Here is a 72089-nt window from a genome sequence, read left to right on the forward strand (position 1 = left end):
TTAAAACGATTTATGTTAGACTTATGTAATGTTTTATATTTTTGTATAATTGGTTATTTTGATATGTTTTTATAGCCTCTACTATATAGTGCTTTTGAATTTGATTATTACTGTCCTAAGACCCTGTTTGGGAAAACAGCTTAATTAAGTGCTTATGGTCATAAGTTATTTTAAAAAGTTTATTGATATAAATTGAAAATAAGTTATATATAAACATAAGTTCTTTTTAATTAGTTATCATAAATAGCTTATGAAAATAACTTCAAAATAACATACGATATGACATTACTTGTTTGAATAAGCTATTCCAAACATTGACATAAGCGCTTGAGCAATCAGATAAGCTCAAATAAGTTGTTTCCTCTTTGTGATGTTAATTGAGGCAGAATTGTACGGTCGACATTTGGTATATGTTGCGGGGTAGTTTTTTAAGTTAGTTTCAAGTTCAAGTTCAACTTCAAGTTCAAGTTTAAGTTTAAGTTCAAGTTCAAGTTCAGGCATTGGATTGGCTTTAATATTTAGTTTCTTTGGATTTTTGTCTTTTCTTTCTCTACTTTTTCTCTTGTATATGGGCTTAGCACCCCTTCTGCTAAATTTAAATGCAATTCTTTGACTTATGAAAAAAAAAACTTCTCAAATAGTTGAAAGTTTTGGAATTATTTGTTATTTGAAAATATTAATATAAAATGCCTCCAAATTTTAAATTATCTTTTTTCAATGTATTTGAGCTACTTTGATTTAGGTGTGGTTTAACGTGTACTGAAGAAATCTTTTGATTAGACTTAAAAAAAATGTTATAATTTAAAAAATATATTTATTGTATTCCATAAGAAATTAAATTAGATAAATGTTTTAATTTGTTCATTCCATATTTTGTCTACAGTGTGGAAATAATACTCAATCTTTTTAAAAAGATAAGGATCCACATATTTATGTGTATCATTAACGGCTGTCACAAAAACAATATCATCAACACATTGAATTTAATTGAAATCTTGACAAATTTTCTTCCCATTTAGATAGTATATATTTTTGTTTAAACCTAAAACAATTTTTTTTTTAAATAAATAAAAAATAAAAATATACTCAAACAGTTTTTTGATATTTTCTATATCTTCTTATTAAGTAGCATCACCAAACACGTCCTTCTCTGCACCCTAGAATCATTGTTTTTTTCTGTGCTATCGGTGTCGAAATTGAGTTGTCATCTATGATCAAGGTTCTCCCATTCCTAAATTCTGCCACCTCCTGATGTAGTTGCATAAGGTGAAGGGCAAGGAGGACGCGTGGACATCCACCTGCTGTTTGAACTCTATATTTAGGGTTAGTCGTTCCATAGGTTGCTATGGACATTCACTTCTCTGATTCTAATTCATCGTTGGGGTTTTCAGTTGAATCTCAATTCATTTGAATTCTTGAATAGCAATTTGATGTCAGCGGTAAGCCATGGTTTTGTACTTTTGCGTGTGAGGAGACTTTGTTGATTGTAATTGATGATTTATTGATTTCCTGTAGCCTGATTTTTGCTGGAGGAGAAAGGGCTTTCCTGTGTATCTCCATGTAGTTGGTGAACTCCCATTCCTCTTGACCCAAATCAGAGTTCTTCATTCAGTAGGTAACTCCAAATCCTAATCTCTACAACCACTTTCTTTAATGCAATTGATTTGAAGTCAGATTTCAGTCAAGTTTATGTCTCATCTAATTGGAGGTCATATTTTTCCAGTACCTTATATTACAAAGTCATCAGTTTCTGATGTCAGACAAATCTTCCCGGAATAGATTTTTAAGATTTCTTATTTTGTACTCTGATTGACAGAGGAATGACATTTATTTTGGGGTAGATATCACAGATTAAAATACTATTCTTCCCAGGCTATATATATCTACCCCTTTGTATGCTATAACGTGAAAAGTTTAAGACAAGAGTTCAAAACTAGCACCTTATTCTCAGTTTCAGTTGTTGTGTTAAGTATGAAGTCCAGTTTGCCTAAAACTTTGTTTCCTTTTTGTTATCTCAGGAAAAAATATATTGCAGATCGTCCTACTCCTTCTGCTTGGTGTGATTTTGATAAAGTGGAACAAATTTCACTTGATGATCATCCTTGGAATATCAAGGTGCGTGTTCTTGCTTGCTGGAAAAATCCTGATGAGCTGTTGGAATCTGAATCATCATGCTTGGAAATGGTGCTTATTGGTGCTGAGGTAGGAATTGTAGACTAATCTAATAATATATGTTACTTATGCTCTATACTTCATTGTATCATTGTTTCATTATAATTAGTGACAATGTTTCTTTAGTTAAGTAGACTTCTTCAATGTGTTGTATTTCCTCTTTAAACATTCATAGTGTGACTTTGCATTTGTTGTAGGGTGTCAAAATACAAGCTTCTATCTGTAAGAGACACCCAATAAGGAATCAGATTGCTGAAGGAGCTGTGTACAAGATATCAAATTTCAGGATCTTCCCTAATGATGGAGTGCTGCGTTTCACCGGGCATAGCTGCAGGCTTTTTTTTCATGGATGCACAAAGATGGTTCGAACCACTGAGGATGGTGTTATTCCTTTAAACTGCTGGTCCTTCTTTGATACACGCCATATTAAAATTATCAGGGATACCTTCACAGAAGTAATAGGTGAGTGTTATTGAAAACTTGATATTTTTAATGTTATCTAAAATCTTATTCATGGTGTCACTACTGTAAATGATTGATGATATTATATGATAGCCAAATTGCTGTAGTAATATTGGTGCAAGCATTGGAATGTAATTTGTTGCAATTTTTTTAGAGAAGTATAATAATAATCTTCACAAATTTTGTATACCAAATGTTAGGAACTCATTTTATACCCACATTAAAACACTGGAATAAATCACCGCTTCGAGTCTGTTGTTGTTTTCCATAACATTTCCATTCATCTATGTTTCATATTTCATTTAATGTAATGGCAAATTTGAATTAGATTTTGTTGGACTGGTCATTGCTGCATCAGAGGAGAAGGTTTACATCAGAAATTCAAAAATTACTAAGAGGATGGTGATTCAACTCCAGGACCTTAGGTATTTAATATTAGTACAATAATTTTTTTGGGTTACTATTGTCATGCTTGTGTGAAGTGTTTAGTGGGCCTAATGTGATAATTATAATATTCACAGGGGAAATATCCATTGTGTGCTTGAAGGAGAACATGTGGAAACATTTTTGGAGTATTTGTCTTCAAACTGGACAGAAAAACCTATGATGGTTATACAGTTTGTCAAAGTTTTCACCCACAGAGGTGATTAGCAGGAAATGGTTTTATGAATGTCCTTATTTAATTTAAATTATATAATTTGATGTGTTTATTAAACAATTTGCAGGGAGACTATTCATTGATTGCATACCACCTGCAACCAAAATGTACATTGAGCCTGTTATTGAGGAATCAGTTGTGCTAGCTGGAAGGTAGAATCATAACTATCCTCTACTAACTTCAATAAAGGGTATATAATTATGTCCATTTTTTAGTTATTATCTCTTTGGACTGACATTTAATTGATTTATCATTAGGTTGGCAGAAGCTGGATTTCAAAATGGCCCTGTTGAGTTTATAAGTCGTGATATTGCGTATGCGAATCTTAATGCTGACGTGCTGAAGTTCTACCCAAGGAGAACAATTTCTGAGCTTTTAGTGGAGAAAGAGGTAAATCTTTATCTTGTTTAATTACATATGTGTTAAATATAATAACTTGGATATTTAGTTATTTTTTTCAGTATTAATCTGTGATTATATCGTTATATTTGTCTAACATGATCCAAACCTAATTTATTCACAGCAAGGTGTATTTCTTGTTCATGCTGTTGTTGTTGCGGTCTTAAAGGGTGGTTATTGGTGTTATCCTTCTTGTAGATGCCACAATGAGTTGAATTTACGTAATGATGCGTTTGAATGTTCAAAGTGTTCTATGATCTTTGAGAAGATGATTCATAGGTCAGTTCAACTATCTTTATTATTTTCACCCACTGTTTTAATGTTCATGTTCAAAAGCCATTTTGTCATAGTCATAATTGTTAATTTATGTGATATTGCAACAATAGTCATTGACCACTTGGTTTCAATATTAACAGGTACCGTGTTAAGATTGAAGTTTTTGATGCTTCCGATAATGTTGTTTTTGTTCTCTTTGAGAGGGAAGTACAACAATTGATTAGTGTGTCATGTGAAGATTTAGTCAGTAACATTAAGGTGTGACATGAAATACTATTTTTTATTGTCTATGTGTTTATACTATGGTCTTATATTTATGATGTGAAAGTTATTGACTTCTGAAAACTTATGAATTGTAGGTGGATGATGATTCTAATGTTGTCTATCCACAAGAATTTGAAGATCGCATACCTGGAAAAGAGCTTATTTTTAAAATACGTAATGATGGTGGAATTACATATAATGGAGCTGAATGTTACCATGTCCTTGCCATTACTGAGGATCCTGAAGCAATTTCCTTATTTCATGCATTACAATCTAATGATTCAACTGCCAATGTGTGTTCCTGAAACATTTTTTTTTGCTGCTAATTTATTTTACCATATCTTCTTCTTGTATATGGTTTTTTATACGCTTGCTTCTCATGGTGAACCTTAATTCATTGTTTATACATTTTAGGCACAATTTGGGACCAATACCACTGGTGTTGAAAACAATGAAGAGCTGGAAGACAAGGAAGTTGGTGGTTTTTCCTATAATACACCATTTGAAGATGTGCCTGAAAGTAGCACTGGATCTTTACTTCCCAAACCATTGAAGAGGAAATTGGTGTTGGACTTTGATGATGAATCTGAGGAGGATGGTAATAATGTCCAAGTTGTGGAAGGTTTCCTGAATGAGAAGAATTCATCTAACTTGGTGCTTTCTGCTGACGAAGACAACATTAGGGTGGAAGTGGATGAGGACAAAAGTATTGATGATGCAGATGATGACTTTGAATGTACTATGATGGAAATTGCTGAGGAAGATGAGTTAGATGATGAAGCTGAATTGGAGGATGATCTTGCATATGTTGACTGAGTTACTAATTCTGTTTTTCTATGTGTTTCATTAAGTTTATCTAACTATGGCACCAGCTTTAGGTTTAAGTATTTTGGATGTTATGTTGTACAATTAAGTCCTTTGTTTAGTTCAAGGGACATGTTTATGTTTCAAGTGCTTTAGGTATAAGTATTTTGGCTGTTGTGGTGCCCAATTAAGTCGTTTGTTTAGTCCAAGAGACATGTTTATGTTTCAAGTGTGTCATATTAGGTAGTTCTTCTAAGTTCTAAGTATGTGTTTTTCATTTTACTGCCATGTATGTGAGACTACATGTTTGTACGTATGTTATGTGTTGTTAATATAATGTTGGTGTTTTTTTTAAAGTAGAATATATATATATATATATATATATATATATATATATATATATACACACATGTATATTGATAGATAAAAGTCTTGGGAACAATTCCCTCCCAAGTGAGAACAAAGTACAGCTAAAAGAAAGAGAAGACAAACAAATAAAAAGAAGACAACAATAACTAGAAGAAAACACAAAAAACAAGATAGAAAACTAAGACTAATTACCACGTAAGAAATAACAAATAGACAAAGAAAGTCAAGGCTCCCTCCAGTAGCGTTGGATTCAAAACATATTTTGTCATACTGTATAAAGTCTTGTGCAGCTTCTTCAAGCACAAGGGACCCCCAACTATTATTATTCCAATATTCACGCCACTCTTCCATACTCCCTTGTCCAGTAATATATTGGATTCCCAGCAATATCATGACCCACCAACACAAGAACTAATTTATCCACACAATATCATCTGTCATCCAAGAATATAGCATCTGATATGAGAACCCCCTTCCCCATGTAGATTCTTCGTCTACGGGATCAAAGTTGCATAAGAGCAATGAAGTCCTATATCATGATATGCTACTATAATACTCATGCTCTGAGTTTCATTCATCATCTCAAGTTTGCAGTAACTCATAACCAGCCTCATAACCAGTCAAAAAAAATTTTAATAGCTTGTACATGGCAACATATGTATTATAACATATGTACATAATGTATATCGTATTTAAGTTATTAATTCACACTTATATTATATAGTTTCATATGGATTAGGTTAGCTTTACACCTCTTACATATGTATACAAGACGGAAATAAGATAAACCAACGAAGAAAAGTGTCTAAAGTAAAAGATAGTGCAGGTGGAAACGCAAATGATAACAATTAAAACAACTTCAGTTTGGAACCTTAGCAGATTGTTCAAACGCAAATGGATTAACTGTGTTCAATAACCAGTATAATCAAGTTTAACAAACTCTGTAATCGCTTATTCGTGTTTCGAATAAAATTAAATGATAAAACCTCGTGCATCGCACGGGTTAAAGAATCCTAGTCAGATATAGGAAGGAGGAGTTGAAGAGTGAGCTGTGCATTCAGCAGTGAGTTGACTGCGAGATAGATGACGAAGTTGAATTGCAGAAGAAGCATCCTCCTTCTCCTCTTCTTCTTCTTCCTCGTTGCAGTCTCGTTAGCAATAGAAGAAGAAGAAGAAGAAGAAACAATCATCTCTCGTTTCCAGCAATACCTTCAAATCCAAACTGACCAACCAAACCCACGTTACAAAGAAGCATCAGAGTTTCTCATCTCACAAGCCCAATCCCTCTCACTCGAATTCCAAACCATCGAGTTCGTCTCAGGGAAGCCTCTCGTCCTTCTCAAATGGCCAGGAACAAACCCTCACCTCCCTTCCATCATGCTCTACTCCCACACAGACGTCGTCCCCGCCGAGCATCACAAATGGTCCCACCATCCCTTCGGGGCCCACATCGACGCCGACGGACGCATCTTCGCTAGAGGCTCTCAGGACATGAAGTGCGTCGGGATGCAGTACTTGGAGGCTGTTCGCCGCCTCAAGGCGCACCACCGCTCCTTCCACCCACTCCGCTCCGTCTACTTCGCCTTCGCCCCCGACGAGGAGATTGGCGGCCTCGCCGGTGCTGAGAGCTTTTCTCAATCTGATATCTTTCAGAAGTTGAATGTAGCCATAGTGCTTGATGAAGGTTAGGTACTACATTGAACCTGTTTCAGTTGGGTCAATGTGAAAGCATGTTCACTCAACCCAACAAGTGCATTCCGTTGGCTGAATGTGCATTGGAAATCGTGATCTCGAATTCCAATGCTTCAAACAGACTTTCTAACTGAAAACTAAACATTGTTAATTGGATTTGGCCTGTGTTTGGAAGCATAAACACATATTCAAGTGTTTGAGTAAGCCTATGAAATATCTATAATCTCTTGATTTTACTTTGGAAAACAGGTCATATTAGCTTATTAGCTTATGAATATGCCCCATTTAGAAAAACTTATTTGAGCTTATCTTATAACATAATTTATGCAAGTTTTGGGAAAGCTTATGACCTGAGTATAAGATGCGTTGAGCTTATTTTCATAAGCTGTTCAGAATAGCTTATGCTTATTTATAAACTTATTTCAATAAATTTCTTAAAATGGCTTATGAATAAGCGTTGTTTTCCCAAACACACCAGCTTATGTTTAGCCATAGTGCCCGATGAAGGTTAGGTACATTATTATTAATTAGATTTAGGCCGTGTTTGGAAGAAATTATCTTATAGCCTGTGTTTGGAAGCATAAATTATGAGTAAGCTTATGGTTATACTACTATAGTTTATGACATATCTATATATAATCTCTTTTGATTTTATTTTAGGAAACAGGTCATATTAGCTTATTGGCTTATGAATATAGCTTATGTTTACCAATAGTGCTCGCTGAATGTTAGGTGCATTATTAATTAATTAGATTTAGGCCGTGTTTGGAAGAACTTATCTTATAGTATAATCACTTGCAAGTGTTTTGTTAAGCTTATGCTTATGAATATAGCTTACTTATTACCTACCTGAAATCTTTTTGATTTTATTTTTAGAGACTGCTCGTATTAACCGATGAGTAAGCGCTTATACTTAGGTATGTATAAGTTTTTCAAGAGTTTATGAATAAATGCTTATTGCCATAAACGTTTAATTAAGTGGTATATCCAAAAACACCCTTACATCATAGCAGCTTGGGTAGATATGAGAAATTTGCACTTTTAAGGAAGAATTGATAAGTTGAATAAAATGAATACCTATGCTATAAGAACAAAGTATTTATCTATCTATCTATGTTAGAACTGGCAGATCTAGGTTAACAGTAATTGGGGAAAAATCAAGAACAGAGAAGGAAAATGCAATTGAGATCAGAGAAGATTTGGATTTCTTGAAGAACAAGCTTGGATACAGTTTGGAAGAGAAACCACTTTCTCTCTCTAGCTAACTGAATTCCTCAATTCAGTTCAAGACTCAACTGTTTCCAAAACTCTCTTCTCACTAACAGTAAAGCTATTTATATCCTAGTTTGCTATATTACAAACTAGTCCTTTAAGAAAGTATTTATTCTAAGTCAGTCCTAAACATGGACTAACTAATCCTTATTTTGTCTCCTAACATAGACTTGCGAGACAATAGGTCTACCCTTGATCCTAACAATACCCCCCTAAAAGAACCACCTTGTCCTCAAGGGGAAAATCAGGAAAGTGAGACATAATGGCAGTGGCTAATTCCCACGAATTCTCATGAGCTGGTAAGTTCTTCCAAGACAGCAACACTTCCAATTGACCCTGAGCATTTTGCCTCCAATCCAGCAAGTCAGCAGGTTCCACCTCCAAGCAAAAATCCTCAGTCAAAGTATCAGGAAGAGGTTGAGGAGTATGGCCCTGAGCAACAGCCTTTTTGAGGACAGAAACATGAAAAACAGGATGTATGCGAGCCGTAGGAGGCAGGTCCAACTTATAAGCAACCTGACCTACTTTAGCCACAATCTGGAAAGGACCATAAAACCTTGCAGAAATCTTAGGATAGGTCCTAGTAGCCATAGACTTCATCTTATAGGGATGAAGTTTGAGATATACCCAATCACCAACCACATACTCAACATCCCTCCTATGCTTATCAGCTTGAGTCCGCATGGAAGCCTGAGCTTTAAGCAAATTCTGCTGCAATTGGGATAACAACACATCTCTTTGCTGTAGCAACTGAGATAAATCATCCAGCTTGGTTAGTTCCACACAACCCTTCACCAAAATAGGTGGATCTCTACCATATAGAGCCTTAAAGGGTGTCATGCCAGCAGAAACTTGAAAATTGGTATTGTACCAATATTCTGCCCAATGCAAACCCTCCAACCACTTCCTAGGTGTGGGTCCAACATAACACCTCAAATAGGTTTCAAGACATCTATTCAGCACCTCTGTTTGACCATCAGTTTGAGGATGGTAAGAGGTGCTCATCTTCAGGAGAGTGCCAGATAGTCTGAATAATTCTCTCCAGAAATTACTTAAGAAAAGAGGGTCTCTGTCAGAAATTATGGTAGCTGGAAAACCATGCAGTTTAACCACTTCATGGATGAAAAGCATAGCCACATCTTTGGCAGAATAGGGGTGCCCCAAAGAAAGGAAATGAGCATACTTAGTCAACCTGTCCACCACTACTAGCACTGTGTCTTTCCCTTTAACTCTGGGTAGCCCTCCCACAAAATCCATAGAAATGTCCTGCCATACTTGGGAAGGAATGGGAAGAGGTTGTAACAAACCAGCTGGGGACAAAGCTTGGTACTTGCTTCTTTGACAAATTTCACAAGCAGCCACAAACTTCTGAATATCACTTCTCATGCCAGGCCAAAATAAGAAACTAGCAATCCTTTTATAAGTCCTAAAGATACCAGAATGTCCCCCAGATACTGTGGCATGACATTCAGCTATGATGACTAGGATCTTATTGGACTGAGGAGAAAGGACTAACCTGCCCTTATATCGCAAGATGCCTTGTTTCAGCTCATAACCAGGATGTGAAGAGGAATTGAGCAATAGATCCTGCTTAATCTTCTGTAAAGTGGGATCTCTATCAGCTTCTTGAGCCCATTCCTCAGCCTCATCTGTTTGGACCATAGAAATAGAAGAATACATGTCCCTTCTAGATAAAGCATCAGCCACTTTATTGTCAACTCCTGGCTTATATTGGATCTCAAAATCCAGCCCTATGAGCTTAACTGCCCACTTAAATTGCTCTTCATTATATAATCTCTGGTCTTGCAAAAACTTGAGGCTTCTTTGATCAGTCTTTATGATGAAATGTCTGCCCAAAAGGTAGTGCTTCCATCTCTGGACAGCTTGAACTAGGGCCATCAATTCCCTCTCATACACAGATTTAAGTTGGGATCGAGGAGAAGGGCCCTTACTCCAATATGCCAAAGGCTTTCCCTCTTGCATGAGGACTGCCCCAATCCCCTTACTGGATGCATCAGTTTCAACTACAAAGGTTTTATCAAAATTTGGGACTGCCAACAATGGTAATTGAACCATAGCCTGCTTGAGAGCTTGAAAAGAAGCTGTAGCTTCTGCTGACCATACAAATGCATCTTTTTTGGTCAAATCTGTTAAAGGTTTAGCTATTTTTCCATAATCTTTGACAAATCTCCTGTAGTAGCCTGTCAACCCTAGGAAACCCCTCAATCCCTTAATTTCTGTAGGAATTGGCCAGAGTTGCATTGCCTCTACTTTCTTCTCATCAGCCGCTACCCCCTGTCCTGAAATAATGTGCCCTAAATACTCTAGACTGGTCTGGCCAAAAGTACACTTCTTTTTGTTTGCCTTAAGAGAATGGAGCTGAAGTGTAGCCAACACTTGCTTGAGATGAGATATATGAGCTTCTTGGTCCTTACTATAGACCAAAATGTCATCAAAGAAGACTAGAACAAACCGCCGCAAAAATGGCTTGAGAATGTCATTCATCAAGGCTTGGAAAGTGGAAGGAGCATTGGTGAGCCCAAAAGGCATGACCAAGAACTCATAATGGCCCTCATGAGTTCTAAAAGCTGTCTTAGCCACATCCTCATCCCTCATTTTGATTTGGTGATAACCAGATTTAAGGTCCAGTTTAGAGAAAATAGTAGCTCCCCCTATTTCATCCAAAAGTTCTTCAATAACAGGTATAGGAAATTTGTTGGGGATAGTCACCTTATTCAAAGCTCTATAATCCACACAAAATCTCCATCCTCCATCCTTCTTTTTAACCAAAATGATAGGACTAGCAAAAGGGCTTATGCTAGGCCTAATAATTCCTGAATGTAACATCTCCTGAACCATCTTTTCCACCTCAGATTTCTGGAAATGGGGAATTTTGTAAGGTCTCAGATTAGGAATATCAGCTCCTACCTTCAAATGTATGGCATGATCATGCTTCCTTGAAGGTGGTAATCCCTGAATGTCCTGGAATACTTCATCAAATTCTCCCAAAGCTGCACTCAATTCTGGACAAATTTCCTCTTCCTTCCTAGCTGGACTTGGCTCAGCTGTCAACTGCAGTAGCCAACCCTCTCCTTCTGCCTTCAGTAAATTCATGAAGGACCTAACACTAATTTGACTTTTAGTGAGAGCAGGATCTCCAGTAATTAACTTCCATTCATCTCCCTGTTTAATAGACAATTTCAGCTTTCCAAAGTCAGCTTTTACTTCTCCTAAGCTGGCCAACCATTCAAGGCCTAGCACCAAATCAATGCCTTGTAACCCAAACAAGTAATATTCCTGTTGGAACTGAATCCCTTGAATGTCCACCATCAACCCCTCACACTTGCCTTGACATCTTACCTTGTATCCATCCCCCACTTCCACAGTATAACTTGCTGTAGGGGTAATGTGCAGTTGCAGGGAGGCCACTAATTCATGTGAAACAAAATTGTGGGAAGCTCCACAATCTATGAGGATTACTACTTCCTGGCCATTGATGAATCCCCTCACCTTCCAAGACTTTGCAGAAGTAAAACCAGCTATGGAATGAAGTGATAATTGCAAGGATTTCATACTTTTGTCTTCTTCTCCAGGAACTGCCAATTCCTCTTCTTCTTCTTCCTCCATAATCACCATTCTTAGATGCTTATTCTTGCATCTATGTTCCCTACTGAAAGGCTCATCACACCTGAAACATAGCCTTTTTTCCCTTTTTTCTTTCATTTCTGCACTAGACAATTGCCTATAATCTCCACTTCTCAAAGCAGGAGCTACATTAGCAGTATTAGCACTACTACCAGAACCAGTTTCTGTTTTCTTATCTCCCAATGACTTTGATTCAACAGTCACAACCTTATTAAAAGGATTATTCCTATAATATCCACTCCCTCTATTGCTAGGATTGGGAGTAGCTTTTTGTAAAACCAAATTCTTCTGTTCTATCATTAAAGCTTTTTGAATTACTGAAGTTAAAGTAGTCAATTCATAAAGTTTTACCTCTACACGAATCTCCTCCTTCAAGCCATTCAAGAAGATTCCCTTGGCAAAATCTTGATCTATCTCTCTTAGAGCCCCTACATATTTCTCAAATTCCTCCACAAAGACTTCTACAGTATCAGTTTGTTTCAAAGACAGTAGTAACTCAAAAGGATTTTGCATCATGGCAGGTTGAAACCTCCTCACTACAGCCACTTTGAATGCTTCCCACGAAGGCCTAGGATTGCACCTTTCCCACCACTGAAACCAACTCAGTGCTTTCCCTTCCAGAGCAAGCAAGGTTGCTTGCATCTTTTCTTCTTCAGTAACTTCCCTCAATTGGAAGTATCTCTCCAATTTTTGTACCCAGCCAAACGCATCATCACCGCCAAACACTGGAATTTCCAGCTTCCTCCATTTGCTCCCTGTTCTGTCACGATCCAAATTGGACTCCAAGACAGTTTCAGATCGCACATCACGCGTCCCTTCCTCATCTAGGGTTGCGATTCCCAACCTAGTGAGCACTGCGTGAAGTGTATCCTCAATCCTCCTAGCTCGAACTGCAGTCTCTGCAATTGCGTCTTCAACCTGCTTGGTCCTAGCTTCGTTCACCTCCACGCGAACCCGAAGCTCCTCACTCTCTGAGTTGCCTTCGCCATCACCCATAGCAGAAGCGCGAGTCATCACCATAGTCGATTCCTCCACAGAACGCGATTTCACAATAGAATTTCTTCAGCGGAAACGAAATCAGGGCACCAGAATCGGTGCTCTGATACCAGTGTTAGAACTGGTAGATCTAGGTTAACAGTAATTGGGGAAAAATGAAGAACAGAGAAGGAAAATGCAATTGAGATCAGAGAAGATTTGGATTTCTTGAAGAACAAGCTTGGATACAGTTTGGAAGAGAAACCACTTTCTCTCTCTAGCTAACTGAATTCCTCAATTCAGTTCAAGACTCAACTGTTTCCAAAACTCTCTTCTCACTAACAGTAAAGCTATTTATATCCTAGTTTGCTATATTACAAACTAGTCCTTTAAGAAAGTATTTATTCTAAGTCAGTCCTAAACATGGACTAACTAATCCTTATTTTGTCTCCTAACATAGACTTGCGAGACAATAGGTCTACCCTTGATCCTAACAATCTATCTCAATTGAAAAGTTTCTTTACTTTAAGTTAGTTGATTTAAACTAGGCTTTGTTCAATTAATTCTCATTGAGTTCAGCTTTTGTTACAAACAAACAGGGTTGGCTTCACCGGATGAGCATTACAGGGTGTTTTACGCAGAGAGGAGTCCCTGGTGGCTGATGATTAAGGCTGTTGGGGCTCCAGGTCATGGGTCTAAGCTTTATGATAACTCTGCTATGGAGAATATCTTGAAGAGTATTGAGAGCATTCGGAGGTACCGTGCCTCCCAGCTTGACTTGATCAAGGCCGGCTTGAAGGCTGAAGGGGATGTTGTTTCTGTTAATATGGTCTTCTTAAAGGCTGGAACTCCAACCCCAACTGTAAGTCAATCAAACTTGTTCTCTGTATGAAGTAATATATAATATTAATGATAATATCATTTGATCTTTATAGGAATAGAATAGAATCAATGTTCTTTTTCAACATTATTCTTTCTCTTAATCATATATTTATATATTCATATGAATAGTTGATTATGCATTGGATTGGAATCTGCAAACAATATATGCTGAGAATTCACCTCACACTTCTCTTGTTTGTGTGCGCGTGCTAAGTGCTGAGAGATTTCAGAAACTATTATGGTTTAATTTCCTCTCAGATGATTCTATTCTATTTCTCTTTTTCTGTGCACCAGGGTTTTGTCATGAATTTGCAGCCATCTGAAGCTGAAGCTGGATTTGATATTAGGGTGCCGCCAACTGCTGATCAAGAATCATTGGAGAGACGCATTGCTGAAGAATGGGCACCTGCTGGGCGCAATATGTCATTTACTGTAATTACCACCTTCTTCTTTATATTTTTCTTCCACGCATTATAAATACACTATACACCAAGATAATGGTTGGCTGCTTTGCTTTTTCACTTTCACAGCCATAGGAAATATTTCAATGATTTAGCTTGCAACTTCCTTTATATCTTTTTTACAACAAACATCTGTACTATAAGCCTTTAACATGTCAGATCATGGCCTTCATCTTGTGCAGTTTTTATTATCTTTTCCATCAGAAATAGTTAATGTCATGGGTGATTCTGGTGGGAATTTAGGTCAAGATCAATGAAAATAAAAGAATAAGGTGTCCATATGTGGATGTACGCGTTTATATTTGTATAACATGCTTCAGTGACTTTATGCACATATGTTTGTTTGTGGACAATGTTTAAATTAATTGAACGGAGAAGGAAAAAAGCTAGATAATGGAAAAGTTGGTGTTAAATCTCAATTTCACGGATTGACTACCTTTTAAGGTGACAGTTATGGATTTGGTAGGATTAGGATAAAGATTTTTTTTGGAATAAACTGACTTTGAAAGGGTGGTTGGCAACTGCTATGCTGCTTTCTTAAGTGATAGTATGGATGATAAATAAGTTTCTCTCAAATTTTCATCTGTGTAGACATGATTGATTATTTAAATTCCCATCTGACATTTTTAGCTTGGGCAGTTCAAACAGAAGGTACCTGTGTATGATAAGCATGGAAATCCAGTCCTGACCAAAACTGACAGTTCCAACCCCTGGTGGGGGCTGTTAAAAGATGCTGTCCAAAAGGCTGGTGGGAAACTCGGTAAGCCAGAGATATTTCCTGCCTCTACGGATTCGCGCTATTTCCGCGAAATTGGAATGCCAGCAATTGGATTCTCACCTATGGCAAACACTCCTATTCTACTCCATGACCACAATGAGGTGATTCCTTTGATTTATTTTGTGCATAGTTGATCATTTGCTAGTATGCTTTCTGTAGAACTAAATATCTGATTTGTTATTTAGAAGTAAGACTTGCATTACATCCTAATGAAGATATGGCTTTGAGAATCATGAAGATGCGATGCATGAGTTTTTTTATGCCTACAACAGGGTAGTCCTAGACAATAAAAAAATCGCAATGATTTATGCCTCCAGTTTTGACAGTTTTTCTCTCAGTTGTAGCATAGAAGTGGAGTTTTTATTTTTCTTTTCTTCTTTGGTATGGAAGTGTTCCTACATCCTAACTGACTTCCATTCTTCTGCAAGCATTTCTCTCTGACTTACTTAACTGCATATAGTTTGGAATTGAACTTTGACTTGAGCGTTGCTTCTTCTTTGTGCAGTTCCTGAACAAAGATGAATACTTGAAAGGGATTAAAATTTATGAGTCAATAATTAAAACATATGCATCATTCGAAGATCATGGAAGAGATGGAGGATCCAGAGATGAGTTATGAGCAAGCCATGTGGCACCTTCCCTGTTCATATATCCCACTTTCTGCCTTTTCTTGGTGTAACATATTTAGATTGATTCAGTTGAGTAGTTTTTTTTTTAATATGCAACAATAAAGCGGAGAGAAATAAATGGTTTGACTTCAAACTTTGTTTGTGCTGTGATATTAAGTGTGAATAAGTCTCATATTGGAAGAAAAATAGCAACTCTAAGCAATTAAGATAACACGTACACCTAATGTCTTAAGATTTTTCTTGAAAGATGTGATGTCAAATTTACTTGTGGTTTGCTTTTTAGCCTAATGTGATGATCCCTTAGTTTTAAACATCTCTTTGGCCCAACACTTTGGTCAATGCAACCGGGACTTGTGTGGAGTGTTTTTATAAATAATTTTTTTGTGCAAACAATTATTGTCAAAAATCACTATAAATATGGATCATGAAATATAAATTGAGAGAATAGTCAAAATGGTTCATGGTGGAAGTGTGGGTTGATGACAAGTTCGTCTTTGAAAGAAGAAAATAGTCAATTTAGTCCTTAATGTTGTAAAATGTCAATTAAATTAGTCCTTATGATCACATAAAATGTCGATCAAGTTACAATATTGAGGACTAAATTGTGTATTTCCTTTTTTCAATGATGAACTTGTCAGTAACTCATACTTTCAGGGACCAATTTGTTAATTTACTCATAAATTATAAAAATTAATGAGATTCAACATGAAAAGTAACTTAAAATATACTACATAAATAATGTACATCGATACATGTTAAGTGTAATCCTTCTAAATTAAGAATTGACAACTCTCAAAATAAAATCATGTCACATGTCATAAGTCACAACAATAATAGAGTCATGATAAAGTCAAACGAGGCTAACTTAAAGTCAGCAAGTTCTGAAAGCTTTATTTGTCTTTTGTTGCATGCAGGGACGAAGGGATCGCGGTGGCTCACTCGGGCCAACCCCGCATATTTTCGATTTTCATTCGGATAGTATGTATATTTCTCCCCGTGTAGTAAAATTAATATATAAAAGGAGGTATCATTAATAACATAATACATGGTGTGTGCAGCGGATAGGGCTGGACAAATGTAGTGAATAGGAATCGAACCTTCCCCACTAATCATGACTTACCACTTAGCTAGGAGCAACTAAACTGATATGTTTCTCAATTTGATGTATTTATATATATATATATAAATAATATAATCATTGATCGTTATTATATTCCTTATTGGTTATCCTGTGGTAATCAACTAAACTGTGCCACTCCATTTCCTCTTTTAACACAATGAATTTAGAATACACAATGAAAATTATGATGGACATAAGCAACTTCACTTTACTTTACTTTTGTCACTTATAATTTTTTGAAGTGTTTCATACATGCACATATAAATGCTTTGATTTTTGGTCCCATGTCTAAATTCTGGCTCCGTGTATGGATATTCTCTTTTTATTGATTAACTTGCAAAGTGTGCATCCATTTCCAAATAATTGGTAGTTTCGATCAACTATTGATTCCAAGGCATTCCTCTTAATTGGAGTGAAGAAATACTTTTTTTCCGTTCCGTCCCATTCATTTAGCTTATGCATGAGAATGAAGCTGAGAAATAATAAAACATATCATTGCAAAGACAAGTGAATGACACAGGATTATGGTAATCGTATTGCAAGTCAAATGTCGTACATGGAAATATCTGAAAAGTTTTACAATGCTTTCAAGTTGTGTGGATCCTCCCACAAATCCCCACGCATTGCTCGCAAGCTTCATGCCCAGCTCATTCTCTCTGGTTTGGACGCTTCCATTTTCTTGCTCAACAATCTACTTCACATGTACTCCAACTGCGCCTTGATCGATGATGCTTTTCGCGTTTTCCGCGAGACCCATCATCGCAACGCCTTCACCTGGAACACAATGATCCATGCCTTGGTTGATTCTGGAAAGATTATCGATGCAGAGAACCTGTTCGATGAAATGCCTGTTAGAATGAGAGACTCTGTTTCTTGGACCACCATGATGTCTGGCTATTGTCAAAACGGCCTCCCTGCAAAGAGCATCAAAGCTTTCACTTCAATGCTTCGTGACTCTGATTATCGAATTCAGAACTACGACCCCTTTTCGTTTACCTGTGCAATGAAGGCCTGTGGCTGCCTTGCCTCCACTCGTTTGGCTCTTCAGTTGCATGCCTATGTCATCAAGTTGAACTTTGGAACCCAAACATGCATTCAAAACTCCCTTGTTGATATGTACGTTAAGTGCGGAGCTGTAAATTTGGCAGAGACTGTTTTCTTCAACATTGAAAGCCCAAGTTTGTTTTGTTGGAACAGTATGATCTATGGTTGTTCGCAATTTTACGGACCCTATGAAGCTCTCCGTATATTCACCCAAATGCCTGAGCGGGACTCTGTTTCATGGAACACGCTGATCTCAGTTTTGTCTCAGCATGGCCTTGGGGTACGTTGTCTTAGCATGTTTGTAGAGATGTGCAATCAGGGTTGTAGACCAAATTTCATGACTTATGGCAGTGTCCTCAGTGCATGTGCCAGCATTTCTGATCTGGAATGGGGTGCCCATTTGCATGCTCGGATTCTTCGCGTGGAACATGGCCTGGATGCGTTTCTGGGTAGTGGTCTGATAGATATGTATGCCAAATGTGGATGCTTAAGACTGGCAAGGCGTGTGTTTGATAGTTTAGGGGAACGCAATCAAGTTACTTGGACTTGTTTGATCACTGCGATGGCACAATTTAGCCTTGATGAAGATGCTTTGGCACTGTTTAACCAAATGAGACAGGCTTCCGTGGTGTTGGATGATTTTACTCTTGCCACTGTTCTTGGGGTTTGTTCTGGTCAACATCATGCTGCAACCGGGGAACTGCTTCATGGATATACGATCAAAAGTGGGATGGATTCCTCTGTTCCTATAGGGAATGCGATCATTACAATGTATGCCAAGTGTGGAGATGCTGAGAAAGCTAATCTTGCATTTAGTGTTATGCCGCTTAGAGATACCATATCATGGACAGCTATGATCACCGCATTCTCTCAGAATGGAGACATTGATCGAGCCCGGGAATATTTCAATGCAATGCCCGAGCGTAATGTCATAACTTGGAACTCCATGTTGAGCACATATGTTCAACATGGATTCTCAGAAGAAGGCCTCAAGTTGTATCTTTTGATGAGAAGCACAGGAGTCAATCCAGACTGGATCACTTTTGCAACATCAATCCGGGCCTGTGCTGACTTGGCTATTATAAAGCTTGGGATACAAGTTGTATCCCATACTATCAAGTTTGGGCTCAGTTCTGATGTTTCAGTTGCAAATAGTATTATTACCTTGTATTCGAGATGTGGACTAATTGGAGAAGCACAGAAAGTTTTTGATTCAATACATGCCAGAAATCTGATTTCCTGGAATGCTATGATGGCAGCATTTGCTCAAAATGGTTTAGGTAGGAAAGTAATTGAAACATTTGAGGATATGCTGAAGACAGGGTGCAGACCTGATCATATAAGCTACGTTGCTGTTTTATCCGGGTGCAGCCACATGGGGCTTGTAGCCGAAGGGAAACATTACTTTGCTTCCATGACTGACGTTTTTGACATTTCTCCGACAAGTGAACACTTTGCTTGTATGGTACATCTGCTTGGACGAGCAGGGCTCCTAGAGCAGGCAAAAAATTTGATAGATGGAATGCCATTTATGCCAAATGCCACTGTTTGGGGGGCTCTTCTAGGAGCATGCCGAATCCATCATGATTCGAGACTAGCAGAAACTTCCGTGAAAAAGTTGATGGAATTAAATGTTGAAGATTCCGGAGGTTATGTCCTTCTAGCAAATATATATGCTGGCTCTGGAGAGTTGGAAAATGTTGCTGATATGAGAAAGCTGATGAAAGAAAAAGGAATTCGAAAGAGTCCAGGTTGTAGCTGGATAGAGGTTGATAACAGGGTACATGTGTTCACTGTGGAGGACACCAGTCATCCACAAATAAAGGAAATTTATGCAAAACTAGAGGAGATGATGAAGAAAATAGAAGATACAGGAAGATATATTAGTGAAGTCAGTTCTGCTCATCGGAGTCAGAGATACCACAGTGAAAAGCTGGCCTTTGCTTTTGGGTTGCTTAGTTTGCCATCTTGGATGCCCATACATGTAATGAAGAATCTCCGAGTCTGCCCTGATTGTCACTTGGTAATAAAGCTTCTGTCATCTGTCACCTCAAGGGAACTTATCATGAGAGATGGATATAGATTTCATCATTTCAAGGATGGGGTTTGCTCCTGTGGGGACTATTGGTAATCTCTGCTATGCCATCGGTATCTCCTCCATCTCCTATTGCTTTTTCTCTATCATTTTTCTTTCCTTCTCAAAAGCTGGCAATTGTTATTTAAAAGAATATATTAATTGTACTATAGTTATGAGGTCAGATTTTATTTAACTTAAATAGGAGTTCTGAATTGTAGTTCTTAAAAGATCAAAATTGCGAGAGGTCTGTAAAAGTTATTCCATCCATAAACTACTAACCAGTTCATACATTAACAAGCATCAATTGGCAGTAACAGAGTTGCATATGTGCCAGATTAAGTACCATGTAAGATGTCCATGTGGCAAGGCCTTTCTTTCTCCTTCCTTGATAATGCTTTTTGTGCTATAGTTGAAGTTAAAAATTCATTTTCCTTCTCTTCTTATTTCCCCTTTTGGAAAATCTCCACCTAGAGCAAGTAACATTTTTGTAGAGTGAAGTTGAAGTGAACAATTGACTTCCTTTTAATAGGGTTTTAATGTTTAGAAGGTGGGGCTGTTCTACATGTGAGAATGGAAGCAGGGAAGAAGTACTTACTAGTGAGTCCAGAGAGGGCCACAAAGTGTTAGGTTTATGTTTGCAAAATTTATTGACTAATGGATTGGTAGATGTTTCAACATAGGTAAGAAAATGTTGACAGACCTGAAACTCAGAAATCAAGTACAAGGGGATTATCAAATGAGGAGAGGATGCCCATGAAATATGTCTAACAAACGCTCCAAAGTTAAAAAATAATCCAAAATCTATCAGGATATCATTAGAATCTGTGTTTTATTCTCACCATGGATAAATAACTATAAATGGAGGAAATAACAATTGAATTATGTCAAATTTGGTAAACAAAACAAGAAGTCATTTCCAAAATCAGCTTGGAGCCTCTCAAAGGCTACAACTAATTCATACTGATGTGGCAGGACCTCAAAGAACACCAATACACCATCATTGCAAGGTACTCTGCACTTTGCTCTTTTCATAGATGATTTTTACAACGTGTGCTGGATTTTTTTCTTGAAATGCAAGCATGAAGTGGCTGATGTATTTATGAAGTTCAAGTGAAGGATGGAAACTCAAAGTGTTAGCAAGATTCAATTTCTAAGATCTGACAACGGAAAGGAGTGCATCTTGAAGCAATTTAATATATTTTGTAAAGAAGCTGACATTGAACATGAACTCACAGCTCCTGCACTCCAGAGAGTCGGGATGCGAAACCTGGAGGCCGTCCGCCACCTCAAGGCACATTCCTTTTAACCCCTGCGCTCTCTCTACTTGGCCTTTGCCCCCTATGAGGAGATTGGTGGACACGATGGTACTGAAAAGGTTTCCCAGTATATCTTTCAAAACTTGAATGTAACCATAATGCTTGATGAAGTTTACGTACATTATTAATCATATTTTGACTCGAGCAGTTTGGATGGATAAGAGAAATTTTCACTTATAAGTAAAAATAAGTTAATTAGAATGGATACCTTTGCTAGATATAGTAAACTAAATTGTAAGAAGTAAGAACATGATACACACACACACACACACACACACACACACACATATATATATATATATATATATATATATATATATATATATATCTCAATTGGAAAGCTTCTGTTAAGTTAAGTTAGTTAATTCAAACTAGGCCCTCTTCAACTCATTCTGATTGAGTTCAGTTTTGTTACAAACAGGGTTGGCTTCGCCTGATAAGGATTACAGGGCATTCTACGCAGAGAGGAGTCCCTGGTGGATGATGATTAAGGCCATTGGGGCTCCAGGGTCTAACCGTCTAAGCTGTATGATCACTCTGCTGTGGAGAATCTCCTGAAGTTTATTGAGAGCATTTGGAGGTCTCGCTCCTCCCAGTTGACTTGATCAAGTCAGCTTGAAGGCTGAAGGGATGTTGTTTCTGTTAATATGGTCAAAGGCTGGAACTGCAACTCCAACTGTAAGGCAATCAAACTTGTCTTCAGTGTTAAGTAATATATGATAAATTGATAATAATAATATCATTTTATTGTTCACTGTTCAGCATTCTTTCTCAACATAATCTTTTCTCGTCATATCAATACTTGTTTTTACATTGGAGTGGAGTGAAATCTGCAAACAGAGACATGCTGACAATTAAGTGCTGAGAGATTTCAGAAACTATTATGGTTGGATTTCCTCCCAGATGATTCTATTCTATCTCTTTTGCTGTGCACCATGTTTTTTCATGAATTTACAGCCACCTGAAGCAGAAGCTGGATTTGATATTAGGGTGCCACCAATTGCTGATCCTGAATCATTGGAGTGACGCATTGCTGAAGAATGTGCTGTACTTTAAGGCTGTAACAAATCAGGCCATGGTCTTCATTTTATGCAATTTTATCAACTTTTCCATGAGAAAGTTAATGCCATGGGTGATTCTTCGGGGTATTTTAGGTTTAGAACAAACAAAATAAAAGAAAAATGTGTTGTGGATAGTTGTTTTATAATTGTGTAACATGCTCCAATGACCTTATGCACAATTGTACAAGGACTGCACATGGGTTGAGTTGGATGGATTCTTAAGCTAATTAAGATCCGAACCGATCAAAACTGCTTAGGTTGGATTTCGTGAAATTTCACCTACGAACTTGAACTAACCCAATCCGACAATCTTCGGGTTGGTTTGGATGGATTGATTGGATCGCTATATTAAAATAAAAATAAATTTGGAATATTGAAAAGTATTAAAAAACAAGTACTCCAAGTCTCTAACATCCAAGTCTCTAACATGCAATTACATCATAAATTTATAATCACTGCCTACACATACCCATACAACAACCTATAACTAAATAAGTACTCATAGTCTATAAATATGACAAATAATTACAAACAAATTAGTCTCCAAGTCTCCTAAAAATCAAACTCTACTAGTATGACTCCAAGTCTCTATAAATCACATACCCTACTAGTAGGTTAGGTAAAAATTAAAATTATTGAAAATATATATTAAATAGTATATTATTATATGATTGGATTTTGAGTTGGGTTTGATGGATTATAATGGAATCCGACATCCGATCCAAAGATGATTGGATCATAATAAAATTCATCCAGTTGACCCGTTTGTCCAATCCAACCCGCAATTTTACCATTGGATCAGATTAGGTTGGATGGTTTCATTAGGTTGACCAGACCAATGTGCACCCCTCAGAACTCATATTAGTTGGCTTCACCTATTTTTATTTTTTTAAAGAAAGTTGCAACTGTTACGACCACGGGTCAAGATATGCCTCGGGATCATAAATTGCTTACATTGATACTTACTAATCGCCCACTAGCACAATTATCATATTAACAACGAGAATCGAATACGCTACTTTTTTATGGGAAGTTGTCTGTCATTAGTTAGCTTCATTTGATCATATAAATGATACGTAGTCTTCTAGTATTACACATTTATCTTTTTTTTGTGTTAAACAAGTAAGGTGTCAGAGTTAAATACTGTGAATGATAAATAGATAGAAGAAAAATATTGGAAAATCTAAAATATATGAATTTTACTGACAAATTTTATGTCTTAAGGACTAAATAAAAGACATCTAAAAAACAAGATATTTCTCTGATCAGTAGGATTTGGATAGGGTACTACAGTACTCATCTCCATGCCCACATTTCAAAAAAGTATCATACTCGTCCCTATATCTGCATAGGTATTAACTGAAATATTCATCCTCGTACTTTCTGCCTTCTAGGTACTTATATACATGTGTTTGTATTCATTACTCACAATTTAGTTAACCAAAATATAAATTTTACTATTTGTATTTTCTATACAAAATTGAAATATGATTCTTATTATAAAATAAATTGATTAATTACAAATACAAAAAATATCCCAATATATAACAAGTAAAATCATTCAACCAAGGCCTCGTTTGGAAAAGTTTATTTGAGTTTATCTGATAGCATAAGTGCTTATGTCAGTGTTTAGGAGAGCTTATGCAAACAACTCATGACCTACCATAAGCTGTTTTGAGCTTATTTTCAAAAGCTATTCAAGATAGCTTATGAAAAACAACTTATGCTTATGTATAGCTTATTTTCAATTTATTTCAATAAAATTTTTAAAATATCTTAAGCGCTTAATTAAGCTGTTTTCCCAATCGGGACCTGAGTATAAATTATTCGTTTCGTTCAACAAATGGGAGGAGAGATAAAAGATTTTTTTTTTGTAAACTAGAGGAGAAATATTTTAATCCTTGTTTGGTTAAGAGGAAGGCATGAGAGGAAATAACTTTTTTTCTCGTTTGGTTCATGAAGAAAGACAAGAGATTTGAAAATAAATTTACTTAAGTTACCCTTTTAATTTTTAAAAATATTGAGGAAGGCCACTCCAATTTCAAAAGTTACAAGTAAAATCATTCTACTAAGTATAAATTATTTTTAGAGGTAGTAAGAGTTTGTTTCGTTCAACGGAGGGACGAGAGATGAAAGATTTTTTTTTTTGAAACTAGAGGAGAAATATTTTAATCCTTATTTGGTTAAGATGAAGGGTGAGAGGAAATAACTTTTTTCTTGTTTGGTTCATGAAAACAAGAGATTTGAAAACAAATTTACTTAAGTTACCCCTTACTTTTAATTTTTTTTTTAAATTGAGGAATGTCACTCCAATTTCCCAACTTTTGGAGAGGAGACAAAATTGAATTAGGAGAGGTATTGGCCCCCTCCATCCCCCCTCCTAAAAATTGAGCGAAGCATAATAAGTTAAAAAAAAAACTCAATCCCTCCCTTTCAGTCTCTCCAACCAATCACGATTAAAGTTTTAGGTTACTAACCTACTTATTTTAAAAATAAGTGAAAGTAAATTAGCAACCACATATATAATATTAAAACCTCACTAACCTAATTGTGTGGGTGTATATACATACATATATATAATATGTGTGCGAGAATAGGGAGGGTTGGATACTGTACCTATACAGGTCTCATACCCACTCTATTTTGCAAGTTATTATCAATGCCCAATCTCACCATTTAGTGATTTTTTGCCCTACCCATGATGAATATTTTTTTAGGGTACCCAATACATACGATACCTTTTCCAACCCGTTTTTTCTCTCAAATTTGCAAAGCTCATTAATTCAGGTAACGAACAAACCTATTTGGTTCTCATCAACTGCACAAATGTTTCAACTAGTATTTTACTTTTTTGACTATTATAAATTTATATATTGTTGGATCCTGAGAGGCACAACCTCTAAAGTTTTGATGACAAACAATCCAATGATACCAAAGTTTTGTTAGAAGTTGTTTCTAAAATATCTTGGAGGTAATTCATCAAAATATCAACACCTTCGGTAGACCAAGTAAAGGTGCAAGTACAAGGACCTTTCAAAGTATAATTCGAAGAGAGGTGCAAGTACAATGGGGCGTTTGCTACAAGTTTTACAAAAATATTCTCAGGAATGTTGTTTCCCAGGAATCTCATTACCAGCAAAGTCATTCCCGGGTAAAATGAAAAATGTGTTTGGTTAGTATAAGTTATTCCCGGGAATGTTTTTCAAAATCATTTAATAGAAAAAATATAAAAATAGAAAATAAGTAGTGGAAGAGAGAGTTAGTGGAAAATAACTTTCATTCCCATGGGAATATAAGATTCCCCTTCTTTGAGATGAGAATGAGATTTGAAAAATCATGTGTAATTTACTTACCTGGTAATCTTTCATACCCGGGAATAAAAAAATGTAAACTTCTACCAAACATGGAAATGTTACTTTCCCAACCTCACATTCCCGGGAATGTTTTAAGATGTCTATCTACCAAACGCCCCCCAAGATACAAATCAAGAGCGGGTGATTAAAAGGAAGATTATGTTAATATAATGAAAGCTCAAATCATCACACATCTAATACTTAAATATTGATGTGTACTCTAAAGAAGGAATCTGATCGACAACAAAGAAGGAGACCTTACCAAAGACCTGATGAACGTTCAGAAGCTAAAAGCAAATCAGAAGTAAAATCACTTCACAAGACGGGCAAAGGAAAATCACCTCACAACTGATGGACAAAGGAATTTCTCAAAGGAATAATATCGTCTTCAACAGAAATTACTCACGCAGATCCAATGAAGTCTCTATTGAACGCCCAACGACTAGAGGACCACGATTATATTCTTAACGAGTATATGAGCAAGCATTGCCATAACTGAAAAGTTTGGGTATTCATGGTGGACCACGATTTTAAAGTATTTTCTGGCGCAAGAGTTTTTGGCGTTTCTTCTAAAAGGGGCGAATTGTCGGTGACCAGGCCGTGCTTTTATTGAAACCCACCCGGATGTCATCAAGGTGTTTCGGTCTACGTCGTAAAAATAGAAAAAATGGAGTACGGAGGGAGTCAAGCCTATGGCGTCGCACACAATCTCAAAGCAACGCAGGAGCGCCAAAGCGTTGGGGTGCAGTTGGATTGGGGCGACGTTGATATAGTTCATAACTTCGCAGCAGAAAGGGGGAAAAAGGGAATTTGATGCCTAAGTCGGTGAAGAGGAAGTCATAAACATAGAAGAAGTGGGCGGCGGGGTCGTCAGGCATCCAACAATACCAAGGAAACTCGTCTTCTTTGCAGCCAACAACGTGTAGTTTTTGGTTGTCGCGCTTGCCGTAGCAGAAACCTTTGACTTTGACAAAGAATTCGCGTACAAGACTGGAAGTGGAATAAATGGAGGCTGGGAGACCGCCTTGGGAATCATCGCAGGTTTAATTGGTTCAGGAAGGGAAGCGTGGGTCTTTTTTCTATAAGTTTGGGGTGAGAGCGGTTGAGGATGGACAACAATCACGCCACCGGAAGTAGACGCCAGGTTTTGTTCCGTTAACAGAGATGTCGTACCGGAATCCCTATTGTCACTTTGGAATAAGAATCGCTGAAAGAAAATAAGCAAAGAAAGGATAAAATGAAGCACAAGTCAAATACAAAGTGTTGAGAAAAGGAGGACTCACCAGAGGAGACAATGTTTTGAGACTGAATAGAGAAGAGAGCTTGAAGGCAAGGAGCAACGACATAGAGGTGAATTGGAGATTTTGGGAGCAAAAGAGGAAGAAACAGGTCCTATGATAATCGAAAGTGAAAAATGAAGGGATGAGGGGGTTTTATAACCTTTGGTATGGGGCGCGTCCTTTGAACACGCGCATCATTTGAATTGGGGGGTGGGATTAGAGAAAACCTAATGATGATTACATTGGGAAGACGCGACACCTTTAATAGTTATGATTAGACAGCTGTGACGTTTGATTTCTTGTGTGATGCTTCAGGGATGATGATTCGCCTAGGGGCGTGTAGTGAAAAAGCGCGGGGCTTAGCGAAAAGAAGGCGAAACAACTAGCGTGCCAATACAACAGCAGTCAAAGGTATGCTAAAATGGTGAAAATATTTGGATTTTTGCTAACTTGAATTCATGTGTTTCTGGCGAAATGTCAGGGATTAGGTGATGAAAAGACAAAGTTTAAAGGGCGGGCAGATCGACCGGTGACCATAAAGGGCGAGCAACGAAAACCAAGCAGACGAAATAAATCAAGACCAGGGCGAGCATAGCGCAAATCCCTTGACGGAGAAGCTATTACAACTTGTAACTTGGAAATAGTCCCTGCGCGTTGGTCAAAACAACAAACCGAGGGACGCCGTACCAGGTGGAAAGGGGCAAAGGGTGATCTGCCCGGGGAATCACTGATCAACTTACAAAGAATGAAAGGCATTTATAAAGACACACTGCGCTTCCATGCTTCAAGCTCGGTGTCTTGTGGACTGGGTGAATGGCGTTTACCAAGTAGGCGAATGACTAGGAATTGGAGAGAATTGGCGACCGAAGGCATTTTAAAGACACACTGCTGTAAGACCCAGGATTTTAGAATTAAAATAAATTAATTAATTTCCACCTCACGCATAAGTTTATGTTTAAGCGTGAGTGGAACTCGACTTATGTTTGATGTTCGGACTAGTATAATGAGAAAGAAAGTTCAGGGAATGATTAAGAATGGTGATATAGTCGCTATAGGCTATAGCACGAGTTCATTCACTTCTGCCTTAGGGAGAAAACGTTAGTAAACGACTAATTTGCACTTAAAGACACGATGGAAACTAATTCCAAAAATCTTCAGAGAAATGTTAGAACTTCTCTTAATCCTTCCATGATAAGTGTTTCGATACGAAACCCTGGAATGTACGAACGTCCGATTCTAATTCTCGAAGGTTTGCCGAAACCAAAACCCTGATAGCTCAAGAAACCTATAATAAACGGTTGATGAAGACTTTTTCTATTCGGAGCTTCAAACGAAGATTCCACAAGCGTACACCCATTTCTTTCAATGTTTCCAATCTTTCTTCAGAAAGAAGTTTTCTCATCCGACATCAACTGGAAAAAGTAGTTTTTCGGGTAAAATAGATTTACACCGACTTTGGATCGTTTGTCTTAATTCCAAGAAACCTATTTTGAGTTCTGGAATTCTGTCGCCAGAACCTATCTTAGAATTCACAGAGGACGGCACAGGAGAAATCGGAATCGCGAAATTTTCATTTTTCCGCATTTTCCATTTTCTATAAATAGCTTGAAAAATGAAAAAAAAAAACAAAAATCTCACCAACACACACACCCAAACCCGCGGCCAAGGAGGAAGGAGGAGGAGAAGAGTTTTTCGCCGATTCTTGCCTGATCGTCCCACAGTTCGTTGCTACGCGTAGGCCTCGAGGTACTGATGTTTTTCCTTACCTCTGATCGTAAATTCTGTCGCTTTTCTCTATGTTTTTCTGTGCTCAAAGTTTTGAGCTTTTTGTAAAACTATCCAAATAACTTGATTTCTCTGTCTAAACTTATTCCCTGCGTGCCCCTGAGCATGTTTAGCGGATTACATTTCGCCGAATCTAGTCGAATCGCCGCCGAACTTCAATTCTGCTCAAAATACCCATTTCTGACAAAGGTTCCGCTTTTTGAGTCAAAAACTCTCGACTGAGCTTAGCGTTAGTAGGATTAGTCGTCATAATCGTCGTTGGTGTCAACCCCATCTAATTTGTTTTTCGAAATTCTGATTTTGAGTTTCCGAGCTAAAAATATTGACCAAAATACCCCTGCGATAGTTTTCGACCCGATAATTTTTCTAAGAGTTTCCCTGGCCTAGATATCGCCTAAGAATACCTAGGAATCGATTTAGATCGAAGAAAAAGTTCGGAAACCCTATTTTTGAGAGTGGCCGAAACCTATTTGTTAGGGTACCGTGTCCAAAAATAATTTTTGGGTCTCTATGACCTGAGCCATTACGTAGCTCTTTCAATTGTCAAAATTTTGGCGTTGGTTTCGTGTCATTCCGAGTTCTGTAGCTCGAGTTATGCTCGTTTTAGCGAACGAAGTGCCCGTTGTCAATTTGTGCTTAAATAGGAACTCTGAAGCTTTAAAAGCTTTCTTTCCGGTTTCGATCAGTGTTATTAGATAGTGATGTTTCTAGTGAGGCTTGTGTTGATGATTGTGTTTCCTTGTTCTAGGTTCACAACTTCCATGCACAACTTCTACTCACGAAGGTAAGGGTAACTCAGTTTTAGATCGTCTTTGAGTCTTGCCTGCTTTTATCGCACTGCCTGCGTTTGAGATGAAGATGTTTATATTGATTGGCATTGGATTATGATTATTATGCTTGCTTATGTTGACTGTTTCTGAGGCTTGTGCCAAATGTTTTCTAAAGGCTTCGGCCGAGTGAACTTATTGAGACGTGTGTCTCCGTTTTCTGAGAGGCTTCGGCCGTTTACTGGTTTCTGTCATTGAACTGAGTTGGCATGCAATTGAATTGATTTATGTTCGCTGATGATAGGAATAACATGTGGTTACTCCGAATTAATAATTGGTCTGGGCAGTGTTGTTGATTGGCTTGGCATTTAGGGCCTAAGCCTAAGAGGCGATCAGGTGATTGCGTTCACCTGGTTGTTCCGCCTTGTGTGGCGATAAGCGGCAACGAGGTGGTTGTGTCCACCCGAATGTCCCGCCTTGTGTGGCGTATAAGTGACGGTCAGGTGATTGTGTTCACCTGGTTGTCCCGTCTTGTGTGACGTATAAGCGGCGGTCAGGTGATTGTGTTCACCCGGTTGTCCCGCCTTGTGTGGCGCATTAAGTGACGATGAGGAGGTGTGATCCTATCATTGTCCCGTCTTACGAGACGTCATTCATTGACTCATCTTGTTGGTTTTATTGATATCTGATTTGAGGTCGTTGATATATGGTTTGATGTGATAATGTTGGGGTTGTTGACATCTGATTAGATGATATAGATTGAGGTTGTTGTTATTTAATTTGATGTTATATTGTTGAGATTATTGTCATATGAATTGATTCTATACTGTGGAGGTTGTGGATATCTGAGCTGTTATATGATGTTAAGTTGATGTCTGAATAAATGTTACATTGTTAAGTTGTTGATATCTGAATTAACATATGTGGTTAAGTTGTTGATATCTGAGTAAAAATATTGTTGAGGTTGTTGATAGTTGATTTAAATCTATATTATTGAATATATGTCGTCATCTATCTTGAATTAAGTTGCTAGTTTATGTGCCATGATATGCACTTAAATTTGAATAGCATGTTTTTCCCTTTTATACGTGGTAATGGCATGGAGTTAACCCTTTCTATTTGCTACTTGTTGTTTGGGCGCTTAACGCTATTAGGCGATGAAGATCCTTCCGCCGAGGCTTAGCTGCTCGAGTTGGAGATCGAGTTGTAAGCGGTGGAGTAGAGGTGTGAGAAGCAGCTTTGCTTCTCTTCTTGTGGATTATGTTTGAGTCTCTTTTTCTATATGAGAACTCTGTTATTAAAGCCTTGCTTCCGCCACTTTTAAAGTGCGCATGTTTATTCTGAACCTTACTTATGGTATTGTAAACTATTATTACTATATATCAGGAAACAGGTTATTTAAATAAAGTTGTGTAACGTTTCCAACCCTATGGTATTTAGTCTTTTCATTTAAAAAAAAAATACCCTTGGATTTTAGGGATTGCAGAATAGTCCTTAGACTTTGTTAGGTTACTAATGTGATTCCTCAGTTGAGAAACTGAGGTGTTACAACTGCCATGGTAATAAAAATCGGACCGGACTATCTGGTTCGACCGGATTGGGAATCGAACCGCTCGATTTGACTGGTTGAACCGGGAACCGGACCTCTGGCTGGTCTAAAACACTCACAGAACGCCTGTATGAGAAACCAATGTTGAACCGTCCAAACCGTTGAAAACCGGCCGGTTGGCGGTTTTTTGTTTTTTTTTTCTTCCCTTTTTTTTTGGAAAAATGGGATCGGCCATGCCAATTGTTTGGATTCTAAAAAAAATGAAAAATTGAAGGTTTTGAACAAAAAAAAAACTTGAAAAATTGAAATTGAAAATAGAAACATTTCAACTTTCAGTCTTTCTCTTTCACATATGTTTTCACGTTTCAATTTCCACCTTCACGTAACTCAACAACATCCCTAGCCACACATCTACACCATGCTCTGTCCGTCGCCGTGCTCCTCCAACAGTCGCTACCGCTGTTCATGGTGTCGTGGTGCGTTCCTTTTCCAATTCTTCTTATGTTATGTTCCTTTTGCAAAATTAATGAATTATCAACTAGTTTTTTATTTTATGTTTTAACAACTTAATATCATATTATTGAATCATTCAACTATCAATTATCAAACATACATCACACAATAACAGAATTGGTTTTGTAAAGTGTTTTGGTCAATTCTATGTTTCTTTATTCATGTGCTTCAATGACATAATTGGTATTGTAAGTGTTTTGGTCTATTATTTTTATTCAATATTACCTTATATATTATCTATTTATTTAAGTATAATATTGTTTAATTTATAGCGGTACAACCGGTTGGACCACAGTTGAACTAGTGAACCTTGAACCGGTACCTTCACCGGTTTTATCATCGGTCCGGTTCTGATAACCTTGCACACTGTGCTTCCATGCTTCAAGCTTGGTGTCTTGTGGACTGGACGAGCCCCCATACCCTAGAGGGACTCGCCTAGGGACAAATAAGACCCAAGAGAAGGGAACTCGCCAAGGGCGAGGGTAAGGACTTAGGAGATCAAGGACCCCCTTTTTGGACAAGCACCAAGGGCGGTTGATGTATGTAAGGGAGTTGGGTCGAGAGAAGTACGACCCAACAAGCCCCATTAGTAGCAAAATTAGGGCTCCATGTATAGGCATGGCAACAAAACCCGAACCCGTGGGTGCCCGCCCGAACTTGACCTGATTTTACGGGTAAAACTCAATATGATTTGGTTTGGTATTGGTGAAGGCAATATATATATATATATATATATATATATATATATATGTATATATATGAAATTACAAAATTACTCTTATATATACCATGTTAACAACTTGATTTGTTAACAATTTGATCATATTTGAACAACAAGATACTATATTTGTTTGCAAAGAAGATATAAAAGATTTTTTCACAACAAAATAATATAAGTTGCGTTTTGTTTTCCAAAAAAATCTATGCATCAAGTTAGGTTAGGACATAGAATTGAGGTTATAACGGGTTTGAGTAAACCCGAAACCCGACGAGTTTGGGTTTGAGTTTGGTATAAGACTTCGAGTTTGGGTTTGAGAATAGCAAAACTCAAGCCCGACCCATTGTCATCCCTATCCATGTAACCTCTATAAAAGGGCTTTTTATGATCATTGTAAAAGACTTTTTGACATTTATTTAAAGGCTTAAATGCACATTTGGACCCTCATGTTTTAACTTTTTGCGATTGTCAACCCTTATCTTTTTTTTCTACGAATGGGAACCCTATTCTTTCAAAGCACTACACCGTTTACCCTTCCGTCCAAATCCGTAAAAAACTTGACGGAACACGCTGATATGACCTTTCACGTGGATAAAAGAGGGATTTAAAAAAATGGCTTAAATGCACTTTTGGACCCTCAAGTTTACATTTTTTGCGATTGTTGACCCTGATCTTATTTTTAGTTTGAATGGAGACCCTAATCTTTCAAAACGTTCCATCGTTTATCCTTCCGTCGGAAGGCCAGGTAAATGGGTTCCGTCAAGTTTTTCACGGATTTGGATGGAAGGGTAAACGGTGCAACATTTTGAAAGATTAGGGTCTCTATTCGTAGAAAAATAAGATCAGGATCAACAATCGCAAAAAATATAAACTTGGGGGTACAAAAGTGCATTTACGCCTTATTTAAAAGATTGGGCTATTAATAGACTCTTGCTCTACTAGGGTTTGAGGCCTATACCCTTTTTGAGTGTTCATTTCCAGAACACTCCCAAAAGATCATATTGAGGGAAGTAAACCCCTTGAACACACAAGTTAGCATAGAATCCGAACAAGAGTGAATCCTCCGCTAGCTCTTCCCCTCAAAGCCATATTGAAGGATTTAAAGTCTCTAAAGCTAATGCCACATTCAAATTTAGATCGACAAAACCGTCCCATTTAAGCCAATGCATAGAACAATGAGGAACTTCATCGCCCCAGAAAATCTACTATTCATATTGTTAATCTGATTGCACAAACCATCAGGAATGATAAAGTTAGGGATCGTTTGGTACGCCGTATTAGACATGATTTTATAAGCTTATACAATACATTATGAGCTTATCCACTGTTTGGTGCTAACATTGTATTGTATAAGTTTATCTATCAACCCACCCTTATACATCAAAATGATGTATTATTTAATCCACCATGTAGGTGATGGATAAGGGCTGATAAGATTTGACGTATAAGCCATCATCACCATTCACACTCCACCATCACCACCACCCACTGCCACAACCACCACCGCCACCACTACCATCGCCGGCGCCACCACCGACACTGACGCCACCACCCAACCGCCACCACAACCACCGTCCTCCTCCACCGCCTCCACCACCACCACCGATACCACCACTATCTGTGACGCTCGGGGCCGACAAGGGCGGGGAGTGATCGCCGGTGCAGTGAGGCACGGACAAGGAGCGGCTCCTGGCAGGCTTCTAGGCGGAGGGGCACATGAATGAACCGATCTCGCACCCGAACAAGAGGTATTCCGAGACTGTGTAAGGATGGACTATACAGTTGAGGAAGGCATATATGATTTGATTGTACTACCCATAACAACAAGTTGCAACTTCTTTTCGGGAGCCCAACTGATAAGAACTCCATGGTTAAGTGTGCTTGCCTTGGAGCAATATCGTGATGGGTGACCTCCTGGGAAGTTTTCCCGGGAAGTGCGCGATGTTGGTATATGCACTAGTAGCTTAATATTTATATTTAAATATTACAACCTAAATATGTAAGAGATACCTATAGGGTCATACGCATAGAATTAGCCCACTAGAATTATGTCTTATTGGACCAGCCCATTGGATAAGCCCAATAAGGCTCCAATAAGAATTAGGGTTAGCCTCCTTGTGGGTGCTTATAAATAGGGCATGAGATGCTCAAACCTATGATCAGAAAATTACACACTCTTGCCTCTGCTAGTACAAAGAGCCGCAAGGGAGATCTAGTGGGAGAGTTTGCGTGGACTTCTGTAGAGACAAGGCTACCAGTGTCTTGTTTGCCCAAACTGTCTTCAAGAGGTAATCCTTATTACTCCTTTACGTGTTTGATTGCAACATGAACTTTGAAACATGTGTTTTGCAAGATCTTCTCAAGTGGGTCTTCAAAAAGAAGACTGACATGGATGGTAATGTAAATACCTATAAAGCAAGACTAGTGGCTAAAGGTTTCAAGCAAATTCATGGTGTAGACTATGATGAAACTTTTTCCCCTGTTGCTATGCTTAAATCTGTCAGGATCTTGCTTGCTATAGCAGCATACCATGATTATGAAATTTGGCAAATGGATGTCAAGACAGCTTTCCTAAATGGAAACCTTCTTGAAGATGTGTATATGGAACAACCTGAGGGCTTTGTTATGCCTGATGGTTCCAATAAGGTATGCAAACTACAACGATCCATTTATGGATTAAAGCAAGCTTCTAGAAGTTGGAACCTCCGTTTTGATGAAGTTGTAAAAAATTTTGGTTTCATTAAAAATGAGGATGAACCTTGTGTCTACAAAAGGATTAGTGGTTGCACAATCGTTTTTCTGGTTTTGTATGTGGATGACATACTACTGATTGGAAATGACATTCCTACCCTTCAATCTGTGAAGACTTGGTTAAGAAAGTGTTTTTCCATGAAAGACTTAGGCGAAGCAACCTACATACTGGGTATTAGGATCTATAGAGATAGATATAAGAGGTTACTTGGTCTAAGTCAAAGTACATACATAGATAAGGTGTTGAAATGATTCAACATGCAAGATTCCAAGAAAGGATCCTTGCCTATGTCACATGGCATCAGCCTTTCCAAGGCTCAGTCTCCTTCCAAGAAGGAAGAGAGAGAACGCATGAGTAAGATTCCATATGCCTCGGCAATTGGATCTATAATGTATGCCATGTTATGTACTCGACTAGATATCTCGTATGCACTAAGCGTAACGAGTAGATACCAGTTAGATCCCGGTGAAGGTCACTGGATTGCTGTCAAGAATATCCTTAAGTACTTGAGAAGTACTAAGGACACATTCTTGGTATACGGAGGGGAAGATGAGCTAAGTGTAGTAGGTTACACTGACCCTAGCTTCCAAACTGACAAAGATGACTCGAGGTCGCAATCGGGTTACATGTTCTGTTTAAATGGCGGCGCTGTGAGCTGAAAGAGTTCAAAGCAAGAGACAGTTGCTGATTCTACCACAGAGGCTGAGTATATTGCTGCTTCAAATGCATCAAAGGAAGCAGTTTGGATCAAGAAGTTCATTATGGAACTTGGTGTGGTTCCTAACATTGTGGGTCCAATGAGTCTCTATTGTGACAATAATGGAGCCATTGCACAAGCTAAGGAACCTAGATCTCATCAATGATCCAAACATATACTTAGAAGGTTTCATCTCATCCGAGAAATAATTGATAGAGGAGATGTGAAAATATGCAAAGTGCATACTGATGATAATGTTGCTGACCCCTTGACTAAGCCTCTTGCACAACAGAAGCATGAAAGTCACACTAGCGCAGTAGGCATTAAACTTATGCCTGATTGGCTCTAGTTCTAGTGGTAGACCATTATTATATGCACTTGGATCCAATATGTTCTGGACACATTTTGTATCATTTTATTATTATTAATAAAGGCATTTCAGTTTAATATTTCTATAAAGAATATTAACGTCCATAGAATAGTATATACAAATTTGTAAGACGGTGAGTAGTAGATTTAACTGTGAGATTCTACAAAATACTATTCTTAAATGCTGTCCCTAGTCATTATTAATATCTGGGCAATATTAAGACTAGTGCGTGAATGATTAAATGATCTAAATCTCATAGATCTTGGACATGAGATGTGAAGTCTTCACGCGGGCACACATTAAGAGTAATGGTGTGCTGGATGACCCACCATGAGAACGTAACATGGATCGTTACGTGAGTGTCATAAACGATTCTCATTGTGACAATGGTATATGCAATCCTTTGACTTGAAATCACTACGATTCCTACATGAGTAGTCTTATATTTTAATGTCGTCAAACATTACCCGTAACAGGGTAACTATAAAGGTGATAATTGGGTATAACACGAATCATGTGGAGGAATGTGAGTGATGTAGATAGGATTTGTCCCTCCTATGTAACGGGAGTAAATATCTACAGGCCACTTGATAGAGTAAGACTTTGAAATGCATGGCCATGCTCAGAAAGGGTAAATATGAGATATTTATTTCTGGAAAGTCTTCTCGGATATCGAGGAACATAAATTGAACATACAAGGATGACACATCCATGCCTTGGTTCAATTAGATATAAGGACAAAGGGATCAATCATATAAAATGTTTGTCACAAGGTAAACTATGTCGGTGCACGAGCATTCTTAATATTTAGGTCATAGTGATGTATTGCTAGATACCGCTCATTATTAGTGATATTAAATATACTTCATTAAGCTCAAGTGCAAGTGGGAGATTGTTGGTATATGCACTAGTAGCTTAATATTTATATTTAAATATTACAACCTAAATATGTAAGAGATACCTATAGGGTCACACGCATAGAATTAGCCCACTAGAATTATGTCTTATTGGACCAGCCCATTGGATAAGCCCAATAAGGCTCCAATAAGAATTAGGGTTAGCCTCCTTGTGGGTGCTTATAAATAGGGCATGAGATACTCAAACCTATGATCAGAAAATTACACACTCTTGCCTCTGCTAGTACAAAGAGCTGCAAGGGAGATCTAGTGGGAGAGTTCGCGTGGACTTCTGTAGAGACAAGGCTACCAGTGTCTTGTTTGCCCAAACTGTCTTCAAGAGGTAATCCTTATTACTCCTTTACGTGTTTGATTGCAACATGAACTTTGAAACATGTGTTTTGCAAGATCTTCTCATATAGGGAATTTTATTCCGCTGCGGTAATCAACCGCATGATTCTCTTCACGCGAGTGAGGACAAAGTGCACTGAAAAGACTCGTGTTGTTACCGTGATGTCAGTCGTCAGATCGGGATGTTACACTATCCATCCTCCACCACCACCATCATCACCACCTTCCACTGCCGCCACCACCACCAACACCACCCTATCGCCACCACAACCACTGTTCTCCTCCACCACCACCCTACCGCCACCGACACTACCACCAACACCCTTATGCCACCACAACCACCGTCCTCCTCCACTACCATCACCACAACCATCCTACCGCCGCTGCCGTCGCCGCCACCACGACCCTACAACCACCGTTCTCCTCCACCACCACCACCACCACCCTACTGACACCAACACCCTACTGCCACCACAACCACCGTCCTCCTCCACCACCATCACCACCGCACCCTACCGCTGCCGCCACCACCACGCAGTTGACACCACCACCACTACCCCCACATTCAGTATTATCACTGTCACCACCGTATAACCACATTTATTATCTATCATTATTGGATACTTCACCCAATATAAGATTTTATGAATTTAAACGATATAGTATACAATGTATGACAAAACGTTCTATAGTATAAGAAACTTATCAGGGCTTATACTATCAGGCCTTATACTATCAGACCTTATACTATACGTCACACCAAACGGGCCCTAAGATATAATGTATGAGGGAGTAACTTGTACTACAACTTTAATGAGAACTTCTCTCCCCGCTCTAGAAAGAGATCCCTCATTTCAACCCTTCAGCTTCTTCCAAACTTTCTATATATTTTTCTGTTTCTCGATAATCTCAACATCTGTTATTCATGAGACTGATCCCCTTCAAGACTCGAAGATCACATTAAGTGTGTATGCATCTCCCATCAAATCCTTCTCCACACACCGTTCTGGGATTAAACCCTAGATTAGATGAGAAGTCTAACTATCTATCAACCGTGCCTTGCGGTAAACCCTAACCGTTGATGTAAAAAAAAAGCCCCTTTCTATATCCCAAAAATAAAAAAACCCTTGATATATAAAATTAAATCCTTTATTGAAAAACAAAAACATACAGGGAGAGGGAGAGGGAGAGGGAGTGGAACTTGGTTGAGTGAGGGGAGGGAGAGATGTTCTGTAAGGAGAATAATGGCAACGGCTACGAGCAGCAGCAGCAGCAGCAGCAGCAGCCACCGGCAATGGTGTACGGCCAAAACCACCGATACAGAGAGCGAGTCCGCCGTGGCAGTCGCAGGTCACGTGCTTCCTCTTCCAGTCCCCTTCCCGTTAGGGTTTCTGACACCGACCAACCTCGTCCTCCTTGCACCGATTACGACATGGCCTACTTCCATTCCTACGCTCACCTCGGTATCCACCAGGAAATGATCAAGGTTCACAATCTGTGAAATTTTGAATCCCTTAAACCCTAGTTTGCTCTATCTTTGCTATTCAATTTAACAATGCCGCTAGCTTTTCATTTTATTTTGAACAGGATCGTGTGCGGACTGAAACTTACAGGGAAGCAATCATGCGGCATCAGAGTTTTATTGCAGGCAAAGTAATATATCAATCACACATATTGGGTTATAAATTGATTTGTAAACTTTTTGTTTATTGATTCATTTGCATGGAAGAAGCTGGTTGCAGTGCAATATATTTTACTTGAGAATTTGGGTTAGAGTTTAATTAACTCCCCACAGGCTCACTTTAATTTGGATAAATTAAGAGTTTAATTTCTTTGCACTGACGGTCGGGGTAAATTTTTTTTACACAATCAACCAATCAGATTTCAAGGATGTGAGAAAATCAATTTTTTTTTATTTAATTTCATTAATTGACGTGACACATCTTACAATCTGATTGATTGACGGTGTAGAAAAACTTTACACTGTCAGACAGACCTAGAAGTCTCAATAAGGAATGTCTGATTTCATTATTTTGCCTTTGATTTAGGAATGTCTGGAGAAGATCTTTAGAAGTCTCAATAAGGAGGGTAGATCAGATGGAGGGTCCTCTGATAGTTAACGGTATAGAGAGACCTATAAGGACGGTAGGCCTAAGCCTAATCATTTAAAAAGAAGTAGATTTAAATGACTCTTCTTTAGACAGAGTTTATGATAGGACACTGCCATCATTCAACTTGATCTAATGGAAGATCATTTGATGAAGAACAGATAGATGAATTAGAAAACTGTATATAGTAGAGAAAGAAAATTGAAATTTAAAAATATACATTGTAGAAGTTTAATTTATATTACCTTTTAAAATTGAAATTCCTATTTTTTACCTTTTTTGTGAATTCTTGCATATTGCAATATGGTAAAACTAATATTCATTCATGCCAAAAGAGTGGACTTTGGAGTTTGTACAACTTCAACTGAAGTAGGTGACGAAGGTGTTATGCTATTGTACATTTAACAACCCATGGCTTATGATTTGTTTTTTTTTTGTTTTGTTTTAATTTCTACATCTTTTCCTTATCTCCCTGAAGTACTGTCTGCCTCCAGGTTGTAGTTGATGTTGGATGCGGTACAGGAATCCTTTCTATATTTTGTGCTCAGGCCGGTGCGAAGCGGGTAAGATCACTCGAATTGACTCTTTTAGTTTATATACAAAATTGCTGTTATATATTTATTTAATAATTTTTTTATAAAATAAAAAACAAAGCTATTTCATTTGCTTAAAATCCTTATTTCATTTTCCAACTCACATTCGGTGTTGTATTTTTCTTATGTTTGTTATATAAAAAAAGAATGTTTGCTTTTAGATTCTTCTTCACGGTTAGATAGACCTAGCATATAGTCTGTGTTTTGTTGATTGATCACTCAATTATTCAAATTGGGATTTGTAGAGGATATTTTTTTTAGATTTAGCACCTGTATAATGTTTATATAAGCTGGAAGTGATGGCAGTGGCTGCTGTAGCTATATCATGCATAGGTTACTTTTTTGCCCTGCATTTCTAGTTCTTCTCTACTCTTTTTGTTTTATTTCTGTAAATTGTGGAGAATCTTGAGTACTTTTATCTAAAAGTGTGGTAGCTGACTCATACTCTTTGAAATTAAGACATTAATATTTTCGAGACATTATCAGTGTATGACATGAACGAGACTGGAATTTTTTTCTTGCCAGGTGTATGCAGTTGATGCGAGTGACATTGCCCTGCAGGTAATTGTCGAGGATCATAATTTTCATTCTATCAGCTTTATTTAATTATTATGGAATTTGGCCAATAAGCAACAGTAGTAGTACTACCAAAATGTGGCCCTTTTTGTTGTGGTTGGCATGCATACTAAAGTTTTTTTTTATAATCAGAGGTGCTCAACCTTAGGCCCTGATCAACACACCATTTAGAATAGGGTTAGATAAGCCCTTTGTGCTGAAATTTACTTTCTATTTATGTATTATATGCAGTTTGAGGGGGGGGGGGGGTGTGGGGATGATGGCAGAACTTTTGACCGCATTTCAATGAGGCCTTGATACATTTCTGTCGCTCATGCCCAGGGAGCTTGTGCAAATATAACTGACCCTATTGGGTTGCAACGAGTGGCTAGGATTTATGTCAGATTGCTTTTTGGGCTATATTGTATGAGTGCAGTGTTTGATATATACCATTATCAGCTTGAGAATTATATAGTCTACAATACCATGCTACATTACCGTGAGCCATAATTGTGACATCACAGCTGGTGCTGTAGTAGTATGAAGAGTACTCTTCTTCCTATATCACTTCTCCTATAGTTTGGTGGTTGCTTTAATTTTATTTAATCTCATTTTGTTTGTGGGACGATTAGAGCTCAGAGTTGGTTCTTTTGATTCTCTGATAGGTACACGGGGTTAGCTAGTTAGTATTAGATTTTATTATTAGTATCTATTATCCAGTCAGCATTAGATTTTATATTTTATTATTATATTTTATTAGGTTTAGCATAACTAGAGAGTGAGTATAAATAAGTGAGTTAGAGAGACTATTGGGTATCTTTGTATTCACTTTGGAATTAGGGTTTAGAGAGCGTTGGGTCTCTCTGGTTCTAGGGAGGGTGTTTGGGATCCCTTTCCTTGTATCTTTCCCTCAATTCCTATTTGGGAATTAGGGTTTTACCATTGAATGATATCAGATTTGGCTGGGTTCTATCATACTCCTTATAAGTTCAATGGTTGAGGTTGTTATTGCAGATGAGTTGTTTTTTATGTTTAATAGCATCTTTTACCTCAGTTATTAGTATCTATTAATTGTTTTCTTTTGTGAGCAGGCAAATGAAGTTGTTAAAGCAAATAACCTGTCTGATGTTATCGTTGTATTGCATGGACGAGTTGAGGTAGGCTCTTCTGAACAATACATGTTATTTAATCTTTGAAAGATTCTGTAGTTTATTCAGATTGCAGTGGTCTAAACATTGACATGATGTTTGGCCTCTGTAGTGTCCAAACTAATTGGATATGTAGTTGAAATTAAATTGCAAAATTTTAGGTTGAGATGACAAAGTAATTGGTACAAATTAGTGAGTTCAGTATATAGTCAAGTAATATAATTGAAGTAGAGTGTCTATTGTGTGGAAATTGATTTCAAAACTAAATAATTATTTACTGAACTAATAAATAAATTTGGTAAAAGTTTATTATTTTTGAACCGTTGGGCAAAAGGTTATAATTTAAGAAATAAACAATAACTTTAATAAACAAAACTAGATAACTTGTCTAATTCAAAATATGGAAGAATATTAATAAAAAATTACAAGTGGATCTAATCTAGTTTGCACATTCATTTACTTTTCACACACTGGCATAATTCACTATCTTACATAGTGGTTTGGAGGGGAAGGGAGAGTTTTTTTAAACTTATCATGTTTGATTCAGTTTTTAGGAGGGGATGGAGGGGGCCAAAACCCCTCATAACCCAATTTTCTCTCCCCTCCAAATGTGGGGGAATATTTAAATAGACAAAAATACCCTTAGTGAGTTTTAAAATCTTGGGTTAAATATGTTTCTGGTCCCTGACTTATATACCTGAATCTAAAATGGTCCCTTAGAAAATTTTCACTTTTTTAGTCCCTTTTTAAAAGCATAATCGCCATGGGGTGAATATTAGTGATTACAAACTAGGTGACTTTTTTTGTATGTTACAATCTCTTAATATCGTTGCAAATAAGGTTAGAGGATGGAAGCAGAAACATGCAAATATAGGAGATTCATTACAATGAATTTTCTCTCTAGCAAATTATCTCTGTAACCATAAATATTTATTGTTCAGGGTCAACTTATATATTTTTGCAGATTCTACTCTGACTTTTATATAATTTCCCTTTGTCAACTTTATAGTCACACTAGGATCAAGCTATGTATTTCTTATATATACCTTAGGCTATGGTTTTTGCAGGATGTTGAAATTAATGAAGAGGTGGATGTTATAATTTCAGAATGGATGGGCTATATGCTTCTATATGAGGTGTGTATTAGGATTCTCTTGGTTCTTTGAATAAGTAAATATTATTGAATGTTGAAAGCTAAAATAAACTATGATGAAACCAGTGGAGGAAAACCATAAATTAGCTTCTGAGGGGGCTGATAGTTTAATATCTTGAATGAATTGAAATTGAAAAATAAAAACTATTTTAATCATGATAAAAAAGATGAATGTGGAAAGGCTTACAAACAATGATTGACTATGCAAAGAAAAAGAGAATGCCATTTGATGGTTGTAGTTTTGGGAAAAACAAAACTGCATAGGTAATTTTTTTAAAACACCCTTTAGAAGTTATGAATTTTGTATGAAAAGGTAGGTAGACCAAATCTGCTTTGCCTGGAACCTTCTTATTTTGAGTAGTCTGATTGTGGAATTTTATTTTAACATTATATTATTGTAAATAAACATGGAGCCTTCTGATTTTGATTTTCTTGGATTAACAATTAAAACAACAATCAAGCATTTTCTTAGATCATATGAAGCCATAGTGTCCTGTCATGTATTAAGTTTGAAGATAAATTGTTTACTGCTAAACCTGTTTGGATTTCTATATCTTGAAATCTTTGGAGTTTGGATGCTTGTGTTTATTCTCATTTTTTTTCCACTTTCTTGGTATTTGTTTATCTATGTTGAGGAATCCTTGCTTTCACAAATTGCTTTCGTCAATATTGCTTTTAAATCACTGTTTAGACAATAGACCAAATAGATTTAAAGATACCAGTGAATATTTTTGTTTCTACTCCGTCCATTCCAAAACGTTTGATGTTTAAGGTTATTCATACAATTTAAGAGCACATTAATTAATGTATAGTTTGACTATAGCACTTTTAGTTAAAGTATTGTTATATTGAAGTTAGAATGTTCTCTTCAAGACCTGGTTTTGATAGAACACAGTTGGTTCATTTGATCCATATATTTGATCCTTCCTAGTAGAAAAAGGCTTCTTTATTAAATATAAAACCATTCGTGTGCTTTCACTCAAAAGCTTAGTTTTTGGCATAGCTGGTTCATGACATGGTGTGAAACGTTCTATGAACAAGTGATCACGAGTTCAATCCTTACCACTCCTGTTCCTCTGAAAATGTTACATTTTTGCACAACTTAACTTACGCTTTACCTGTGCACTATCCATGGTTTTAGTCCAAAGAAGTTGTGTGAGATAGCATGTTATATATAAAACCATTAATGTGCTTTAACCCAAAAGTTTAAGCTTTTGGAATAGTTCAGGCATATTATCTCCATTTCATGTTTCCATTGGATTACAAATCAGTACGTAAAATTGTCTTGGAGAAAAGTTCAGGCATATTATCTCCATTTCATGTTTCCATCTATAGAGATGCAAAGCAATGCTTGTAATTTATTGAGATCTGTCTTTTTGGTGGAGGAACCAAAATAAATGATCTGCTCCCGTCTAATATGATACTCACATGAGCATGCCATGGCCTTTTCTGTCTCAGCTTTTTACAGTACATCCACTTTTATGGTTTATATTTGTTTGAATACTGTTCTTTTCTTTTAGAGTATGCTTGGAAGTGTTATTACTGCCAGAGATCGTTGGCTCAAACCTGGCGGTCTTATTCTTCCTTCAAGTGCAACGGTATGCCAACTTATGTTTACTGTTATGAAGAATATTATTTATTGTTTAAACTACAGTGAATACCTCTTCTAAAATGTTTTTTTGTCTCATACTATCCCGGCCTAATAAGGATTCATAAACCTAACAGGATTTATGTTGCTTGACTGTGATTGGGGATTCATTATTTACTGGATTCAGTTTATCTTGCACAAAATAATGCTGACCTCTTGGTGTGTTCTTTTCCAGTTGTACATGGCTCCTGTTACACATACTGACAGATACAGTGAAAGCGTTGACTTTTGGCGCAATGTTTATGGAATTGATAGTGAGTCCACTGTTTAGTAACTTATATGACATACCAGATTGTTTTTGAGATTCCCTAATTATATTATTGCACTTCATAGTGACATAAATTGGATGCTAAAGCTGTATTTGCTCATTTACTGTCTTTGTGAATGGACTCCTCAGTCCTCATAATGTTTATAATGTCATCTGCTTTTAGAAATAAGCAGTGCACTGACATAATAGGTGGACAGTTTCTCTGCACTCTAGCATTCTTTTTAATTTAACTTCGTTTTTCAAGGTCATTGTCACGGACTATCTTTTCTTTCCCATGTTTGATTGTTCCTAATTGAAATCATTATGCTGCAAAGTTGTTAATAGCACGCTATCGCTCCGCCGCGGAGCATCACGACACGACTTCCTGCTACTATGGGGAACTGCATCGCGTTGCAAGTTTAGCAGCCGAAGCGTTCGCTATTGCGGCCCATGTCGTGTCCAGAGGTGCGATATCGCAGTGCAATAGGAATGGGTGCTGGAAGTGCTGAAAATGCCCTTAAATTTGAAATGTTCAAGGGCTATTCTTATGGCATTCGGGGATTTTGCAAGAAAAAACTAAGTCAAAAACAGAGAACCCAGGCCTCTTGACTCTCTCATTTCCCCCTCAACAGAAATGTCTCTTGCTCCCAGCTCTCTCAAGTCTGAACCCCTGCGAGCACTGTTCCTCACTTCATTGAACCTCCGGCCTCTCTCCAACTACCAGTGCACGCGGATTTCTAATCTCTCTCCAGTGAGCTTGTGCTACATTCCTCTTTGTGTTGTGATTCTGTTCTATATTTATGATATGTTAGGAACCTACAACAGAAATATAGAACAGAATCAGAACACAAAGAGGAATGCACTCCAGAGTAATCCTGCCAATACACAGGAACCTACAACAGTCCTGGCAACTGGGATAGTGAGCAAAGCTGGAGAATTTGTTAATCAACTGCTGATTCAACAATGGAAGGGAAAGCCAGTAGAAGATGCTACTTGGGAGGAAGAGTTTAATATTGAAAGTCAATTCCCTAAGTTCAGCCTTGAGGACAAGTTTGTTTCTCTTGAAAGGGGCAGTCTTAGGACCATGGTAGGAAATGGGCCCCAAGGGCCAGTTAGTCCAACAATTGGCCAAACCCATTATTTGGAGTGTTTACATGAGGAAGACTAAGAAGAATATAGGTGAGGGAGCTGAGGTGGCTGAGAGAGAACAGAGAGGGTTGGCCAAGTAGGGATAAGTCTATTATAGTAAGAATCAGGGAGAGGGAGAGAGATGGTATCTGTAGAAATCATTTGCTTGTTATGGGTGGGGAGCTTTACCTCTCTAGGAGCCCATCTCTGTGGCAGTAGAGTATCCATTCTACTGATTTTCCTTTCTTATCAATTATATCATTTCCCTTCATTTCTCTCTTATTGGTCCATTACTGTTCTTTCATTCTCTGTTAAATAACCAGTTTGCATCAATTATCCTTTTAACAGTTATCTTTAAGTGTTATTCTTTTATCAAAACAGAAAGAAATTTACCTGTCAATTACCCATTCTTAATTCAATGACTAGGAATTAAAATTTTATTATTGTTTTTCCTTTCAGTCTGAAACTATTGGCACAGTTTTTGCCACTGCATAAGCAAATAGAAGGCATTCTAAAATTATTCACATGTGAACTTGGGTTAGTAGCATGAAAATTTAAATGATTATATTGTTTCCTGCTTCGCTTGGATGTGTAAACTTTAGCCACACATCCTTGCATGCTGCGAGGTGTGTCCTGTTCAGTTCTAGGTTTTTGCTAATGAAACAATAAACCTAGTTCCTTAGAAATTTCAAAAGATGGATCTATTTTCCAAGTTTGTACATTAAACCTTCATTTACGCATTAATACTATTACCAGAGTCCAGGAGTCTGTAAATATTTAACTTGCTTTTATCTATTGCTTTTGTTAACAATTGTTTAATATTGTTTTCGCTTGCAGTGTCCGCCATGTTATCATTAGCTAAACAGTGTGCATTTGAGGAACCTTCAGTCGAGACCATATCTGGCGAAAATGTTTTGACATGGCCTCATGTGGTGGGTACGCTTGTGTTATTGCCACTATTTACTTTGACTGCTCTTTGGGAGATATGTAGAGTAGTGAGCATTCCACTGTCTCTTATTGTCTTTAGTTTTATGTCTTTTCTTTTGTTTACGTGTCACATGTGTGCCTCCTTCGAAAGTCAAGGAAAGTCACAAGCCTTTGTGATGTCTTACAGTAGTATTTATGGGAGACCTACCAATAGAGGACCACTTGCAGGAATGAAACTCCCAAGATATTTGGATCCAAAGAGTTTGATCCTACTAGTTAGCTAACTCCTCTAGGCTTTAGCTGTTGCTACCTTGTTCTTGAGAGGATGCATTTTTCAATGCCTCTGCATTCTGTACTCATTTACTCCTATTAAAGGAACAAAAAACAAGCTATTGTTGAACATAACTGGTTAGCATGTAGTGATGGTGCAATGTTTGCACCATTTCTTAAATTTTTGTGGAATGCTTAGATCACAAAAATGCCGTATTTGATCAAATGTGTAAAAAAATTGTGCTCGTCTATATGCATGTTGTGTTTCATCGTTTCCATCAAGATAGTAGTAGTAGTAGTATCAATTCTGGAGAAATTGATCATTTGCTATTACAGGTGAAATATGTTGATAGTTATTCTGTTACCATCAATGAATTAGAAACTGTAACAACAAAGTTTAAGTTCAACTCCATGATGCGAGGTACTTCCTTTTGTCTTCCCTTTTGTCTTCACAGTTATATGTTCTCGTCCAATTTACGAACTAAACTAATAATTCTGTATTTAATGAATTCTTGTAATATTCTGGCATTAATTGAAATCTATTTCCTGTTTTCTACAGCTCCACTACATGGTTTTGCATTTTGGTTTGATGTTGAGTTTAATGGGCCTGCAATAGCACCAACCAATTATCATTCGTCAACACCAATTATTGAGAATCATCAGGTGAATGGTAGTCAGAGAAAAAAGCGAACAAATCCAAATGAAGCACTGGTCCTGTCCACGGCACCTGAGGACCCTCCAACACATTGGCAGCAGGTGCAATATTTACATATATTCAGTCTCCATTTTCAATAGGTGGTTCTGGTTTCATTGTTCAGTGGTGTGTACTACGAAATTTTAGTGTTGTATGCCAGCTACATGGTTATAGTTTTAGTGTTCTAGATGATTGGTTAGAAATAAAAGCTAGGATTTAGGAAGAAAAAAAGAAAATAGGGGGGTGGGGGGTAGGTTTGAAATTGAATGAAACAGAAGCGAAGGGGAACCCTGAACAGACACTGAACTATGTTCCCTTTATTTCATTCATGTTTGGTTTATATTATTATGGTTATTTGATGGCTGGAATATTGTGCTCGAAGTTGCATCTTTTGCTGTTTTGATCTTATTAATATATTTTGCAGACTTTGATATACTTCTACGATCCTATTGAGCTGGAACAAGATCAACTTATTGAAGGTTCAGTGACATTGACACAGAGCAAAGAAAATGTTCGATTTATGAATATTCACCTTGAATATAAGTGAGTCAGAAAATCTTGGTTCACCATTATACACTCTTTAGGAGATTTTGTCATGGATTCTGAATATATTTCTTCCCATTGCAGTTCAGGTGGTCGAGCGTTTGTGAAAGAGTCTGTTATGAGATGACCTTAAAGTTGTTTTACCTAGTCTTTTTCGTCAACACTCAACACCGATGACTCATTATTATCCTGGGATCTGTTGCATAAAAAACCCTAATCGCTGTCTGCTAGATTAGAATGGAGCAACTGACGAACTTGTAAGCATATTTAGTTAGGTCAAATTTTGTTGTAATCTAATTTAAAAGGGAGGATTACGTCATAATTGGTTTGTTATTTTTATTTTTGTATTTTTCATTTGTGGGGCTATCTCATTTCAATTTTCTGTATTACTGAACTAAACGTTCTCGGCTATTTATCTGAAATCAGTTTTAAAATTTCTCCTATTAGCTATTTTGCTTAATTTGTCGGGGATTGTGAAGCCAAGCCTCGGTACTCTTTGCAGTCAGCCTCTATCTAGCACGGCTTGAAGCTTCTCAGCTATCAAATGAAACTTGTCCTGATAAAAAGCACAATTCCTTAGATCCTAAACACATATCTTTCTTACCATAAATTTAAGTTAGAATCCATTGTTAGTTGAGTTGGGTGTAGCCTATTTTTTAAGAGATTCAGTGTGGCTGTTCTTTTTGCTCCTCTAAGATGTACTGCTAGGTGCTTGTAAGAAAACAATTTTTTGGGTTCCTGGTTTTTACTCCTATGTTTATACTAACGGCCAAAATTGTCTTAATGACTCTTAAATGATCAAAATGCAATTTCAGTTATTACCTTTAAATGTTAGACCAACCGTGCAAGTCTACTACAATTGGTAATCTTAGATTATCTAACTTACATTTACAAACTGATGTCGTAATCTTAGATTAAGGGTCACCTTAAAATAATCATATTGCACTTAAAAACGTAATCTTTCGAGTTACTTTATTACTTTATATGTTGTGTGTGCAAGAAAGACGCTCTATTTTATAACATCTCACTTGTTGAATACTTTTTACATTTTTTTATCTCTACTCTGCCTCATTTCTCACTTTCCGTCTTATGCAAAGAAATATTGGGCGTAAAGACAGATATGTGCGAAAAAGTTGTCTCTCTTTTCTTATTATTGGTTGCAAGAAAGATATAATATGATGAAGTCATACAGTTACCAAAGTAATAAAATAGAAATCTTGCTTACTCCTCCATTAATTATAGAGTTCTCATAACATAGGAGTATTCATTATTTTAAGAATCCAACCCCAAAAAGTGGAGCCCCTCATCAGTATGAAAAGGGGGGAAAACAGAAAGAAAGAAGCCAAAGCAAAGGAAAATAATAGTGATGATGTTGCCATATGATACATCATATGATACAGTATCAATCAAGAAATGGATGCACGAAATCGGCATTTTGTCTAACTTTTTGAAATCATTGATGGACATCTTCAGTTCAACCTGTAGTCCACAACAACCCAAATCCTCTTTATTTATTATTGTCGTATATTTAAATATACAAATTAAAACATCTCCACCGAAAGTACCAAAAAAATCTCTGCCCAACATAGACACAGTTTCCTGTTCTTTCTTTGCTGTTTATTAGCTAGAGATGAACTGAGTAGCTGTATTGTACTGTTCATGGTGCCTTAACTTTATTTTTTTGGGTTGCATACTAACTTATTTAATACATATAAATAGAGATATCTAAACTAAAATTTTAACATTCAAAATCATGAAATTTTCTAAATAAGCCGATCTTGACCCATCACTCACATTAGACAATTCTGTTAAAGCAAGAAATATCAATGTGGTTGAGCTGGCTCTTTTTGAGTTGGGTTTTTATATACTATGTAGTTTGTATTATAACACAGAACAATAAATAAATCTCCCTCCCAATAACCAAAAAAGAATAATAAAATAAATAAGAAGTTATATATAATTGATAAAAAGTTAAAAAATAAATCAGTCCTCCATCCATCACCACTCATCAGCAACAAAACAACCATGGACAACATAGACAGAGGCGCACCAATGCTGCTGCTGCTGCTGTCGATCCTTGTAATAATTCTAACCACTTCCACTTCTTCTGCAGCCACAACGCCATCATCACCTTCTCATTTCTTGGAGTTCAACGTCGACGAAGCAATCGCAGGGACCAAACTCAAACATGTCCAAGAGGAAGCTGAACCAGAACAACAACAAGAGCAGCTAGAATGGAAAGTGAAGCTCAAGCTACTTCACAGAGACAAGATCCACCACAGCGTTACCACCATTAGCAACGACCATCGAACCCGTTTCAATGCACGAATCAAGCGAGATGTGAGAAGGGTCGCCTTCCTCCTCCGCCGCCTCAGCAGCAACAACTATGCAGAGGAACTGGCGGAGGCTGCTGCTTTCGGCTCCGACGACGTGGTGTCAGGCACCGCAGAAGGGAGCGGAGAGTATTTCGTCCGGATCGGAGTCGGCAGCCCTCCAACGTATCAGTACATGGTCATCGACTCCGGCAGCGACATTGTGTGGGTCCAGTGCCAGCCCTGCGACCAGTGTTACAACCAAACCGACCCAATTTTCAACCCGGCCCTATCCGCTTCTTTCACCGGAGTCCGATGCCCCTCCGCCGTCTGCGGCCAGCTCGACGGTGCCGCCTGCCACGAGAAGAGGTGCGGCTATGAGGTTTCCTATGGGGACGGGTCCTCCACGAAAGGGACACTCGCCCTGGAGACACTCACGGTGGGGCGGACGGTGATAAGAAAAACCGCCATCGGGTGCGGCCACTGGAATGAGGGAATGTTCGTCGGAGCGGCCGGCTTGTTGGGCCTCGGAGGTGGGCCCATGTCGTTTGTGGGCCAGCTGGGTGCCCAAACTGACGGCGCCTTCGGGTACTGCTTGCTCTCACGAGGTGCAGTACCCGAAGGCTCGTCCGGTTCTCTCCGGTTTGGGCGCCAAGCGATGCCTATTGGCGCCGTGTGGGTCCCTCTCATACCGAACCCTTTTTTTCCAACTTTCTACTACGTTGCCCTTTCGGGTCTTGGAGTCGGAGGCTTGCGCCTCAACATTTCGGAAGATGTTTTTCGGATAACTGACTTGGGCGACGGAGGGGTTGTCATGGACACCGGCACTGCAGTGACAAGGCTACCTGCTGCCGCATACAACATTTTTCGAGATGCTTTTGTTGACCAGACAACGAACTTGCCCCGAGCGTCGCGAGTGTCTATTTTTGACACTTGCTATAACCTAAGCGGGTTCGTGTCGGTTCGGGTCCCCACCGTGTCGTTTTACTTTTCCGGTGGGCAGATCTTGACGCTACCGGCGAGGAACTTTCTCATTCCGGCGGATGACATTGGCACATTCTGTTTTGCGTTTGCTCCATCTCCGTATGGGCTTTCGATCATAGGAAATGTGCAGCAAGAAGGGATCCAAATTTCGGTTGATGCGGGTAATGGTTTTGTGGGGTTTGGACCCAATGTCTGTTAGTAAGTGTTGAGCAAACATTACATTCACTTAATTTTGGTAGTCTAATTAAGCAATGTCACATATTGTATTGATAAATTGATTTATTACGTTACATATGCAGATATGCTGCATGAGGCTGGTGAAAATCTTATTGCTTTTTTCCACTCCATGATCTGCTCTACTAAGCAGTTTTGATGAATCTGGTTTTTGGTTATTCATAGTTATTCCTTTTTTGCTTTCTATAGTATATGTAGTCGTAGTTGAATTTATTGTTTATGTAAAAGGTGCATTCAAAGTACTCCATCCGCCCATAATTATAAGCTAAAATTGTAAAAATCACGCTTATTAAGAAATGTTTAATTGATGCATTGTTTTTGAAAAAAATGTACAACTTTTCATGTTTACCCCTATTTAAGATAGAATTTTTAATTATTATACTATGAATAGTGCTCCACTACCAATAAATGCAAGGGTAAATATGGAAAGAAATATTAGCTTTTACAACTTTAGCTTATACTCCCTCCGTCCCTAATTATAAGCTAAAGTTAAGACTTATGTTTTGTCACTAAATATAAGTTAAAGTTGTAAAAGCTAATATTTTTTTACATATTTATCCTTGCGTTTATTGGTAGTGGAGCACTATTAGTAGTATAATGATTAAAAAGTGCTATCTTAAATAGGGGTGGTCATGGAAAGTTGTACCTTTTTTTTGAAAATCAATGCATAAAATAAGACTTTCTTAATAAGCGTGATTTTTACAACTTTACCTTATAATTAGGGACGGAATGAGTATTTAGTGACAAAACATAAGTCTCAACTTTAACTTATAATTAAGGACGGAGAGAGTATCTGCTTAAAGATTTTTTTTATAAGCAATATGAATTATATTGAATGAAGTACAAGGAGTACTTCAACCCAATACAAATGAGGTAAGAGGAGGAAAGAAATTAAGAGTAGTAGCAATACAATTAACATCAAAAGCGAGGACCTCCTACTACTAAAAAACCCAGCACCTCCTTAGAGACAAATTAGAGAACACATGCCTCGTTAAAACCTTACCCGGAAAAACTCCATTGGGAAAATCTGATGAAGAAAAAAAAGTACATGAATTCAATAATCAAAATGAAGACTCTAAGAAGGACAATATAGAATATCATAGGGAGTAATACAGCACAATTCCTGCATTCTAAACAATAGCCTTCAAAAATATGAAGCAAGCAGAAAATTCCTTCAAGTTCCTTCAAATTCCTTCTCACAAAACATAAGCCAAGACTACTTAATCCTTCATCACGAGAATCTCCCTGCTTAAAGATAATGGATTATGGATGAGATGAAAAAACATGTGATGGTGATGGTGGGCGCGGGAATCCGACAATCTTTACGGTGTTAGTCAAAAGAATCATAAAAAAGGTCAAAAAGTCATTAGTTTGCTTCGATCTTTGAGAAACATTGCTCTTGGGGGTTACGATGATGGACCCACCATTGTTTTGACTGAAGCTGGAGTGCATTCAATTCAACCAATGACTTTTACAATTTCAAAGGCAAGTGTTTGCTTTTTCCTTTTGTGAGTTCGAGATTAGGCTTTTCAAGTTTTTAGTTCATTTAGTATTTAGTTCAAACTTCAAACAACAATTAGACATTTTTTTCAAATTATAATAAAAAAATATATGTCAAAATATGAGATGGCTTGAAAAATATTTGTCATGATGTAGTTAGTGTCATATGGGATGTTACCTGATAGGTGAGTTGAAACAAGTTTAAATTTTTGATTGTTCGGATACGAATTTTGACTTGTCCAAATAAGCTAAACTCTTAATTTGTTATAATAAGGCAAATGGAAATAAAAAATTTTGTTTGTGAGATAAAAGACAAGTCTAGTTGATGTGATGAGAAACTGCGCGGGTCACAATGTCTTTCATACTCAAACAAGTTGTTGTTTAAACAAATTTTTCTTTTGACTTATTGAAATATGTTTTTCTTGGTCCCACACTACGCCAAAAAAGTCCTTTTACAGCGGTTCGGAATCGTTGTAGACCAGCAGCTGTAAAAGACTTTTACAGGTTAGACCCGCTGTAAAGGATTCCTTATTTACAGTGGTTTGTTCAAGAAAACCGGTGTATACACAAACCTACAACAGCGGTGCTGTAGTTTAACCGTTGTACCTGGTTATTCTGTTTAGCGGTTTCTTAACTCTAACCGCTGTAATTTAGTATAGTTATTTTTTTCAGCCATTAGATCAACATTTTCTAACTACAGCCTATCAACTTCCACCATAAATTTTTTCTTTCTATTTCCATTCACATTTGTTATTTTTCTCTACCATCGGGAACGGATCCAGAAATTTGATGTTGTAAGGGCAATATATACATATAAATTAATAACAAAAGAAAATTAACATATATTATTAGAAGCGATGACAATTTTTATAATATGGGGCACAAGTGAGAACACTTTTTACCAAAGGGACCATAAAAAATCACAAACTTTTACGACTCAAGTGAGGGAATTTAGCAATGTGAGACACAAGTGAAGACATTTAGCAATGTGGGACACAAGTGAGAGCATGTTTTACTAAAGGATCCATAAAAAACCGCATACTTTACTACTCAATTTTTTTTCTAATGATTTTTTCTAAAATCAAGTGAGGGCATTTGCCTTCATAAGCTACTACTTGCGACTTTTTTACCACCATAGTGTAGTTTTGGAACATATTTACCATTATAGTGTACTTTTTTTTTTTTATTTACCAAACTAGTGTAAATCGCCACTTAGAGTGGCGATACATATATTTTTTCGTTTTTTTTAAGAAATCGCCACTAGCCGTGGCGACACTTTAAATTATTATTATATTTTTAAGAAATCGCCAGTACTAGTGGCGAAACCTGGATTGGGCGAGCCCCTAGAGGGGAGACGCCCAGGGTTTGGCCCGCCCAAGGGCGAGACCCTGGCCTTAAGTTGGGCCTCAACTTCAGAGGCCCAATTGGCCCAATAGGTAGTGCTCAAGCTCTATAAATAGGAGGTAGATACCAATTGTAAGGGACTTTTGGCTCATTTGATAAAATGGCACATGAAATTCAACACTCTCTCTCTCTCTCATTCTCTTTCTCTCTCTAGCACATTCTTCCACTCTCTAGGTACTATCCCTTCCTTCAATGTTCATTCCCAGAACATTTGGCGCCGTCTGTGGGGACGATAAACTTTTTATTCCCATTCACGTGGACTGATTGTGCAAGAGGCGATCTCTAGTTACGATTCGGCAATTCTAAAGTTTTTCTTGGTTTGATTCTGTGATCGGTGCTTGTTTTCCGATCGAGTTTGTGTCATTCCTGGTTTAGATGGAGACTCGACGCAGGAAGCAGCATCATTCGCCGGTGCGAAGGCGAACCTTGCCGCCTCGGCGGCCTCCGCGAGTTGTCTTGGATTCTCCGATGCGAACAACGGGAGTACAGGCTACACACACTTCTTTGCCGCCTTCTCCTCCTCCATCACCACCACCTCCTCCATCGCCTTATGATGCGCAACATTGGCGACATCCAGCAGCGGAATGAGCATTTACAAGCTCAGTTGGATTTCTACCGCTGCGAGCAACATGATGGAGGCAGAGAAGCGGATTCCGTAGCTGAGTTCCGTCCGTTCTCGGAGGACGTTGAGAATGTGGCGATTCCAGATAATATGAAAATGTTGGTTCTGGATTCTTACAGCGGGGATTCTGATCCGAAGGATCATCTTCTGTATTTCAACACGAAGATGGCGATAATCGCGGCATCAGATGCGGTGAAATCGACGGCGATGGCATGGTTCACAACTTTGCCGCGCGGATCGATTTCGAATTTCAGAGACTTCTCATCCAAGTTTCTAGTTCAATTCTCGGCGAATAAGAATCAGCAGGTGACGATCAATGATCTATACAACATTCGCCAACAAGAAGGAGAGTCACTGAAGAAGTACATGGCAAGGTACAGCGCTGCATCGGTCAAGGTAGAGAATGAGGAGCCTCGAGCCTGTGCTCTAGCATTCAAGAATGGTTTGTTACCGGGGAGGTTGAACAGCAAGTTGACACGCAAGCCTGCACGTTCGATGGAAGAGATGCTTGCTCGCGCTAGCACTTATATTCTTGACGAGGAGGACGATGCTTTCAAAAGAAAGCGCGCGAAACTGGAAAAAGGCGACACGTCACCCAGACGTGCGAAAAAAGATAAGTATGGCGAAGATAAGGGGGATGGCAAGCGGCAAAGAGAAGATAAGCGGCGAAGATAAGCGTGCTCTTTTTCTCCGAAAGGAGTTTTTTAACGAGGCGCTCCATCAATAAAACGAAAATTCATGAAATTCATGCCCAAAGATTCCAGGGATTCCCTGACGATCGGAATTGCCGATCGATATAAAAAATTACGGCGATCACTAGGTGGGACAAGCTTGATCCCCAAAGGGGCTTGCTGGAACCCTGAAGGTGGCGGCGATTCCACAAATGGCCTTTGACGCCTAGGAATCTCCCCCCGGAAAGTCTGATGTGATCGCCGGTCCCGTAAACGATGTGCTGGGTAAGTCTCGCCAGAATACGACGAGCGCCATTAACTAGGCAAAAGTCTTGGGACCCCCAAATGGCCATTGGGACCCAAGCATTGTAAGCCCCGAGCGGGCAAAGCCCCGGGCGAAGCCCTCAAGAATGGAGGCCATTTATCCCTTTGTGGAAAATGTTTAAAGTCTTGACGGAGAAATGCCAAGCAACAAGCCCTAGTTAAAATTAATGCACGAAATCGTTAGGCGTAATTCAATCACATGACGCGTGAAAAATAGCGCAAGATATAAGGTCGGCGAATGAATAAGGTGGAAGGCGAGTGCTTGGTCACTCAGGATGTTGAGTATTTTATTACTCCGGTGCGTCGGGGCGTTTAACTATGAAATTCATTCTTAAATTTTTTAACAATAAGAATGCGGCGATTTGCGGAGGGGCGACCAAAGGATTTACGGCGAGAGCAATCTTTCAACAATCGCCTAAACCTAACAATCATTCAATGAGATTTACAAAGTATACAAAGGCGATGCGAAAGCAATGGCGAAAAGGTTACTTATATATATGAAAATAACAGGAAAGTGCATTACAAAGGGCGGTAAAGGCTAGGTAAAAATTAAAATTACACTATTCATTATTTCTTTCTTCTTCTCCTATTTCTTCTTCTTCTTCTTCAGTTGCGGTCCAGAGGTGTTGGTCAATCAAAGGAGGATCATCAGGACCAACCAGTCCTTCAGCAGTGATTTCTTTTATTATTCCCATGGCGCTAAAGTCAAAGTCAGGGAACAAGTGTTGAGCCTGGTCCTTGGCGAGGTAAAAGCCATGCTCACGATTGTCATAGGCAATGTCAGCGGCTTGCTCCCTCGCCTCAACGGCTTTGGCTCTCTCCACCGCCAGCTCGCCCTCTAGCTCTTTGATCTTCGCAAGATGGGAAGTCATTTCGGCATCTTTCGCGGCGAGGGCTGCCCCATGAGCCTCGTCCGCCTTCTTGATCTCCTCAGAAGTAGCTCGCATCACCGCCTCCAGATCCGCCTTCGCCGAAGCCAAAGACTCAGCAGACTTTTCCTCCTGCTCCGCCAACGCCTTTTTCGCTGACTCCAGTTCAGCGCGCAACACTTCGAGCTCTGACTCCTTAGCAGCCAGCGCCTCGCCTCTGGCGGCCAAGTCCTTCTCAGCTTGGTCTTTTTCCTTTTTGCAAGCTTGGAGACTTGCATCGAGGCCATCCGCTTCTTCCCTCATCAGCTTCAGATGATCCTCCAGTTCGCCGATTTTAATCCCCGCCGTACCAATCAACTTGTCGGCCTGGACTTTTTCTTTGCCCGCTTGGTCCAACAGTTTATCGAAGCGCTTCTTCCAAGCGGCGGCGTCCTCTTGGTGCTTGGCATTCTCAGCCCTCAACCGTTCAGTTTCAGCAGCGGCAGCGTTGAAATTGTCAAACGCGTGGGCGAAGATGCACCCAGCGCGTAGAAGACAAGCAAGGGTCTCCTCCTTGGTCTCATTAATACCCCGGCTCAAAACTTCTTTTTCTATGGCGTCACGGTTGAGGCCGGTAAGTAAGAACTCTGAAGGTTCAATGGCGTTGGGAAGCATATTGTAGTAGCTAGAAGAGCCGCCCTCGTTGTCAGGAGCTTGCTCAATCCGGGCTGCTTCAAAGGTAGTGGCGGCATCAGGAGAGGGTCTTTCTTCTTGATGAGGCGAGGGAGACATGGAACGCCCATCATTCGTTGGAGGCGGGCTAGGAGGTGCGACTTGGCGAGGGGGAGACTTGGGGGTTTCTTTTTCTTTTTCTCTTTCTTTCTCCCCGGCGGGAGCATTGGAAGACGCGGCAGCGGTTGTGGTGTTGATGGCGGCAAGCTTCTCAACAGCTGAGGGTTGAGAAGTGTTGGTGGTTGTGCCAGCAGTTGATGACTGGTCAGAAGTTGCGGTTGTGGCGCCTACAGTAGTGGACTTGGCGGCGGCAACGGTGGCTGTATCACCGGTAGCGGAATTGGGAGCTGTGACAGTGGCAGACTCGGTGGCCGTGGCGGCGGAAGCATTGGCGGAGGCTTTGGCAACATTCTTGCCTTTGGACACAGCGGCAGTGGTGGGTTGAGCGCCGAGGTTGGAGGAGCCGGCGACTGCAGATCCCGGGGCGACAGAGGAGACTTTAACTAATTTCCTCCTCTTGGGGGCTTGGGCGCCCTCGGTTTGGTTCTCAGCACCGCCCCGTTTTTTCCCATCGCCCTCAGTGTTGAACTTTGGAGAGAAACGAGCCATTTTCCTCTCGCGGGCTTTCAGGAGCTCGGCGTTGGTGAAGTTCATATCTTCTGCAACAATAAATGAAAAAAAAGGTCAGTAGCAACATAAGGGGTAAGAAAGAAAATGATGATGATGAAAAAACGAGAGAGAAATGGCGATGATAAAAATAAACTATAAGTGACCTAAGTATTTGGGTGTCCTTGAGAGGCGAGCGCCCTCAAGGACTGTTGAGCAGTCAAGGATAGGAAGCGGGGCGAGGAGATTCAAAAAGGCTTTGTCGTTGACAGACAAAGATTCTTCTGAAGGATCGGTAATCCCATTGGGCTTCTCCGTCCAGTAGAGGGGAAAAAAGGCAGTCCCGTCCCTAAGGGTGAAGGCCTCAGGATAGACGGGGTGAACCGCCACGCGGAAGTATCTCCGGGCAAAGGAGGACTTTGCGTTACTCTTATCAGGGTTCAAGCACTTACGGCCGGCTCGGGCCTTTAAAGAGATCCATCCTCTATTTTTGATGGACTTGGAGTCAACATCGTAGAGGTAGAAGAAGCTGGTGGGAGATGGGGCGGTGCCAACAGCGACGCACAAGATTTCAAAGCACCGGATGAAGGCCCAGGCGTTGGGGTGGAGTTGACAAGGAGCCGCGTTGATATCACGGAGAACGGCTTGAACGAAGGGCGAAAAGGGAAGCCTAACTCCAAGCTCGCCAAACATATACTCATATGCAAAGAAAAAATGAGATCTCTTCACATCGCCATCGATCCTATGAAGCCAGGGGAGGTCCTCAGCGCTGCAGGGCCAAATCCTGAGTTTGTCGTTTATTTCATCATCGTCAGACAAACCGCCAAGGTTACTCACGAGTTCCACGATAAGCTCCCTATCCTGGAAAACGGAGGGTTGGTCTATAGCTTCGTGGGAGGGTGCTCTCTGGACGGGAAGGGGCAGGGTCTCGAAAGTTCTCAATCGGTAATGGGGAATTTCCGGGACCTCTAAACGGAGGCCGCCGGCTGCGGTAGAGTCAGGGTCGCTCCTAGAAGAAGAAGAGGTGTGATTAGGGGAGTTAGGGTTTGAGGCCATCTTTGACAATTAAAAGAGGAAAAGGAAAAGACGAGTAGAGATAAGATGCAGAGATAAGGGAACGAGGACTCACCGGGTAAGGATGTGAAGAGTGGGTAGCGGAAGGGGTGAAAGGCGACGGCACCAGAGCGGAAGTTGGAAGAGGGAGCTTGGTAAGCGATAAGAGAAGTAAAGAGAGGTCTCGGAAAGGGATGATTGTAGGGAAGAAGGGTTTTTATAGGCAAAGGGGGGAAGTTGGAAGGGTGACGCGTGTCGGACGCGTGTGGAAGGTTGGAAGTCATTATGGCTTTTGGGAAGTGGGACGCGTGTGGTGAGGAGTTACTGCGCATGATTGGACAGTTATGAGGAGTGAGGTGACGGTTGCAGAGAAAGGGGGAAACTGACGTAACTGACGTATCACATGGAGCAGTTAGAGATTTGAAAGGTTTTTGAAACAAGGGAAAGCGCGAAAGGCCTCGCCACCATGAAGGCTAAATGCCATCGCCTAACAAATGGTGTCGCCAATGAAGTTTAGCCGCCCGCCAAAGGGCATCGCCAGCCAACACTTGGATGATCAGTACATGACTAACACCTGTCACCTAGCTCGTCGACGAAAGACGCTCGCCTACTCCAACTAATCGTCAGTACGAAGCGATCGTTCCCGCCGCCTGTGGACTTGTGGACTTGCCGGTTTGGGTTGCTCGCCAAGTCCAGTGGACTGGGCGACTAAAGATGCTTGTTTCCTTTCGCTTATGCCATGTTGGCGACGTAGTTTTTTTTTTTTTTTTTTTTTCCTTAAGCCATGTTGGCAGCTTAGATTCCAGCACACCATAGGATGCATGTAAAAGCATTTAAAAGACACACTTAGCTCTCATACTTCGAGCTCGGTGTCTTGTGGACTAGTGGACTGAGCGAGCCCCTAGAGGGGCGACGCCCAGGGTTCGGCCCGCCCAAGGGCGAGACCCTGGCCTTAAGTTGGGCCTCAACTTCAGAGGCCCAATTGGCCCAATAGGTAGTGCCCAAGCTCTATAAATAGGAGGTAGATACCAATTGTAAGGGACTTTTGGCTCATTTGATAAAATGGCACATGAAATTCAGCACTCTCTCTCTCATTCTCTTTCTCTCTCTAGCACATTCTTCCACTCTCTAGGTACTATCCCTTCCTTCAATGTTCATTCCCAGAACAAAACCTAATTTTTTAATTTTTTTGACTTTCTATTTTAGTGATGGAAATAAATCCGTTACAAAAGCCTTAATTGAAAGCAATCAGTGACAGAATATGGAGAAAGAAATTTTCCGTCGCAAAGGATATTACGTCCCAAAATCCAAGAGAACAATATTAAATAAATTAGCGACGGAAATTTGAGAAGGGATTCTACCGTCGCAAAAGGGTCAGCGATGAAATATCTTTTTTGTGACGGATAGTTTTTCAATCCATGTTCTGTCACTAATTCTTTTAAATCATATACCAGGATTTTGTGACGGATTTTTTCCGTCACTAATATAGAAAGTCAAAAAAATAAAAAATAAGGTACGCCACTACTAGTGGCGATTTCTAAAAAAAAATATTAATAATTTAAAGTGTCGCCACTAACAGTGGCGACTTCTTAAAAAAAACAAAAAATATATATATGTATCGCCACTTAGAGTGGCGATTTACACTAGTTTGGTAAATAAAAAAAAATACTATAATGGTAAATATGTTTCAAAACTACACTATGGTGGTAAAAAAGACACTACTTGCATTCGTCCCTATCTACCATATTCACATATTTTGGTGTTTATAGGGAAAAATGCGCCTACCAAATTTTATTGTACACTTGATAGCAATTTAAACAATGTTTATCATTTTAGGACTATCATTCATTGGAGGCCAACCAATTAGTGTGAAGGAATGTGAATCAAGTAAAGTATAAGTGCAAATATGCTTTAATTAGAAATTAGGATCATATAAGATATATGTACATTTAACACACAACACTAAAAAAATCTAGGGTACCTGTTAACGTTAAATTTTAATAAAACCTATGTTGCACGGATACGGGTACGGGGTACAACATTTTTTGAAAAAACAGGGTACGGGTACGCCAATTATATATATATTTATTTAATTTATTTAAATAATTATATATATATATAAAAATAGAAATAAAATGTTTTCTACCACAATATTATTAATTAAAAATATCAAATCTCCTTATGTACAATACTTGTATTTCTTGGCCAATACTCATATCAAATACCTACATGAAAGTCATCACAGAACGATGGATTCAATGGTGGCATGATGAGAGGAAGAAGAACGTGAGCGACTCTCTCTCTCTTCATTCTTCATAGCAGCCGTATGTTAGAAAGAGTGAAAGGTAAATTAGGTTTTGGTCTTTTGCATAAATTGAGAATACATTTTTTAATTTTTAAAATTACATAAAAAAACTACAAAACGACATAGTTTTGAACACTTTTCATTTAAAAAAAAAACCTTATCCGGCGTACCCACGATGTACCCAAAACGTACCCATGAAGTACCCAAAACGTACCCACGACGTGCCCAGCTTTTTTGTTTGGCGATGCTTTTGGGTACGTACCCACGACGTACCCACTGTGTACCCGTACCGGGTACGTACCCGGTACCGGTACTCTGCCAATTTTGGCGTACCCGTGCAATATAGAATAAAACAAATAAGAGAATCCAAAAATCTAGAGACTAGATTCGAGTCTTTTGAGTTCTTTGGTGAAAATATTGTAAGTTTTATAAATGAAATAATAATATGATTTTGATTTAGATTTCAAACAAAATAACAAAATGAAGAACAAAAGTGCAGGAAACCAAATTGAAGATAAATAACAGGTTTTGTAATTAATACATGAATAATATACAAAAGAGTTTCACAAAGATTTAAACTCTTTTCCTCTGTTGTTGTTTGTTGTCTTCATGTTTCAACTTAAGCATTAAGAGTAAATCAGAGCAAAATGAAATTGTGAACCTCGATTACAACATCTAAAATCCTATTTATAGACTAACATATCAACTGCCATTTAATGAGAACTGTTGAACAATGTGTGTTAAGAGAAGGGGTCATCGAGGTGGGTGTGGAAGGAAAACGTGTGTGAAGGCTATACTGTTAGGTCTGGTTATTCGCTGATGTAACATCCCGATCTGACGACTGGCCTCACGGTAACAACACAAGTCTTTTCAGCGCGCTTTGTCCTCACTTGCGCACTTCCCGAGAAAACTTCCCAGACGGTCACCCATCCCAATATTACTCCAAGGCTAGCACACTTAACCATGGAGTTCTTATGAGTTGGGCTCCCAAAAAGAAGTTGCAACTTGTTATTATGAGTAGTACCAATCAAATCTTTTATGCCCTCCTCAACTGTATAGTCCATCCCTATACAGTCTCGGAATACCACTTGTTCGGGTGTGAGATTGGTTCATTCATGTACCCCTCCGCCTAGAAGCTTGCAGGAGCCGCTCCTTGTCCGTGCCTCACTGCACCGACGATCACTCCCCGCCCTCGTCGGACAGGCCCACCAACTTCCGCTTGGTTCGTCTCCGAACCACACCGTACTGGGAGAGGTCGGCTCTGATACCATTTGTAACATCCCGATCTGACGACTGGCCTCACGCTAACAACACGAGTCTTTTCAACGCGCTTTGTCCTCACTTGCGCACTTCCCGAGAAAACTTCCCAGGAGGTCACCCATCCCAATATTGCTCCAAGTCAAGCACACTTAACCATGGAGTTCTTATGAGTTGGGCTCCCGAAAAGAAGATGCATCTTGTTGTTATGAGTAGTACCAATCAAATCTTTTTTGCCCTCCTCAACTGTATAGTCCATCCCTATACAGTCTTGGAATGCCTCTTGTTCGGGTGTGAGATTGGTTCATTCATGTGCCCCTTTGCCTAGAAGCCTGCCAAGAGCCGCTCCTTGTCTGTGCCTCACTGCACCGGCGATCACTCCCCGCCCTCGTCGGCCCCGGGCGTCACGGGCCCACCAACTTTCGCTTGGTTCGCCTCCTAACCACACCGTACTGGGAGAGGTCGGCTCTGATACCATTTGTAACATCCCGATCTGACGACTGGCCTCACGCTAACAACATGAGTCTTTTCAGCGCGCTTTGTCCTCACTTGCGCTCTTCTCGAGAAAACTTCCCAGGAGGTCACTCATCCCAATATTACTCCAAGTCAAGCACACTTAACCATGGAGTTCTTATGAGTTGGGCTCCCGAAAAGAAGATGCATCTTGTTGTTATGAGTAGTACCAATCAAATCTTTTATGCCCTCCTCAACTATATAGTCCATCCCTATACAGTCTCGAAATACCTCTTGTTCGGGTGTGAGATTGGTTCATTCATGTGCCCCTTTGCCTAGAAGCTTGCCAGGAGCCGCTCCTTGTCTGTGCCTCACTGCACCGGCGATCACTCCCCGCCCTCGTCGGCCCCGGGTGTCACAGCTGATCAGAGGGAACCTAAATTCTCAACCAATCCAGGAATTTGAGGATATGTGGAAGGCTTTTGTCCCTTCAAGTGTAAAAGCCTTCATGTGGAGACTTCTATGGGGCCGCATTCAGACCAAGCATAACCTTGTAAGGAGAGGTATTCCACTAATTTCCGCTGAATTAAACTGTCCTTTTTCTGATCAAGATATTGAAACGGTAGATCATCTTCTTTTTACCTGCAAACGCTCTCCAGCTGTTTGGTATTCGTATTTTCTGTAGTTTGCCCATGGTCAGTGGAATTTGAAAAGAAGGCGTGTGTGGTGGACAATTTGGGGAGCGGTGGATTGGTCAATTTGGCAACTTCGGAATAGGTCGGTGTTTTCCAATGAGGAACCTGATTGGGACAATATGTTGGGCTTTATTCAATGGAAGGCTTGGTTATGGTTATCAACAGGAGTGAGGGATTTTCGTAGCTCTATGGCAGAATGGATTGCTGAACCATGTTCATGTATTGTACAAATTTCGTAGAAAGGTGTTGCATCAAGTATTTCTTTGGGATGTTGTGTGGACTTGCAGATTTTGGTAAACTTTTGCCTGTTATCTGTTTTGAATTTTCTGTGCGGGTCTTGATGAGAATTAGTTGCTATGTATGTTTATTCAACTCAAGTCTGTCTTGACTACTTGTGATGGATTTGGTTTTGGTAGTTTGTTGAATGTTGTTCTCTCAAGTTAAGGGGTTGGTGCTTTCCTTTGCGTGGTGGGTCTCACTTGATCTTGAAAGGTTTTTGCTTGAAGTAGCTATATTGGTGGTGGTTGCTGATTTCTCCTACTGTTCGTCTGTTTCTTCTCCTTGGAGGTGTTTGTTGGTTTTTTAATAATATGTACTCTTTTTTCTTGTCCAGGTTTTTTCAAGGGGGTTTTTCTAGAAATGTTTTAATGAGGCATATTCTTAAATTGCCTTCTTCCAAGCGGATTGTCCAAGTGTCTTGGTGTTGTATTTTTTACTATCTTGCCTTGTTTTCTTTTTTCTAAACTCATCCTTGTGTATTGGGTTGAATTATCCCGTGTACTTCTCTTTAATATACTTCCTAGCTTATAAAAAAAATAATGAATATATTACATATGTCTTTCGGCTCATTCTAAACTTCACATGTGTCCTTTAGTCTTCAACTTCCAATAATTCCTTTATGTCCTGGTTGAGAAACAAGCTTGCTTAATTCTAACAAAATCTCAACCTTTACGTCAAGAAAGTAACCTTACTAGTCTTAGTGAAATTTCTTTACAATAAAGCATAAAGTCGAGTTGAATAACATATGTAGAACTTTCAACTCTACTCCTTGACTCGACTGAAATTATCGGGCTAAACAGTACCATGTCCAAGTAAATGAATTAGACATATAATAAAATAATATAACATTTAAGATGAAAGCCTATGATTCACAAGCATTTGTCTTCACCAAAAGTGCTACCTGAATCTTTAATCCTGAATTGTTCATTCGCAACAAAAGATTTTCTTTGTGCCGCGGTTAAAAAAAACATGCTTTAAGGGCAACTTAGTTTTTCTAATCCTTCTTCATCGTCTTCATTCGCAACCATGAATAATGTTTGAGAGAAGATGAGAAGTGGAATAGTGAAAACTCCCTCCTTTTGACAACCCCACTGAAGATCCAAGCTTAGAACAACCATCCCCCCCCCCAAAAAAAAGCTACAACTGCATTTGAAGAAGCTTTTGATGCATTGCGGGATTTGCAAAAAATCACTACTTTTCAGCTTCTCTCAATCATCTGTGGTTGATATCCTCGCTTGGTGGACCGCTCCGTGATTTGGACCGGATGAGACACCATTATTAGGCTGGACAGACCATTTCAGGGGACACATCCGGGCCGTCTCAAGGTTGGGCCGCGCGGACATAGCATTGACACCGAGCCGGTATTGTTACTCCAAGAGGCCCATCCATCCAAAAATACCGTAGGGCCAACACGGGCATGATGCTTTGACCAGATCAAAGACTCACTCAACCGCGAATGACGGCAAAGTCAATGCTACAATCAGGTCCCCCTCAATTACGGATGGCTCACAAATTCAATTACGGATGACTCACAACCTCAATTACGGATGACTCATAACCTCAATTACGGATGACTCGCAATCACAGCACGGGTGACTCGCAATCACATCATGACCGACTCGCAAACACACTTAGTCATTTTCATTGGTCTACTGACTGAAAGTTCATTCGTGAACACTTGGCGTATTGTCGAACAATCCATTGTTACCGGCTGCGGAGACGAGGATGGAGAAGGGAACAATTGTTGCTCCGGTGGTGGATCCATCTGTACCACACATATTTATATGATGCATGACCTACCTAGGCTTTTTACCAACTTGCCTACATATATAGAGTTAACCTCATCAACATCCCAGTTCACTATTTTTTACACACATTTAACATAATCAAACTTGCGTTCATTTGCAAAAAACTTTTTGTGCCATTGTGGAACTATAGTTAACCTTACATTAGAAGGTCCACAAGTAGTTAAGACAAATTCTCAATAGTCAGATTGATCATGCATTAAATTTTCAAACTCAACCTTATGCGGAAAGTGACACTTGAAAGTTTCTACCCTCCTCTAAAAGTTGAGTCAAATTGGTCTTCTCCCATGTGTTGGCCTCTGGAACCATCCTAGCTTGCTTTGCCTCATATTCCTTCCTCGAGGTTGTCTTTGTCAGCAACTATGCAGCAACATTTAATGTTGCTGGTTGTAGTGATCAAATTGATCACTCAAACTTCTTCATGATATATTAAAGAATAGAATGTAAAGCCACTTTTGTTTGCTTAACAATGAAGAAACAGAGACAAGTGGCCATGAAGAGATAAGAAGCAAAGCTGGCAGTGAAGAGATAGAAGCAAAGCAAGAGGCGGTGAAAATTTCCTATAAATAGGAGTGTATTCATTTGTTTCATTGCATCTCAATCTCACATAGCTGAATTGTTAGAGACAATATACACCACCAACAAAGCAATTCAACGTGAATTGCTGTTTGAGAGAAAAAGTCCAGAGAGGAAAAATTAGTATTTCCCTTGGTAAGGTTCTCCTAGTGAGTGTTTTCTTGTTCTAGAGCTGTTGTAATTTCTTCCACATAGTGAAAAGTTTTTCTACCGGTGCCCGTGGTTTTTCCCTTATCTGTTGAGGGTTTTCCACGTAAATATTGTGTGTCAATTTCCTACTCTCTCATCTCTTATTTTAGTTGCGTGTTATTATCTTGCTACTCTGGTACCCAACAGTGGTATCAGAGCCAGGTTGGTGTCGGCCCTTATTCCGCTGCGGTGTACGGTTACTATTCACACGTGTGGTCGTATACTTTTGCAGTGATTGTTAACGTATACTAGATCTATTCTAGTGTGCGGTAAAAATATACAATACTGCTCACGTATACTGTGCTATTCACGGTGAAATTGTGTAAACCGGTTCCGTGAAAGAAAAAAAAATGGCAGCAAAATTTGAGATCCCGAAGTTTAGTGGGAGTAACTTCTCCCTGTGGAAATTGAAGATAAAGGCGATCCTATGGAAGGATAATTGCTTACCAGCAATTGATGGTAGACCTGCTGATATAACTGATGATAAGTGGAAAGAGATGGACGACAATGCTGTAGCCAATTTGCACCTAGCAGTGGCAGATTCAGTTTTGTCTAGTATTGCTGAAAAGAAAACAGCAAAGGAGATCTGGGATACTCTTATCCAACTGTACGAGGTCAAGTCACTTCACAACAGAATTCTTAAAGAGGAGACTCTAAACTCTTCGAATGAGTGAATCCACTTCGATGCCGGATCACATCAACAATCTGAACACAATGTTTGCTCAACTATCTGCATCAGATTTCACAATTGGAGAAAATGAACTGATGACCCTATTTTAGTAGTGTTTTTAGGGTCATTTCTTTGTGTGTTTTGAGTCTTTTTGTTGAGTCTCATGTAGTGTTTCATGCATTCTCATGCATTTTTATCTTTTCTTTAGTCTTTATTTTGCTTTGGTAATTTAGTAGTTTTATAGGGAGTTTTCTTGCATTTTGAGTAAAGTTTAGGTCTTGCATGGTTTTATTGTGTTAATTGAAGGATCTCTTGTGCTAATAAGCTCTTTGAGCTTCTAGAATTTTCCTTGGCTTGTTGGTTAAGTTTCAGATCAGGAACTGAAGAAGGAAGAAGGCCAATAAGCTTGGAATTGATGGGAAACTTAAAGAGGATTGAAAAAGGAGTTTCAGAAGCCAAAAAGCCCTTTTCAGGCGAGCTTAAGCGCCTAGGCGCTGGGGGATGGGCGCCTGAGCGCCAATTGGATCGATGTTTACATGATGCTAGAAAGGAATTGGCGCCTGAGCGCTCCTGATTGAGCGCCTGAGCGCCAATTACCTCCAGAGAGCTTGTTTTTGCTTGGAATTGGCGCTCAGGCGTGCTTAATTGGCGCCTAAGCGCCCAGACTCGACCTGTTTGCCTATAAATAGGATTTTTGTCATTTCTTTTGGAACCTTTTGTCATTTTATCATATTTTCATAAGTTAGAAGAGAGGGTTTGAGTTCTGGAGCTTGAGGAGCTTTCCCTAAGCCCTATGTTTCAGGTTTCATCTTTATCTTCTTGTATGGATTTCATAGCCATGCTTGGCTAAAACCCCTTTTGTTTTGGGTTCTTTGTAAGACTTTGGATGTTTTAGCTATCAATCCTTTTCTATTCATGAAGTTCTGAGTAAACCCTTGAATCTCACTTCTATACTTTATCTTTCAAGCTTGAATGCATGCTAGCTTCTTACTTTTCTATAATCATAACGATAGTTTGTTGTAGAATTGGGACTTGTTGTGAGATTACTCCTTCTATACTTGCTGCTAGGAATAGAGGAAGGGTTGGGGTTTGTTGGCCTGATTTGTATGCTTAGTGCTTCTAGCAAATGTTTAGGTTATCAAGGAATTGAACCTATCTTTTGATTAGGAAGGGTTTTCTTTGCGAGGCATCGAAAGACAACTAACTAGGCTAGAACATCAAGGAGAGACTCAGGATTAATTGAATAGGAAGTTTTGCTAAAACTGAATTTGTTGAGCAAGAACCCAAGGCAATCTCATCTCTAAATTTCAATCGCTTTATTACTTGATCACTTGTCTTTTTACAAACTCAAGAAACAACCAATCATTAAAACTGAATTTTACTTGCTTTTCAACCTTGAACTTGAATCTTAAACTGAATTGCCACACCAATTCCCTGTGGTTCGATTATTTAAAACCCGGAGATATCTGTGCACTTGCAGATTGACCAACAAGTTTTTGGCGCCGTTGCCGAGGAATTGTTTGTGGTTTTTTGGTTTAAGTTTTTAGTTTGTGGTTTTATTTTTTTGTTTTTATCCTTGTCTAGAATTGGCGCTACTAATCTTTCTCTGTTTAGTATCAAACTTTCAGGCTACTCTCACAAGAGACACCACCATGGGTGGCCAAATGACGGAGGAGGAGATGCAAGCCCATATCGAGGCAAGAATCCAAGAGGGGATCACCCTCCGATTATGTGAACAAGAAGTTGAGGATGCCAACCGGTCTCTTCGAGAACTCACTTCGGCTACCATGAGTTATGACTATCCCGGGATCATTGTTTTTCCCGAGGGAGTGGGAAGCTTTAAGTTGAGACCGTCATTCATCAACTTGGTGAGCCAAAACCAATATGGTGGAGGTACTTTGGAAGATCTACATGCTCACATGGAGAGGTTCATCCGGAATTGCAACACTTATCGGGTGAACAATGTTCCGGCGGATGCAATTCGGTTGAGCTTGTTTCCATTTTCTTTGAAGGATGCAGCGGAGGAATGGCTGAATTCACAACCTCAAGGGAGTATGACTACTTGGGAAGACCTAGCAGAAAAATTCACAACAAGGTTCTTCCCAAGAGCTCTTTTGAGGAAGCTGAAAAAAGACATTATGAATTTTGTGCAAACCACTGAGGAAAATCTCTATGAAGCTTGGGAGCGCTTCAAGAAGCTATTGAGGAAATGTCCTCAACACAATCTCACCCAAGCTGAATTGGTTGCAACATTTTATGATGGTCTACAATACTCTTGGAGGTTTGGCCTAGATGCGGCTTCAAATGGGGAGTTCAATGCTCTTCCCCCACAAGCGGGGTATGACTTAATAGAAAAGATGGCAGCGAGAGCCATGAACTCTGAAAATGATCGCCAAACCCGAAGGAGTAAGTTTGAAGTGGAAGCTTATGACAAGCTCTTGGCCTCCAACAAGCAACTTACCGAACAAGTGGCGGAGATTCGAATGAATATTAAGGAGACCAAGGCTATTGGTGCAAGAATGACTTGTGTGGAGTGCAAGTCTTGTGGTGGACCTCATGTTAGTAACTTGTGTACTGTCAATGCTGAGAGCAATGAAGCCAAAGCTATAGCTCAAGGAAGCATATTTCCATCCTCAAATCATGAACCTCTTGTCCAAACACAAGTTGTTGGAAAGGTGAATTGCAAGAGGAGTTTAGAGGAGCTATTGGAGAGTTGCATCAACCGCATGAACAACAACCATAAGAACCAAGAGGCGGCTATCAAGAACTTGGAGAACCAACTTGGCCAGCTAGCCAAGCAAATGGCCGAGATACCTCAAGGTAAGTTTTCTCCCGATTCTTTAACTTTGTCTAAACAAGAGAATTTTGCTGTTGTTACCACTAGGAGTGGGAGAGTGTTACACGAGTCAAAGAAACAAGATGAGGGAGAGAAAAATGAGAAAGTACAGGAAGAATATAAGGGTGCTACGGAGAAGAGAGTGAGTGAACCAGTGAAAGCTAGAGTTGTGAGCACTCCTTCTCCTGAACTTAGTAAGATTCCATTCCCCAATGCTTTGGTCAAGAAAAATCTGGATAAACAGTTTTCTAAGTTTTTGGAAGTTTTTAAGAAACTCCACATCAATATTCCTTTTTCAGAAGCCTTGGAGCAAATGCCTATCTATGCTAAGTTCATGAAGGACATTTTAAATAAGAGGAGGAAGTTGAGTGAGGTTGATGAAACTATTATGATGACCGAGGAGTGTAGTGCCATTTTGCAAAGGAAAATGCCTAAGAAGAGAAGGGATCCTGGGAGTTTCACTATCCCAGTGGAGATTGAGGGGTTAACTGTTGTTGAAGCCTTGTGTGATTTGGGAGCGAGCATCAACTTGATGCCGCTTAGCATGTTTAGAAGGCTGAACTTAGGAGAGGTCACCCCGACCATGTTTTCCTTACAAATGGCGGACCGATCCCTAAAAACACCTTATGGGATCATTGAAGATGTTATGGTGAAGGTGGATAAGTATGTGTTCCCTGTGGACTTTGTGGTGCTGGACATGGAAGAGGATGCAAAGATTCCTCTCATTCTAGGCCGACCCTTCTTAGCCACTGGTAGGGCTAAAATTGATGTTGATAAGGGTCAGCTCATTCTCAGAGTTGGTGAGGACAAGGTAAGATTTTCGGTTTTCAATCCTAATTTGCAAACTAACATTAATGATGGTTTTGTTTGTGATATGATCAAAAGCTTGTCCAGGTCTTCAAAGGAGATCCCCAAGGTAAGTGAAAAAGATGTTGAGCTTAATAAAGCTCTCATCAAGCTTGTTAGTGAAAACAAGTATGGGGGGTCTAAAGATGAGAATTTCCAAGCCCACACGACCCGATTCACTCAAGCTAGTCACCTTGTAAAGATGGAAGGTGTGACTAGTGATGAGCTCAAGATTAAGCTTTTCCCTCACTCCTTGAAAGTACGATGGTTTAGATGATACCCTCTTTTGGGAGAAGTTTTTCCAAAAGTTTTGTGCAAGGTTCCTACCTTGCTCATGTGGTAAGAAGTGTGATGATAAGGAATTTCCTTCCTAACATCAAAGGAAGGAGAGTCCACCTAGGACTATAACTTAGGGCTGCTTGGGAGACAACCCAAGTCTTGTTTTCTTTTGCTTGTTTGGTTGTTGCATTTTGCAGGGAATGAGAGC

General features: G+C 39.0%; 4 protein-coding genes and 1 non-coding gene across 11 annotated transcripts; 4 read left to right on the forward strand and 1 right to left on the reverse strand.

Annotated features, from left to right (window-relative positions):
* Positions 1–6421: 6421 nt before the first annotated feature.
* LOC130737514 (uncharacterized) lies at positions 6422–16020 on the forward strand. Its single transcript, XM_057589303.1, has 5 exons — positions 6422–7088; positions 13588–13850; positions 14165–14302; positions 14971–15210; positions 15615–16020. Exons 1-5 carry the CDS (start codon positions 6488–6490, stop codon positions 15726–15728), a joined length of 1356 nt encoding a protein of 451 aa, XP_057445286.1. The 5' UTR covers positions 6422–6487; the 3' UTR covers positions 15729–16020.
* A 1055-nt stretch (positions 16021–17075) lies between these two features.
* LOC130737515 (pentatricopeptide repeat-containing protein At2g13600-like) lies at positions 17076–25961 on the forward strand. Of its 5 annotated transcripts, XR_009018779.1 has the most exons (4): positions 17076–20050; positions 20952–20986; positions 21085–21354; positions 21717–25961. XR_009018779.1 is itself a non-coding variant. In XM_057589304.1 (2 exons), the coding sequence occupies exon 1, from the start codon at positions 17370–17372 to the stop codon at positions 20031–20033; it is 2664 nt and encodes an 887-aa protein (XP_057445287.1). In that variant the 5' UTR covers positions 17076–17369; the 3' UTR covers positions 20034–20050; positions 21717–25961. The 5 variants fall into 5 exon arrangements, 1 of the variants encoding a protein (XP_057445287.1); XR_009018778.1 differs by having other exon boundaries at positions 17076–20986; XR_009018776.1 differs by having other exon boundaries at positions 20952–21354.
* A 12592-nt stretch (positions 25962–38553) lies between these two features.
* LOC130737516 (probable protein arginine N-methyltransferase 6) lies at positions 38554–48844 on the forward strand. 2 transcript variants are annotated; one of them, XM_057589306.1, is made up of 13 exons: positions 38554–38873; positions 38975–39040; positions 39990–40058; positions 40614–40649; positions 41735–41800; positions 42859–42927; positions 44465–44542; positions 44768–44846; positions 46805–46899; positions 47501–47585; positions 47724–47920; positions 48283–48401; positions 48486–48844. In XM_057589306.1, the coding sequence occupies exons 1-13, from the start codon at positions 38613–38615 to the stop codon at positions 48526–48528; spliced, it is 1263 nt and encodes a 420-aa protein (XP_057445289.1). In that variant the 5' UTR covers positions 38554–38612; the 3' UTR covers positions 48529–48844. The 2 variants fall into 2 exon arrangements, with proteins under 2 accessions (XP_057445289.1, XP_057445288.1); XM_057589305.1 differs by having other exon boundaries at positions 48491–48844.
* A 1485-nt stretch (positions 48845–50329) lies between these two features.
* Positions 50330–52074, forward strand: LOC130737518 (protein ASPARTIC PROTEASE IN GUARD CELL 2). 2 transcript variants are annotated; one of them, XM_057589308.1, is made up of 2 exons: positions 50330–51895; positions 51997–52074. In XM_057589308.1, coding segments are annotated over exons 1-2 (1470 nt in total). In that variant the 5' UTR covers positions 50330–50426; the 3' UTR covers positions 51998–52074. The 2 variants fall into 2 exon arrangements, with proteins under 2 accessions (XP_057445291.1, XP_057445290.1); XM_057589307.1 differs by having other exon boundaries at positions 50333–52074.
* Positions 52075–70040: 17966 nt separating this feature from the next.
* On the reverse strand, positions 70041–70147 carry LOC130741521 (small nucleolar RNA R71). The gene has a single exon (XR_009020415.1). It is a non-coding gene; the product is annotated as a small nucleolar RNA R71 (small nucleolar RNA).
* Between the last annotated feature and the right edge of the window lie 1942 nt (positions 70148–72089).

The sequence above is a fragment of the Lotus japonicus genome, chromosome 2 (genome assembly GCF_012489685.1).
Source record: "Lotus japonicus ecotype B-129 chromosome 2, LjGifu_v1.2".
Lineage (NCBI taxonomy): Eukaryota > Viridiplantae > Streptophyta > Magnoliopsida > Fabales > Fabaceae > Lotus > Lotus japonicus.

Bases quoted from the DNA above. Each gene is read 5' to 3' on its own strand.
- LOC130737514 (XM_057589303.1), top strand. From the start codon at position 6,488: ATGACGAAGTTGAATTGCAGAAGAAGCATCCTCCTTCTCCTCTTCTTC. The intron at 7,089-13,587 runs GTTAGGTACTAC...ACAAACAAACAG, and splicing joins AGCCATAGTGCTTGATGAAG to GGTTGGCTTCACCGGATGAG. The intron at 15,211-15,614 runs GTGATTCCTTTG...TTCTTTGTGCAG, and splicing joins TACTCCATGACCACAATGAG to TTCCTGAACAAAGATGAATA.
- LOC130737515 (XM_057589304.1), top strand. From the start codon at position 17,370: ATGACACAGGATTATGGTAATCGTATTGCAAGTCAAATGTCGTACATG.
- LOC130737516 (XM_057589305.1), top strand. From the start codon at position 38,613: ATGTTCTGTAAGGAGAATAATGGCAACGGCTACGAGCAGCAGCAGCAG. The intron at 38,874-38,974 runs GTTCACAATCTG...TATTTTGAACAG, and splicing joins TCCACCAGGAAATGATCAAG to GATCGTGTGCGGACTGAAAC. The intron at 41,801-42,858 runs GTAGGCTCTTCT...TGGTTTTTGCAG, and splicing joins TATTGCATGGACGAGTTGAG to GATGTTGAAATTAATGAAGA.
- LOC130737518 (XM_057589308.1), top strand. From the start codon at position 50,427: ATGGACAACATAGACAGAGGCGCACCAATGCTGCTGCTGCTGCTGTCG.